Raw genomic sequence first — 72,089 nt, 5'->3', positions numbered from 1 at the left:
CAAAAGCTCCTAGCTGTAGATTCAGAAGTTTTAATTCATTAGGAGAAGACTGTTCATTCATCATAAGAGAGCAAGAGAATGAAATTGGGAGAGAGAGGGAGAGAGAGGGAGAGAGAGAGAGAGAGAGAGAGAGAGAGAGGTGGGGGGTGAGTGAAAGAAAACATGACGGAGTAAAAGGGAGTAAAAAGCAAGAAGGGAGCAGGATGACAGATTAGAAGCAGAAAGAGGGACAGAGAATGAGATATTATGTAAAAACGAAAAAGAGAAGGAAGACAAGGGGTGGAAAGGGAAGAGAATATTTAGAGCAAGCAGTGAAGGATTGAAATAGATTGTATGCTATACCACATGACCTTTTGCAGTCAGTATTTAAATCTGAATTAATGTTGTGTTTCTCAACATGTGTCTGTAAGCCCATAATTAGACATTTATAAGGCTGTGTTTATGATTTTGTATATCTGTTTTTTTTTCAGCATCACAAATCTGATTTAACATTGGTTAAGTTCACATAAGTTTAAAGTTATAAATATTTGTGAAGAACTCTTGATATCAGTGCTTTATAATGCATAATGTATGGCATGTAAAAGTTTATAGATACTTATACAGCCTTATGAAGGGGACAGCCATGGGAAATGTTACCCCACTCTGTGTATGTATCAAACATCAGTTAGAGTAAATAGTCCAAGTTGAGCAGTGCATCATGGGAGCTGTCAGTCAGTCATTCTGATGAGGTTGGCTTTCCTGGAGACAAAGGTGTGAAAAGATAAATACTTGGCCCAATGTGTGTTTATGACTGTTTAAGACTGTGAGCAGTCAGAATGGCCAGGACATCGAGACTTACCGTGGGGACGGTTCTGTTAGCTTTTAAGTCGGCAGCTCAGAGACTCAATTCAAACTCCAGAATGACTCACATAATCAGACTCACAATCAAAAAACACAGCTGTACTCCAGGATAACACAGGCCACTGGGTGCGTGTGCAACGTGTGTGTGTGTGTGTGTGTGTGTGTGTGTGTGTGTCTTTGTGTGTGTGTGCACGTGCTATTAGAATGCAGAGGCATAATGAGAACTCAAGAACTGTTTTTTGGAATATCAACAAATGGAATGCATTCTAAAGTTGTTCATGATAGTCTATCTGTTGGACTGGTCTCAAGAGCAAAATGAGAAGCAAGAATGGGGAAGATATGGATATACAGAGGGAGAGAGAGAAAGGAGGGAAGGAGAAAAAAGAAAGATGGTGAAAGGTTGTAAAACTGAATGTGTGTATGTAGGTGTGTGTGTGTGTGTGCGTGTGTGCGTGCGTGCGCGTGTGCGCCTGCGTGTGCGCGCACACGCCTGCCTGTTGTCTGTGTGAGCGAACCACGATGGAATGTCATCGTAATGAATTTGAGTGAACTGAGGAACAAACATGTCATTTTGGTTCTAACTCCAGCGTCAGGGTTTCAGTCCAGAAAAACACTTAAAAATCCTGACAATCACTGTTTACCCTAGACTCAGTGTTCTCTCCTTATGCCCATGGCAAACAATTCGCCATTTATCTCAACGGCCAAATTATCACACAAACACACACACACGCATGCACGCACGCACACACACACACACACACACACACACACACAATCAAGACGCAACTTTTTCCATTTTCCTTGTTCAACAAAGACATAGTTCTGTAATTGTGTTGTTGGTATCAGTTCAGACTCCAGTCAGATCAGGGTTGTATAGTCTGGAATAGTCAAGACATTCTTCTGTCTATTACATACCTCCTGTTTCTGCTCTGCACACCAAATTAAAAAAAGAAAGAAAAGAATATCTTAAATATGTAACTACACTTTTAGTCCCAGCCCAGCTGTGATGTGTTAGGCGGGCTGTACGTGTGGACATCACTGGAGATAGGGTTAGGGAATTAATACGCTTCTAGTCCATGATACCGCTGTTTTAACGTAAGCTTGGTGTTTGAAGTCTGCACGTACTGATGACACAGATAATGGTACTACTCTGAAACATGATGCTGTTATGCGATTACTGTTTAATGTAAGGTCAGCTCTAGCGATAACTGTTTCCATGCCAACCAGCTCTGATAGGCTCCTATCATTCACTGTAAAGGTAATTCACTGGTTAGAGACCAGAGATCCTGCCTAGAGATCTGGCAACGCTCCCCACCGTCCCGTCTACACACACACACACACACACACACATTCCATACAATGAGGCATACATTATCATATAATAATGTTCTTATGTTCATGTACACTTATGGGCATATAGGATCTGATGCATACAGCTGCATTGGTGTCTGTGCACATATATTCTATACATGCAGACACACACAGAGATAAAAGAGACTGCTACACCCTATCATGTTTGTCACAGTCCTGCACTAGATTTACACACACACACACACACACACACACACACACACACACACACACACGGCCATGGGTTGGGTATTTTGCATGATGACTGAAAGGCACCACAGTGCTTTCCTTTGGCCGGTGGAGTGTATGTACTGGTGATTAGGCTGTTTACTGTCCCTGGTAAACAATGGGACGAGAGGATGTTTAAACAACTCAAACACAGTTATTATTCCTCCATCTCCACACATTACGTCTGATTCTCATTGTGGCTTTGCCCTGCTGGGTGTGTTTCACGTTCAAGAGTCTTTTTTTATCCTTACTGATAAAAGCGTGACATTTCTTTTTGCTTTGGAAAGCGCTGGATTTAAGTCTTTGTTTGGGGTTGTTATAGTAAGTCACGTACCACACAAATCTACAGAGTCAGTACAAAATGAAAATGTAAAATGTTTATCTAGGTAAGTTTTCTCCTTTTTTTTTTTTTGCATTTTACTGATCTAGAAAAACTTTGATTCAGTAAGAGAGACCAAGAAAGTAAAGGGAAGGAGAGAGAAAGAAAGAGCGTCTCTGTCTACACGCATGATTTACATCATACTGAAAAACCTCACTGGTTTCCCTCTAGTCTGTTTTATTAAAACCGTACTGGACAGATCAAAGCCTGACAACTGCAAGAAGGACAAGACTGCAATTTCCTCTGCACTCTCTCAGACATCACTAACCGCTTCACTTGCTGATGTCTCTGTCCCTCTTCTCCCAGGACAATACGTCCAGTGTTAGTCTCCAGTCAGCAGTCACTATTCACTGAACATTCCTTTGCCCTCAACACAGCAAGGGTCGTGAGAGATTAATGAGGTGAGAGTCTGACACTGTGACAGGAGAAACCAAAGAGGTGTGTGTTAGAGACACATAGTGTGGGATGTGTTTTTTTAACTGGGAAGATCATATCTTTTTAACTGTCAAACTGCCATTGCTCTAGATGCTACAAAACAGTATCTTATTGCAACAGATCCAGAATCAGTGTTTCTCGCTGGTGCTTTAAGTGCTTTGTGGTGTATTTTGTCTGAAGCTTAGATCAGAACCTGCATTCTGTTTTTCTGGACTGCTCAGCTATTTGTCCGCTTAAGCACCGGACGATTAGAGGATCAGCCGGAGCTCAGCTCTTTGCCCTTTTAGCAAAACAAGGGAGGAGAGAGTGAGAGAGAGTCGAAAGATAAATAACAGAGATAGAAAAAAAGAGATACAGTGAGAGAGAGAGAGATAAACAAACAAAAAAGTTGAAAGACAACAAACAGAAAAAGCAGGAGGAGAAAGGGGAAGGTGTTGAGAAGATAACAAAGAAAAGGAAGTCATTGGAAAGCTTCAAAAGACACAGCTATAGAAAAGACAAGTTAAACAGATGAAGGGAGAGTCTAAGTCCGTCACAGAGAAGTAGAGAAACAGACAGCGTGAGAGAGAGACAGAGAGAGAGAGAGAGAGAGAAAGAGCTGTAGGGATAGTAGGATTGATTTTCTGGGAAGGGCAGGTTGGCACAGTGGCTGGCTAGTCAGGGCTGAGTTGGCAGCATTACGCCAATGGAGATGCCAAAGTCTCCTTAACTTCATTCACAGACTCGGAATGACATTATAAAAGAACAGGGTTTTTTTCCTTTTTTTAAAGCCTAGAGGAGGTAAAGAACAAAAAAGAGCCACCAGTGTCAGCTTTTGTCTGTTAACCTAGCAGTGAAATGAATTTTAGCTCGTGTGTGTATTTATATATTTGTATATATTATGAATATTTTTTTGAAGTTGCATAAAGTGTGATTACATTATTGAAGTGAGAGAAGTCCACAGATAAAGAAGTGAAAAGATTTTCGAAAAGACATGTTCAAAGTGCTGTTCTGGACAGCTGCATTTATCATCGAGAAAATAATCTGATGGACCGGTAAGTTGTAAAAAAAAAACCAAAAAAAAAAACATACAGTGTTTAACTGGAACAAAATGAATCTTTCTGTATGGACCTTTTTTTATTTTATGAAATTTTTCCTTAAATCATGGACTTTTCATTGTAGATAGGTTAAAGCATTTTTATTTGTTTGGTCTGATGGAATTCTGAAAGTTATTTCTGAATTTTTCTTTTTTTTTTTTTATTATACAGACTTCTCTTAAGTTTGCTCTGGATAATGAAGGTCTTGATGGACTGTATCAACGTGTTTACAAGCCTTGCTGAATAGTAAATTTGACACTATGTTTTTTTTTACAGTAGAAGTAGACTGGTGTCTTTTCCAGTCTGGGATATTAGTGAGCTCCACAGGCAAAAGACCTGACAGTCTGCCCAGGTTCCATTTGTCATTTACTCTGCTCAAACACCGGATTTATAGACGGATGAATGGACGGATGAATGGATGGATGGGTGATTAAAAGTGTTTTGATGGTCTGATATACCCTTATTACGTCCCTGCTGAGTCTTAATATTGTCTTGATCACTCGTTCAATATGAAAAAACAGACTTGTCAGCTTGACGCCTTGTGCCGTACTCTCTGTTCACTGAGGAGGCAGATGCTTTGGCCAGTGTGAGAAAGAGGAAGGCTTTACCTCTGTTTATGTTTCAGGTACATCACATCCAGTACATTTAATGCCATTTAACCTGTGAAAACTGACTACTGTTAGCATACTGTTAGTTAAAAGATTTGAGTGTATATTCTACCAGCTGGAAGTGTTTGATTTAACTTTTTAAAGTGCAGAAAGCCAGCGAATCAAGCGAAAGACAGAGAAAAGAAAACACTAAATCACTGATCCGTTTCCTTCATGAATAAAATAGAAATACATACATTCTGCTAGCATTGTCAGCTAGACATTCTTTTGGTAGCCCGGCTAGGCTGGAAAAGATAAAAAAAAAAAAAACTTGCTTTTGGCAAGCTAAAATTCTCCCATTTTTCATTTTTTTCCCCCTCTCTCTTTCTCGTTCTTTTCCTACTATGGTGTCCTTCGTTTTCCGGTAAAATCTTGAGATTTTCCTCTAACCTGATTTTTTGCTGTGTATGGTCTTGGGCAGAGCTGTATTTTCCTCTTGTCTGTGGTTGTGTGTGTGTGTGTGTGTGTGTGTGTTTGTGTGTGCACAAAGATGTTTTAGACAGAGACCGAAACATTTCTGTTGTTTTGAACAATGACTCATTTCCTCGTGTGCAGCTCCTGACTCACAGATTGTTGTTAGTCTGGGTCAGGCTAAGGGAACAGGCCAGATGACTGAATGGATGAGCTTTGGTACCTGTGGTTATGGACATCTGGTTCAGGTCAGCTCAGGCGCTGTCTGTATGTATGAGTATGTGTTTGCTGCTTAGAGCCAAGGCTTATTACTCAGCTCACACTGTGTGAGTGTGTGCACATGCGCGCGCTTGTGTGTGTGTGTGTTGTGTGTCGGACTGTCTGTGCTTACATTGTGTTTATTGTGTTTAATCCAGGGCAGCCTCTGGGTTTGTGCTGTGGTGGTGAGTGTGTTTATTGTTGTTTGCTGTGAAGAACAGCAGCAGCTGGTTGTGATGAGACTTAATCAGCCAGTGAGAGACAGGTGCACGTCACTCGTCCTTTCCCCCAGGAAGGTTCTGTCTCTTTTCTCTTTACCTCTATATTTTATCATCTCTCTCTCCCTCTCCCTCTCCCTCTCTCTCTCTCTCTCTCTCTCTGGTTCCTGTGGTGATGGTAAGTGTTCAGGAGTATTTTCGGACTGTTGGCTGCTTGACCAAAACCCATCATCCCTCTTTCCTTTCCCCCTCAGTGACTTTAAAGAGTGGTCCCTGATTCCCCCAGTGTCGGTATAACGGAGACCCAACTCCGTAATGGACCGCTGTTCAGTAGCAAAGAACACATGCTGGAAAAAAAGGGCAAAAAAATAATAAAAAAAAAGGCAGCTGGCCATGATTTAGTGACAATTTATAATTTCTTTGGCAAAGCGGTTGTTTGCAAAAATCTGAATTTTAGATGTTTTAGGCAGCCACGTTTGGAAACAGCAATTGGTAAGCGGCCAGCTCTCCCCGTGCTTTTCAGAGGGGCGGTGGGTACTGCAGCAGCCGCTGTCCCAGAAGAGTGTCCCTCAGTTAATGATGTGTGCAGGAGCCCCCTAAGCCCTACAGGGGGCGTCACACTGGTATGGCCTTTATGGGAGGCTGTCTCAGTTTTAATCCACGTCGGAAATGGAGTATGCAAACTCCATATAGACTCTGTTTCACGCACTGTGATTTTCTGTTATACAAATATAGAGGAACTCTCTCAGTTTTTCACTTTATTCTTTTCTTTTCCTCTTCTTTCTCATGTCTCCCTGTGCCTCTGTATGGATGTCTTGGGGACCTCAGCTCCATATCTGCGTATGTGTATTGTGCTTTGTCTGGTCACATTCAGAGCCTGTGAATGAGTGTAAGGATGTTGGATTCTCGTACAAGTGTTCAGATATTGTTTGGTCTTAAACTTTGTTGTGTTTATGTGTGTTTATGTGTTTGTGTGCATTTTGTATTGTTGTTGTTGTTGTCATTGGTAACCAGCTCATAATACTGAGCTAAATAACAAAAGATCATCCAAAAAAAAAGAGAGAAATGATGGTAATGGGAGGTAATAAGCGTGTTCTCATTATTTAATATGAATCATATTTGAACTCATCCAAATTTCTGCCCTTGAGTTGGTATTTATCGGGCTTTTCGCCTCTTGCCATGGCCCTCCAGCTACAGTCAATACAGAGACTAGTCATTAAAACAGCAAACCTGGAACAGAGGAGAGTATGGAGGGAGAGATACTGTAATAATTTGAAGGTTTTAAATGGCGTCGGAAGGTATGGTCCAAATGCTTGCACTTTTGACATAGAACAGGTCCAGTTTTCAGATTTTAGGAGCAAGAGCAAGAAACATAATTGCATTTGCTTTGGCCTGTCTGTATGAGAATGGTCAATATCTCCAGCACCTCTGTATGTGAGGCCCTCTCTGGCTGAAAGAGACAGAGAGAGAGAGAGAGAGAGAGACAGAGAAAAAGAGAGAGTGAAAGAGAAAAGATGAAGGGAAGATTTGGAGGAATATAAGCAAAGATGAGAGGAAAACATAAAAAGAAAAAAAATCGAGCGAACAAAAAGAAAAAAATATACGAAGAGAAGAAAAGGAAGTGAGAGAATGTGCTGGTAAATGCAGTGTCAAACACAGTTAAAAGAGAGAAATGAAAACGCTTCGAAAGAACATATTTGGAAGGGGTGAATGTGTAAAGTGAGAAAGACAGAGTGATAGAAACATAAACTGAACTAGATATCCACATTGTGGATGAGTGAGGACGTGACCAGAATGCCAAAGGGTGTTATTACACTAAATCCACATATATTTTGTCCTCACATGTACTACATACACCTCCCCCCCTCCCCGCCCCCGCCCCAAAATTCCCTCCTCCCTCTTCTTCTTCTATCTCAGGTCCTAAACTGATCTGAAAATGGTTTGGAAATGGCTCGCTGGCTTTGTTCTGAATTGACCTTTGAGCTGAGCAGTTTTTGAAGCCCAACAGGAACAACAGAATCTGTCCTAATCATGCTTAGGCCGTGGCCTTAGGCTTGCTGGCCTGCTGCTGGTCACTGCACATGTGAATGTGTTTTCTGGGGAAAGAGAGCTTATTCCATCCAGACAGACGTTGTAAATAATTAGGTGCTGTTTGGGCCTCCAGGAGCTTGGATCCAGCTCAGGAATACGGATCTTAGAACATTATGGAATTCCGAGGGGTGGGACCAAGGCGGAACAGGAAAGGTGTAAAGCATGTCGAGGGACTCTGTGAAAAGGATGCGGTTGTTTTTAAGATAGATGGACAGGTGACAAAAGTGTCCTCATAAGATGTTGCACGTGATAAATCTGCGACGTGACCGTGGCTCCCCTGTCTCCGTCTCTGTCTCTGTCTCTGTCTCCATTTGTTGTGAGCGCCTTGGGTTTGTTGGTTTTCGAAAAAAAGAAGGATATGTACCCTTTGGTTAAAGATGAGGGTTAACTCAAAATCATATGTTACGTTGAGATGACAACAGAGGTGGAAAAACAATCCGCTTTGTTGTGTAAGTGGCTTTCTAGTAAGCATCGCTTACGATTTTGTTGTAACGTTAATGTTGCAAAGTATCAAGCTATTCTGATGTGAAGCCAAGTTTCTCCATATGTGGATGCTCCAATCACGCAAACCCCTCCTCGCCACCCCCCTCCCCCACCCACCCACCCAATAACTCTTGTGACCACTCTCTAAATGCCCATTATGATAATTGTACCCAACTGTGCTGCAGTGGTGCACCTAAATGTCTTCTTTAGCGGTGTGTGGCGTATGCTAGTATTCTATGGTATTCTTGCCAACGAATAATCACAGTGAACCATGTTAGCCTATGGTAAACCTAAAAACAATCTAAAGCCAAAAATGTTGCTGATTCCTGGTGAATGTCAGCTATTGTTAGCCATGTTAAGTACATGTCTGCTCTCTCTCTGTTGTTGTTTATTGTCTTTTTTTGTTGTTGTTGTTTGTGTACTGGAATCTCATGCTGAGGTATTGGTTTACTCCCTGTGTGAGGACAACACAAATGGCCTTAGGTCTCTGCAGGCTTATTTAGCAAAAATTAGGGATTACAGTTGGACAGTTGGAGTTCATCGGTATAATGAGTCCATTTTTTCCTCCTAAATCATTTTCATCTGGATTTGCATCTGGAACATTTCCTTCTCCCCGCCCGACGAGTCTTGAAGAATAGATCAGCTGTTTACCTCTCTCCCCACTTCCTCTCTTTCGTTTTCTTTATTCTTAACAGTAATGGCTCTCTGTATTTGAAATGTTTTGGGTTTTGATTAATTGCTGGTGTGAGATGACTTTTTTTTGTTTTATTAGAGATGACGGTGTCTTGCTCAGGTATGCACACACTGTGTTCAGGAATAACAGAGAGGCATGCTGACAGATGTTAAGAGCCACTGTGCTTGGCCCACACACACATGAACTCTCCCTCTCCCTCTCTCTCTCTCCCTCTCCCTCTCCCTCTCCCTCTCCCTCTCCCTCTCTCTCTCTCTCTCTCTCTCTCCCTCTCTCTCTCTCTCTCTCTCTCTCCCTCTCTCTCTCTCTCTCTCTCTCTCTCCCTCTCTCTCTCTCTCTCTCTCTCCTTTTATTCTCTTCTCTTTAATTTTATATCATCTATCTTCGCTGACCCAGGCTAAATAATGAAATCGACCTCTCCCTTTTCTCTTCTATGTGCAGACGCCATGGACCATGGATCAAGTAAATGTGACAGGTGAGTTTGATTTTATAATTATAAAGAATACACAAATAAATGCAGAAAGAGAGACAGAAAGACTGAGAGACAGAGAGAGAGAGAGAGAGAGAGAGAGAGAGAGAGAATTTGTTTGATTCTTTTGTCTTTCTTTGGCCTATCTCCATAAACCTTCCCACTTCTGTGTCTTTTGCATGAACTACAGCGGTCTGTAAAGGCTGCTTTGTACCGTTTTATGTAGCTACTGATGCACTAGTCCCCAGAGAGAACTCAACCCAAATAGTTATCATTCATTTTCAATGGTGCATTTGTTCTAAATCTGCCCTAAAGCTCTGTTAGACAAGCATATCTGTGACATATGAATGGACTGTGAATTGTAATAGCCTTATATGGTTGTATGTTATAACCTCAATCAGTTAACAAAAAAAAAAAAAAAGGAAAGTGTATGAAAAACATCTCACTCAGAATCATCAAAAGACGCCTGTATTAACTTCTATGATATTATTATTTGTGTGTGTGTGTGCGTGTGTGTGTGTGTGTGAGACAGTGGCGCACTGAAAGAGAAGGGCCGGGGGAAAGATGAAACGTACTGGAGAGAGATCAATGCGGCCATGGCCCTGACTAACTTGGCCCAGTCAAAGGACGGAGCATCAGGCACCACCAGCTGCATCATCCAGAAATCCTCACACATAGCTGAGATTAAGACTGTCAAAGTGCCTGTCCTGCACAAGTACTAATGCATAAGAAAAAAAAAAAAAACTGTTCCCCTGAGGCGCACGCGTGCGCAAACACACACACACACACACACAAATAAACAAACAAACAAATGCATGCATACACGCATGCACTCACACACACGCACATGCACGCGCACACACACACACACACACACACACACACACACACACACTCACACACACACACACACACACACAGGAGAACCTGACTTTTCTGTTTGGATTATGTTTTGTTTGTTTATTTGTTTGTGGTACTAGAGACAAGAGGAGGAGTGAGATTTTTGTATTATTAAAAAAAGTAGTTACAGAATATTGATAGTTACCATTTGAAACGAGACACTTTTTGCAATGTTAACTTATTTTGATCAGACTCTTTTTGTATGCCAAAATTTGTATTGTGTCTTTGCCAAAGTGCCTTTGTGTACACTTAAAAGAGAAATTAGCATGTTAATGACCAAGTGCCTCTTAGATCAACAGAACAGTTAGAAATGTAGAAAAAGGGTGAGTATTACTGAATGAATGAACAGATACAGACAGGAACAAGAGATGTAAAAGGAAGTGTATGTTTGCAAGGCGCCTTCTAACTTTTTTTCTGCTCATTGTTTTAACGGATTGAAATAATTATCTTTCATTTTCTGGAGCAAAGATGACCCCAAATAACATCTGCACAATCCTGAGTCATCAACACACACACACACACACACACACACACACACACACACACAGTAAGGCAATAGGTCTGAGCATGTTTTGTCTCAGTCTTCTTTAAAGCTGTGATTGGCCCAATGTTTAGTCTCAGAGTGAGAACCTTAACGGTCACCTGCCAACAATAACTGTGACTGGAGTGATAAGCATTGGCTCTGATACACAGTATTGAGGGGATCCACACCCCTCAGCCTTCTTCTATCACACTCTATATTCACAATTTTGCTTTACAAAGACCCTGACCAAGCATCACATAGGGTCATAAACCACACACACACACGCACACACGCACACACAAACACAGACATCTACACAACCCACTCTTGTCATACACATACATATCCACTGTCCACTCACCTGCACACACATATGGAAAGAGGGAGAGATAATGAAAGAATCAAAGAGTGATAGGAAGAGAGGGAGAAAGAGAGAGAGAGAGAGAGAGAGAGCAAAACAGAGAAAGAAAGAAAGAAAGAAAGAAAGAAAGAAAGAAAGAAAGAAAGAAAGAAAGAAAGAATTCAAGGCTTCAGTAGTGCGTCTGTAACTGTTTGAGATAAAGAGGACCATGACCTAAAGGGATGTTTACGGCTCTGCTATCAATGTTCTATTCTATTAACACAGTTGCCTTCTCACATATTTGCATTGAGAACAAGGTTTTTCAGGGGGAAATAAGAGAAAACCTGCACTCATCCTTTTTCAACTGCCCTTCTCTTTCAGCCTCTCAGCTGGTTAGAATTACACTCAAATTGCTGTTTGCAAAAAAAAAAGAAAAAGGAAGAGAGCGACTCCCATGTTTTGCTTTCTGTCTCAAAAAAAAAGAAAAGAAAAGAAAGTTTCATTGTCATCATCTCTTTTTCTCTGGCAGTAAGCATTTGAGTATTCATTTTTCTCTACATGTTTATTGCGGTTTTGTTCTGTTGTATAGATAAACGTTTTTAGTTTGGTTTTCACCAAAACTGTGCTGCATTAGCGTTTGTTGGTTTTAGGTGAACGGAAAGAATGTCCTTAAACACTTATAGAATATGTTTGCCTCATATATTATTTACATTGTAGGGGACGGATGCCAAGTACACAATGAAGAAAATCAAGAACAACTTTTCTTTGCAGTAAGAAAAAAAAAACAAAAAAAAAACGGTTGGCGGGTTTGTGCCGACCTGCTGATGTGATGTTGTAAGTTACTGTTTGTGTGTCATAATGAACACGCTTCTATCCTTTCACACCAAACAGTTCTTTGTTTGACATGTCTCACCAAGGCTGTGATGACTGAAAGGCCAGTTTAAACTGATTCAAAAAAGCTGGCTGCACTTACAGTCGGGGTAAACTCCTATTAGTGAATGTTTAAACCGTTCGAATACTTACGGAGACTCTAGCAACCAGAAACATGTTGGATATTTTGGGCCGGTGATTGCAGATACATTCCAATGTGTATTCATTAATATCACTATGAGCTGCTTCGGTTTCAACCTCTTCAGCTATTCAATGCCCCGTGGTTTCTCTGTATACTTGATTTTTTTATAGAAGGTTATATATCTACCGCATCTATTAGGGAACATTGTGCCTTATATCTCTCAAGGACTTTACAGTGAGAGAAGAGAAATAAATGATCTACATTAAAACAGACCTGCAGTTTTTATGGTTTGGTCACTGTACTTCTTTTTTTTTTGTTTGTTTGTTTGTTTGTTTGTTTGTTTGTTTAATTTTGTTTTGTTTCTCCCTGCACAGTCTCTACGTTTAACCCATGCTGACAAAACAGAAAACAAATGTGTTCATACTTTTAGAAAATCTTTAAATTATTAAGGACTGTAAAGAAAAAGAAACTGGTGACAATAGTCGGACTTTTTTTTTTTAATTGTTAAGTTATATTAATGAAAATAAAATGTTAGAGACTGGATGTTTATCCTATGACCAAATGCATAGTATCTCATGTACATGTCGTATTTCCTTTAATGTTATTTTTTTTCCAAGAACTATGTTTACTTCCACAGAACAATGAATAAACATTTGAAGATGTGATGTGATCTGGTATTTTATTTTTCCATTCCCTCAACATGCTTATTTTCTTTTAAAATACTTATTCTCCTTGTCTTAGTTTGAAATATTGCATTTTTTCAAAGTGCAGTAATCCATAACTATGTATACGTAATATCTATATATGTATTTGTTTTCAAGAAATATTAGACACATATGGTTTGTAGATATAATGAAGTCATAGATCACAATTATATAGTACAGAACAATTATTATACTAATTCCGATGCCTCGCCAATCTCATCAGCTACAATTCATAAGGGTACAGTTAAGATTGTTTTAATTACAGCTTGCCAGAGGCATATTTTCATCAGAAGAATATTAATTAATTATTATTAGTTCAGTCTTTTGCAGCAAATTATGATGGGTTATTCACACCACACAGGGCAATGTATACCATATCTTTACAATTAATCTTTTGCAATTCAACCTTTAGAGATCAGATGAGAGGCTAGTTGTGCAAGTCACCTTCTCTTTCACTCTGTTTGGACACAGAGCTGCTCCTTACACTGGAGAACGCTGCTGTTCCCGGTAATCTTTTGTTCAGTAAATACTAACACGCGGTGAAAAAAAAAAAAAAAAAAAAAGAAAGAAAAAAAAGGTCTGAAATAGAAAAAGACGGGATGGGGTGGGTCTTCTGTGTAATCTCGTCACAGAGACGGGGTTTTAATGCTTCACAAATGGACTTGTTCCCTCTGTTGTGCTATTTAGGTTCTTTGCTTTATTTTATATACACAACAGAGTGGCGTGTAGTTACGCTATTCACTCAGTTAAACAAACCAATCAACCCTACCCTTTCCTACTCCCTGCTTCACTTAATGAATGTACGTCACTTACCACAGAGCAAAGAGAGAGAGACAGACGCCCAGCGGTTCTCAGACTGAAGTTTGTTTCATCTTATGTTATTTAGGGACTAGTTGCAGAGGCTGACTGATATTTGAACTCTGAGTGGGTGAGTGGGTCGGAGATGTTGGAATGATTCAGTGTACTGTTCTCTTCCGAGCTTCAGCTGTCGTCCAACCTGCGTGAATACAGAAAGCCTGCAGAAATCTTCTCATCTTTTCTTAACATAGTCTCCCCTGCTCCTCAAACTCCCACTCTACAACCGCCCCTTTCTCTCCTCCATTTCTCTGTGTCCTTCTTTCATTAATGGTTTCACCATGCCATCTATTCTCTGGGCTAACCCCAATCCGCAGAGCGTCTCAGGGCCAAGAATCTAAACACATAGACCTACTCTGGGGGAAAATAAGAGGACTTAAAACAGAACCATGAAAGGAGTCCGGGAGGAAAGGTATATTTAATGCAGAGATGAAGATGGAAAGATAGAGATAGATAGAACAGAAAGATAGAGTCGGTGAGATAAAGCATGCGAGGAAACAGAGGGACTGTATACACTGTGTGTATATGTGGACTGTGTATATATGTGTATATGTGTAAAAGGGCAGTATACTTTGTGTATGTGTATAAGTGTTAAAGGGTAATATATTGTGTGTATATGTATTAAAGGGTAGTGCTCTGTGTGTGTATGTGTATATGTGTTAAAGGGTAGTATACTGTGTGTTAAGGGCGATATTTCGAATATACTCAATGTATCGTGGCTTCCTCTACATGCTATGTAGTAAATGACTATATCACAAACAACGAGTACAAATAGTACCGTCATTTTTTTAAGCTGCCAGAATGAGACTGACTTTGGTGTCTCACTTTTCTCGCTCTCTCCTATGGCTCTCTCCTGCTCACAGACAAAAAAAGGAAAAAAACTCACATTCATACGTCACACACACATGTCCGTCCATCCAGACCACTCTCCTGGGCCAGTGTGTGTGACGTATATTGGTGAGATGTGTGTTTTTGTATCTGGAGGGAACAGGGAAAGAGCCTGGAGAGAGAAAGAAGTGAAGCGCTAAAACGAGTTTATACATGTTGAGTTCGGAAACAGTAATAGAAGATGGACGCGGACGAGTTGGTTACAACAAGAAACAGCACTGGATCCATCGTCTGGCAGTGGTTTGGGTATCACAAGGAAGATGCTGAATAAATACTGTTTTGTTAAATTTAACTTGGCTGTGATTTCCTCCTTTTTGCATGCAAGTTTAAAATTGTTCCAGTAGAAACCACTAGGCCTAATAAATGTAAACAAGAATGTTTTAATGCAGACATATGTTGCAGGGACTACTAAAGTCATCATACTGGTGTGATTGTATGCATCAAAGGGTTAAACTGAGCATTTATGAAGTGTTTTAGAGGAGATTTCAAAATATCGAGATATATATCGTGTATCACGATATAGCCTAAAATATCGCTATACTGTGTGTATATGTGTAGAAGTGTGTATATGTGTATATGTATTAAATGTATTGAATGTATTAAAGGGTAGGATATTGTGTGTATGTGTATATATGTTAAAGGGTAGTATACTGCATGTATGCGTATATGTGTTAAAGGGTAGTATCTAATATCCCAGCTTGACATCCATCCAGAGATGTGGGCCGTGACAGTTCTAACCAAGAGGAACGTCTGCTGCCCCCAGCACCATCCAAAAATAACTCCATCAGGTGTTCTAGTCTCTCTCTGTCTCTCCCTCTGTCTCTCTCTCTCTCTCTCTCTCTCTCTCTCTCTCCCTTTCTCTCTCTCTCCCCCTCACTCCCTCATTCTCATCTCTCTTTCCCCCATCCTTCTCTAAGTGGACTGGCACAAACCCCGCAAGCTGAGCAAAATTTTCCATCGAGACCTAAGCGATGTTCCATCGCGTTATTTTCCCTTTTTTTCCCCCTCATCTTTTGGGCCTGAACCTTAGCATTTGCTGAGAGGTTTGAAAAGCGTTTGTGGATGTCTGCTGCTGTCTCTTTGGGAGAGATGGACAGGTTGAGATTGTGACAAAGTCCAGATTACTTCTTCCTGGCCCCCCTCCTTGCATCTCACTCAACCTGTCATGCATAAGTGCGCGCACACACACACACATACACACACACACACAGACATAGACATAAGGGTTAAGATGGACTGAGAATCATCTAACCCGAAAAAAAAAACTGAAGGCATTCTACAGAAACCTGACCCTTCCCCCATACTGAAGTAATCAGGTTCTTTGCTTAGATGATATCGAAGTTCATTCATTTAAAGTGACTGAAAATGTGTTTGACTGAAAACTTTGAGTACACAAATTTTGTTGGAAATATGTTTCTGAGTTGGCTACTGATTGGGAGCAAGGTTCAATAACATATATTTTTAATTTATTATTATCATCAACATATTATTAGGCCTGGATACATAAGAAATGTATATCTTGTTTTGTCACCGGAAACTGAATAATTACTTTGAAACTGTTCCGAGAAAGAACTGAAGTTGCAATTATAAATTTCTTCATGTTTCCTTATTTACTCAAAATTATGACTGATCAATAAGAAATTTCTACATTAAGACAATGCCAAGATTAAATAAAACACGCAGAAATCTCAGGAAATTTAGGACAATTATTCACTTTGACAAAAAATAATCCCTTCCCTGCTTCTATAATTCAGATTAGCACTACTCTCTAGTGACAAAGTGGAAGATTACGCAACCCAGGAATTATTATTGTTCCAAAGTAATGTTTCAAGGCCATGTGAGACCTTCCTTCACTAAGCAGTGCTTTTGGAATTTGGAAGTACCTCAGAGCTGTTTTACTGTTTTTTATTCACATTATTGGCTTTACTTTATGTCTTTTAAATGCTGACAGACTTTCTTATTAATCTAGTTATTCCTTATTTCTCTCTCCCTCTCTCTCTCTCTCTATAAGCACAAAAACATTTGCACAATAAATGATCAGTAACATTAATGAAACAACATGTGTTACAGTTTTGTTTTGCAGCTGTTTAGGAGCTGTTTAGTGACATGTTTGACCTCAAATGACCTCCCAGCTGCCGAGTTTTTCTACCTTTCTCACCTTTGAAAACACATTTTTTCCCCTAGGTTCCTCATTCACTGTGGCCATTTCAAAATTATTTACTTATTTTTTGCTACACCACCCATATTGGCTTCCGTATATTGTGATTTTCCTATCTCTCACCCTCTCCCTGCCCTCTGACCCCTGTCCTCTCTGTCTGAATTATGTCGCCCTTTCTCACAGGAAGCACTTCATACGTCACACCATTCCATCTGAAATCGGGTTCAAATATCAGGCCTCCACTGGCAACAGCAAAAATCAGGTCTTATAAGGTCAGAGACATAATTTCTGCCGTAATGGTAATGACGGCAAAAAAAAAGAAAGGAAGAAAGAAAATGAATTCGAGGCTCAAACCACTCGTAATATAATGACAGCTAGGAGATTGAAATAAAAGAGTAAGAGAAAAAACAAAGCGCCCATGTTTCTCTGTCTAACATTTCTAAAGAAAAAGTTAAATAAATAGGTCCCTACAGTCAAGTGAAACCGCGTCAGGACAGCAGATGTACCAGATGGCAGCTGCTGCAGGAATGTGGCTTGGCTTAGACGCGTGCGGAGAGAGGGTGCGGGGTCCTCGTTGCGCTTGTGATTTGTGATTTTAGACCCACGGATCTTCCGCTGATAGACATACAACAAACCTTGCTCTGTGCGCATGGGTGAACTGTCAAATCATGAATGCAAAAAAGGTTCTATCTGCGTGAGCTTCACAGAATCGACTTTAAAACCGACTTCTAAACAGTAACCATAATTTGTAAATAATCTCAAGAAATCCCCTCCCCTCTCTCTGTGCCTCTCTCTGCTTTATCCTGATTTGTAGACAGACATTCATTTCATTTACATGTTCAATTTAAATCAACATTTTTTTTTTTATTTCCATTTCATGTGTATCACTCACATGCATGCTCACACGCACACGCACACACATATTAGGGTGTTGTTTTTTGTCAGAGTATCCACAATTTCTCATCCAGACTTCGGAAGAGGATATATAACTATATGACTATAGTAGCCAGGACCTCATGCCAGTAGGTAAATATGACCAAGAGAGAGCTACAAGTGATCACACAGAGATCAGCACCATAAAGTAACTATAAATCTGAACCACGGTGGACACACTCCATCTCAACCAAAGGCCCCAGACATCCAGATCTCCAAATCCCACGTGCAGCTCCACTCTTTCATTCATTCATCTTTAAATGTCTTTAAAAGTTTATATTCTGATATCACAGCAATTTGTAGATTTACACTCGTTCCCTGTGAGATGGAAAGTAATACTGAGGCAATTTTACAATGCACTGAGCTGCAGAAACTTTTGACAGAAAGAAATTTATTGGTGAACTATTTATTAAATATTAACACACAGAGATGATCTAAAGTGAAGAATTATTACCTCTGTTATGTTTAATAGGTAGTCTAAGTCTTATCTCTTTCAACAGTATATTCTCCACATCAGTTTTGAATTGTTAGCATCACTGTCAGCTGACAGTCAGATATACTTTTATGCACACACACACAGACACATGCATACACACACGCACACACACACACGCACGCATGCTCACAGGCGCGCGCACACACACACGCATGCTCACAGGCACGTGCACACACAGACACACACACACACACACACACACACAGACACAGACAAAAGCAGTGATATTTATATTGGTGATATTTAACCACAACGTCATGAGAGTCCAGACAACAGCTCTTCCAGAATTGTTCCACTATGTTGCTCTAGGGAGTATGATCTATTGACTACAATAATTGAATTAACTTTGAATTTATCTTCATACAAATGCACATCACATGACAAATAGTGCTCTTGCTTCCCTCTCTTCCATCCAAAGAGATAAAATGACCATAAAACACTGGGCCTTTCCTGGGAATTTTCTCAGTGAAAGTAACATATGTCTCTCTGGTTCCTCTGGATCTTATTATGGTCTACTGAATTATTCTCACTCTCAATCCAGTCAGACCAGTACAGCTCATCAAAACCTCTCTGAGGTCCCATTTGTCATGCCCATGCCTGACCAAAACTCAGGGAACTGATGCCTAACTCTTCTAAAGGAATAAACGTACTCTATGATTATCTTAATGCAAGTGGTCAGTCTGTTACAGTTTTTCAAGGGTAAAAGATAAAATCATACATTTGACTTAACATTTTTTGCACAGGGTGAAACTCTGAATTACTTCAAAATGCATGTTTCAAGTGCAGTTTTGACTGGCCAGTCAAGACTTTCTCTCTTTTTAGCTGTGTCATTTGGGAAGCAAATTTTATCTTTTTTTTTTTTTAATGACAGTTACAGTTTGGAACATTGTAAATTCACCAGTTTAACTCAGCATTCCATATTCAGTAGAAAAAAGAGCGAGTATGAGAGCAGCCCCAAGACAGGGCCCTCCCACAAGTTAATGTCACAGTGTAGTTGTTAACTGGAATGACTCTAAAATGGACTCTGGGCAGCTCTGGGACATTATACTTGGGAAATTTAATGCTTGCAAGTTTGCTGTGCAGATGTGTAAACCAAAGCACATGATATTAGTCACTGAACAGTCCTCCAGTGACGAGCAGATACATATTTCCTTTTTCTGTTGAAAGCTGCTCCGTGTCATCAAATGGTTGATCTCTGTGCGCTACCTAGGCAAGCAGAGGAATCACACCCATAGTCAAACAAATAATCTCTCTAATCTTGGGCCTTGCTTTTACCCTGGAATCAAGAAACATTGAGGTTTATATCAGTACGGAAATACAGGAAAGGGGGGGGGGGGGGGGGGGGGCGAGAGAGAGAGACATGCACGTAGGGAATAAAGAAAGAGAAGACAGAGATCCAAGGGAAAAGGAAGACTGAATGTCAGGGGGAATAAACACGTTCATACATCTAGATAAATATTGATAGTCATAAATCTGAAGTCACAGAGAAGATTAATAGGACAGTGTCAGAAATGGCTGAGTTGTTTCTGCAGCAGCAGCGTACATAGACTCGGTGGAGAGATTATTACCTCACTTATTTCTAAGTGCTACCATGTGCAGCTTGATTGGTTGAATGGACATATTTGAAGTGTGTGTTACTGTTCGTTACTGATGCTAGAGAGTCAGGCGAGGGTTCCTCTGCCCAGTAAACCAACATAGCTTTTCTGACTTATCAGGTATCTTTTTATTATTAGTAACCACTGAACGAATCCATGCAAACCAAAAAAGACACATTGTTAAAAACTAAAAATGAATTAAAAGCTCCAAACCAATAAAAAAAAGTCCCTCTAAAAAATCCCCACTTTGCCCTGGAAGCAAGAGAGAGAGAGAGAGAGAGAGAGAGAGACTCTGGCATAGGACTGATTGTTGATCCTTAATATCTTTCCACAGCTGGAGATGACGGTAAAGACATAACATTCATGCCTTCAATCCCTGGGAGTGGTGTAAGCAATACTATATAATAGGATAAAACACACACGCACACACACGCACACACACACACACACACACACACACACACACGTATCCTCTCTTTCTCTTTCAATTTTAAGAGTTCAGGTGTCACAAATCAAGTTCAAAATCCTTTCCAAGTTTCTTGCCCTTCATCAGGCTGAAACTGTAGTGATTTGTTAGATTTTAGAGTAAATATCCAGGCAGTTTCCACAGGCCAGTCTAACTGAGCCATGAGAAACAATCCCACGTCAAAGGTGGAAAAATCCTTATTTGAACGATGCAGTGATGCAAACTAATGCAATACGAAAGAAAAAAGAAAACGCTCCAGGTAGGCTATTTGTAAGGTCGTTACAAACAAAAGAAAATAAACTTAAACGCTTAGATAAAGGTTCATTCAAACGTTCCAATTTTACGTCATGGTGCGGACCCAGGACAAGTTTCCGGACTTCATTTCGGGAGCAGTCCCTAAATCCTATTAGGAATATGAAATCTAAGGCAAAGTCGGGGTTGAACATGCTAAATTTGCTATTAAAAAAAGATGGTAACTGAATAACTGACTTTGTGTAATCACCTAAGTTACTAAAGCTATTAACCTAAATCACGGTGCAGTAAAGCCAAATAACGGAAACAATACAAAAAACGGGTGAAATGAAGAATTCTATATGTCTTTTCTCTGACTGATGAGGCTGAAATGCCTTTCAGATCGATGTCAGTTCGCGTCATTCCTCCCTCGGACAGGTCAGAGAGCTCAGAGTTTGTGCCTCTCTGAGAGAACACGGTGGGGCTGCCCGCCTCTGAGTACATCGCGCGCCCCTAAACCTCAACGTGTGCCAAAGATCATCCAAACATCATTAATGCACAGATTAATCAACGTGTCTGAGATGGGACAAAAAAAGAAAAGAAAATCTCACACGCTACATCCCTAAAGACAGAATACGGATAAATGAACTGATTTCCTTTTAATAAACTTAAAATAAGTCTATCGTGGCAGACTGACAAACATCAGTTCTTAGCCAAGAGATATTTTTCACAGAGCAGCCTCATCCCCTCAAGATCAGTGTGTGTGGAGTGCATGCCTGTTAAAATTCACTGGCACGACCCGGAGCGCCAGATCAGACAGGCAAAGGGAAATAAACAGAGCAATTATAACACACAGCAAGATTATTTTGACTAAATAATGAATCGGTTACCACACATGTCAATCATCTAAGCCAGGAGGGCAACGGATCCTTTTAATCCTCTTTCCCTCCTTCCTCGGAAACACAGAAACGGGATTGTCACAGGGAAACATGCGGTTTTTCCAGAGAACTCTGTCTCTAGCTTGAGGAAAGCTTACACCCTCTGAGTGTTGATACAGTGTGATTAGTTTATTATAGAAGCCCGTGGCTACAGGGCACGGACCTACCCTTGCGTTGTAGTAGCCGCTCTGGATATTTTTCCCCCTTTTTTCTCTCAGATATTTGTGGTGAGTGGCAGTACAGTACAGGAATACCGATGAGAACAAGAGAGCCAGAAATATGCCAGAAAACAGAGCGGATTGTGGCATACATGGAACGGGCCCATTCATTCATTCATACTCTTGAATGACCTTCGTCCCTTATTTTCTCCTCCGTCAGCTAAGCACTGATTTAAAATGGACTGCCTTACTCTGCCCTCTCCAATCATTTTGAAATCAGTGCCTCTGTGGACCACAGAACTAGGGAGCTGTTGAAGAACACAGGGGAAACTCTTTTCAAGTAAAGAGGGAGCCATTTGGACGGATGGGTGTGGTTTCGTTTCTGTCATTTCTGTTCTGGCCTTTTCTTGGGGGGAAAAAAAAGGAGAAAAAGTCTAAAAAGAAAGAATAGCACTGCACATAAATGGGTGTTTTAAAGCCTAATTTGATAGTAATGAAAGAAATGTCGAAACTAGTTTTGAAACGGCGGAAAATACTAATAAATTTAGTAAGATAAAAATAAAAGACAACATTGCATGTTTGGTCCTTAGTGGAACTCTCTGGATAAAACAGGTTCAGAACAGTAGTGGTCTCTGGTTTTGCTATTTCAGAAATGAAAGCGCCTTACCACAGTCCTTCCCACACAATATCCACTGTCATTTAACAACAGTTACAGAGACAGAGAGAGAGAGAGAGAGAGAGAGAGAGAGAGAGAGAGAGAGAGAGAGAGAGAGAGAGAGAGAAGTAGCTAAATTGGAAGCTCATGAGAGAGAGATTCGAGACAAAACGTGAGCGACCGTAGCAAACGTAAACAAGTGATTCAGTGTAATTAAAATGTTTCCAATCATGCTGACACACTCATCTGTCCTCAGCGTGTGGTGTGTGTGAGTGCATGGATCTGGTTTGAGAGAGAGAGGGGGAGAGGGAGAGAGAGAGAGAGAGAGAGAGAGAGAGAGAGAGAGAGAGAGAGATGGGAGAAAGCTCTGGAGATGAAAAAATTCTTAGAAGGCAGCTTAATTTTCGTAAAAAAAAAAAGTGTTTAAAAAGAGGAGAAGGCTGTTCACTGGAGTTCAGACATAAATAACTGTCATGAGAAAGAGTGAAAATCCTATGTTTACCCCTAAAAACAATTCAGTAGAACATTGCCAGGTTCTGAACTAAATACAGAGCAACAGAGCGTTAATATGCTAAGCCTGGAAAGAACCGGAACACTGTGCTGAAACGTTTAATCAGTGTTTATGATATGTATGATATGTACAGGTATGCAACATAAGATCAAACATTATTTCTTATATTTCCTCATCTACCTGGTTTTATGGCTCATTTTGAGATGAGAGCACCAACATGGATGTTACATTAATTATCTGTAATGTACTTGCATTTGCACCATTTCTACAAAACGGTTATTAAAGCCAACCCGTTCACGCACTGTTCGTAAGAGAAAACACCTGACTCTTGTTTTTCTTCCTGGATGCTACGCTATACTGAAGTGATGTCCTGTAACCATCTCACACACACAACGCTGAGAAACTCGCGTCCACCGAGGAGGAAGAGGACAACGAGGTTATGAACAGAGGAGAGGTAGAGGGGAGGGAATGTGCTGTATTTAGGGAAGGCAGGACAATGATTTATATTGAATCGCTCACTCAAAAGCCTTCCTTTCCAGTCATGTGCAGAGATGGAGGAGGACAAGACTGAAGAGCGGTAACTGTCTGGGCGTCAAAGAGGCTGCGGGGATCCAGGAAATATGGAGAAAATTGCACACGGCACAAAGGGTACGGTTAGGTATGGAGTGTGGTGTTGAGAATAGGTTATGAGGTGCTGATATACGACACAACTGTTAATCTAACCCCATGTGCCCCAAAGAGACTGAAATGTGTGTGCTATGAGCTACTCTTTTTAAACAGGGAGTACAGATGTTTCTAAAGAGTATATTATTTGAGATGTACACAAAAAGGCATTCAGGTAAAGCTAGCCAGCTGCTCATTAGTCTTTCAGCTTGTGTCTCGAATCTGGGGAGCAAGGCAAAGGTCCACCGAAAATAGTATCTGACTGCGTTCCAGAGGAAAGTGGATGCAGAAGCTTCAGTAATCAAGACATCTTACAGAGGATGTTTAAACGTCTACAGCAATGAGGATGGACCTTACTCAGTTCTCCAAGAGCAAAGCTCTGATCAAATCACCACGTGAGTGTGAAAAATGTGAATAAAGATGGTCTTGCCTTTGAAACATGTTTGAATGGCCATGAAGATCAATCTGACGGATTTGAAGATTTGATGGATGATAAGGTGTATGAATGCAACAGTGTCTACGTTGTAATCCGTTACTTGTGTTTGACCGAGACATTTTTTTTATAATCTGATTTTCTCATGCATCTGCGGATCCTCTGGCAGCATTTTCAGCTCTAAGCCAGGAATTACACACTTCCTGGTAAAACTGCCCGATTAAAGGAAAAATCTGCATCATAGCTAGGAACACCATGCCTGACCAAATAATTTACATTCATCACGTCTTGGACTGTCGAAGCTGTACAAGGACAGCATTTGAACACACGCTTTGGAACAAACGCTTTGCTCAGCATACTACAGAATTCACAGAGAAATGTAACGGAAAACGACGAAATCACAGAGGCCTGGAAAAGCATTCCTGTGGTGGGTCATATTTTATGAGAACCCTGGCTGGGGTACGGATAAGAGACAGAGAAATACGTTTACTGTAAAGATTTATTTTTGCTCAAAGTAAATTAGTTCATCATTTTACAGTACCAAGTAGAGTTTCCATCATTCATTTCAGAACATGTATATTCACACCAGAAGTTCTTTTCCAAAATGTCCACCGGGAGCAGATATAGATGAAACTGTAAGGATCAGTAGTCCATATTTTATACACTAAGCGGAAGTGAGCTGTATTTGAACATGGACTTTTCTGTGTTCACAACACTAAAATATACTGTAAAATGACAAGTCACAAATATTTCAATGATTAAATCAAAATCTTCTATCCTGATTAATGTAGAGGAAAATGTATGGACTCTCCTGAGGAAACCATAAATTCATATGAGTGGTGAACCAACTTGCCTCTTGGAGTAAAGACAGTCATGACTATAAAAGAGTCATGAACTATAATAATCATCATAAAAAAGAATGCATACAGCCGAGAGTGGGAAGTCATATATTACAATAAGGGAAACAAGCAAAAATCACATACCCAAACTCACACGTTTACACACACAGAGAGACAGAGAGAGAGAGAGAGAGAGAGAGAGAGAGAGACTTCAGATTTGACAGTGGAAATTTAAATCACTTATCAAAATCAAAAGAATAACTATATCATAAGAATGCCAGCTTCACTTAAATCAGCGTGTCTTTTTCTCTCCTACACATTCACTGTTGTCTCTAATCACCCATGTGACTGTGCTATTCATTCTGTTTCGCACCAGTTACTGGCTTTGTCCCTGGTTTTATGTTCAATACCTCAGATATTCTGGTCCTTTGTCTGTCTGTGATTGGACTGGCCATAGACACACCCTGATGACTAACACCCTGACTGTTTTTAACATGAAACACTTAGACGCTGTCTTTTCCTCTCTCCAATGTCCAAACGTCACAGTGGGGGGACAGATTCTGCCTGAAAATCCATGGCGAAAAAAAAGTTTGACATCCAAATTAGGATGACTGGAAACGTAAGACAGACAGTTTTTCCTTTCCTTTCTCACTCTTCTTCTTCTATTTCTCTTTCTTTTTTTTTTTTGACATGTACAATAGAGAGTTACGGTGCCAACGGGTTTGATTTATAAAGCCTTGAAAAACATGTTTTGAAGTCACTGGTCCAAGTCAATAAAAGTTGTAAAACACAGGTCCAAAACGTTCGCTGGTGGCTCTATTATTCAAAAACGAAAAACTGGTCATGGAGGATGGGATTGAGAGAGGGGGGGAGGGGGGGAGGGGGGGAGGGGGGAGAGAGAAGGAGAGAGAGTGAGAGAGAGATGGAAAGCATTGTTAAACTGTATTCTCTTTCCAGCACTTGGAGTTTGGAGCCCAACCGAAGACTGTTTATCAAACAGTAAATAAGAAACACAGACTTTGGGACAAAACGAAGGAAAACTAAATTATAAATACATAACTCGGTAACATACTCATCAGAAATACACAGAGTAACTCCATACTTGGGATCTATCCATGTCTGTCATTGATTTTGAGTTTACGATTTCATTTGCTCTCCACAAAACCGCATCGCCACAACTTCAAGGCCCAAACTCACTGTTTCCAAGCAGTTATAATGACAAAAGTGGGCACAGAAGGGCTTCTCATAGGTGGCATTTAGCATTACAACTGACTGACATCCTTATGATTCAATGAGGACAACAATACAACTGTGTCCACTTGACTTTTCCACATCTATATTCGTGTGTCTCCGTTTAGCTATAAATCTCCTTAACCATGTGAGTGTGTGTGTTCTGTATGAGTCTACGTGTGTGTGTGTGTGTGTGTGTGTGTGTGTGTGTGTGTGTGTGTGCGCGTGCGTGTTTGTGTGTGCACGTGTGAATGGATATGAGTATGTGTTAAGTGAGTGAGCAGTAGCCTCCACAGGCCCCGGCTCCCTGTTTCTGTTGATCAGACAGGTGCACTCCCCTAGACTGGTTCTCACTCTGCCACAGTCCAGGAGTCTGCAGAATCTTCTCCACCAGCTCTTCAAATGCGCACTGAACGCCGTCACATGTCTTAGCACTGGCCTCTGTGGGGAAGTGGAATGGACGAAGGACGGGGGAATGGAAAGAAACAGTACAAAAGGGGGAAAAAAAATGAATAATACATTAGTAGCAATAAACTGATACTGGTAAAGCTATGAAGTTCTGTCAGGGTTTACAAGAACCCCATACATAAGACCAATGTAACATTATTATAAAACTGACACTGCATTTGGCTTAATGAGGCAAAGCATCTCTTTTTAACTTGTGTCAAAGTTTGAGTCTGATCCTTGTTATGAGGCAAGACACTAAAAATTCTTTTACATTTTGGAGTTATATGAACTGGCACGTGCAATTAAGGCCATTATGAGAAGGCTATAATATGTTACATTGTGGCTTGGTCCACTATGTCAAATGCTGGGGGAACAAAACAGTTACTGTTAATTGGCATAATGTTCTCATATCCTATTCATATCCACCTTCGTTATGTCCAATAATTATAACCAACGAACAGAATGTTTTCTTTTCTAACAGCCGTTTGACAATCAACTTCTGGTAATACCGTAGGTTTCAGACACGTCTGACTTACTAACTTAAGATTTGTTTGTACAGACACGTATCCCGCCGTATCAAATATCGTTTGTAAAAGAAAAGTGAAATATGACATAAAAATACATAAAACTCGTTTGTGTGCGCTAACAAACACGTTCTCACAAGGTTGTTTCTTAAGATACCGATAGAATACCCAGTTGTAAAATGTCTGTAGCAAGGGAGAGCAAAAAAGAACACTGAAAAAAATACCTTTTTTTTCTGAAGCGAAAGCACTTGGTTTGATTAGTCTCCATAGAATTCCATATGCGGCCTCTAGTCAACGGCGCCATCTGTTAACTTCATTTCTGACCTGCCGCCGTCACTCTCTGCGGCTTACAACGGCGCTAATTAAGACGGACCAATGCTTACATATCCCCTCAATCATACTACACGTCATGTGCACAAACACCTTACACACCAGCCCGAAAAATGCACTCCGACAAACAGACGTCAACCTGCTCTATGTATACATTTACGAAACGTCACAACAGCAAAGTCCTAACTTATTACATATAAGCCTACAGATAGTTCAGTTACGTCTGCCAGGCTGACTTGAATTCATTGTCATAACAAGCGAACATAATTTTATTTGAAGATATATAGGAGTTTTAAAGTTAAATATATTGATTTAGAGGAACATGCACATTTGGTTAGAGTTAAATTACGTTCAATAACGCAAATAGCAGTAAATTTCTGGATAATTAAATGTTTAAAGGGCACTTTCAGCATACGTTAAAAATCTCAGCATGTGCAAAACCAATAACACAGCCATCGATTGGTCAAGGGCTTTATTTTTTACGAATGACTGAGCAAGTTCTTGGTTTTGTTCCTGTGCTGGAATTGTTTAATGTGCGCAGAGGCCTTGAGCACATCTTGTCATGAAAAGAAAATTGGACTTTAAACAAAGGTATAATTACCAATGCCATTTGCATTAAGTAAATTTAAGTAAATGAAAATCAAAACAAACTAATAAAAAGTCTCAAATCAGGCCTAAGAAAGGTTATGTCATAAAACTTCAAACAACTAAGTTTTTGAGAGCAGAAGAAAATGATGTTAGTCAAGTTATTGTAATAGGATAATGTACAGTAATTTGGTCCTGAATCATTCCGTCTGGATGGGAGAATTCACCTGACTCACCTATAAAAAGCATGGAATGTTTTCTAGCAAACTTCAGGCCCTCGCTCCTGTCCAGCTCACGGTCCTCCTAAAGGAGAACACGCACACAGACATACACACACGCGCGCAGCACACGCACACACACACACACACAGACAATCACAGACATGCACACACCCACAGACAACCACAACTGCTTTTACTCAACAGAACTCAGCTAATCCATCAATCACTGCAAATAAACAGCAGGGGAACCCGTAGGAGCGAGAGCAGTGTGAAAAATAAGGAGGTATACAGCTACAGCTGCAGTCATTCCACACATCACTCACTGTCCTTGGACAGAAAAGAGTGTGTTTTTATCAAAACTCTAAAATTCCAAACAAGGAGCGAAAAGAAAAGAAAAGAAAAAAAAAACAATAGAGAACTAGCACATTATGTCTCTGAGATCTCCATAAAAGGGGGAAGGGACCATCTATTTGATTGAATATTAGACCTTGTAAAAATAATACATAGAAACACCATACGCAAATGCTCTTTCTGATAGACAAGTGATGGTTCACCAAAACTGAGCACTACAGCGATAATTCAGTGAAAAATGATAGCATCTATTGAATGAACTAACATGTACATGGAAGATGAGGGCAGACTTTCAGCTATTTTGTCTTTCTGAGGGGCAAAAAACAAATTTACAATTTCAGACCCTAAGTACTGCCTTCCAGTGCAATATAAACACAAGTTAGATATAAATGTTTTGTGATACTAAAAGTTTTTGGAAATGATATCATGTACCTGTGAAACATTTAACACTCTCGCACAACGTATTCCTGTATTATGGTTAAATTCAGTCCAATCTGAAATGAAATCCATCCTCACATAGCCGTAGCAAAGTATGAGCGAGTTATTGGCAACCACATGCGATGTGCCATGAGTTAAACCCCTAATGCTGAGTTCCCAGACAGAGATTAAGCCTATTTCTGAACTCAGCTGCGTTTTGAATTCAAAACGGGATTGAGTCGAGGTCTCGTCTCGATCCTTGTCAGAAAAACCGGCCTCTAATAGACTAAATGACGGGGAGCCGGGCCGAATATACACACCGGCTAAATGGTTTTTAAAAGCATAAAAGCAAATCCAACATTCCAACATTCACACAAATTTCCTGTAATGTCAAGTACCTTCAACTATTTATTTATTTCTTTTTTTTCTTGCTTCACCCTGTGTGCCGTGAACAGATCACATACCTTGTCTATTTTGTTTCCCACCAGCATCTTAACCACCTCGTTCCTTGTGCAGTAGGTCTCAAGTTCACTGAGCCAGTTGTCCAGCTTGGTAAACGTCTCTCGCCGTGACACATCATACACTGAGACAGAGAGTAACCAGTAAACAAGGCTGATCATATTATATTACATTCACTTCACCAGAGAGCTGGACAACATGATGGACATGGACTTTGTCCAAGGGCACAGAGCAATACACAACCTCAGGCACAGCAAAGAACGGGACAAACCATATGAGAGAATGACTCGTTTTTCTGCCGAAAATCTTCCAGAATCTGAATCGAAAAGAATATTCAAGATATATGGGCTCTATCTCCTTTAGTCAGTTTGAAGCTGATTATCGTCCCAGCCTGGTGTGTGAGAAATGAATGACAGGGGTGTATGACAGATATATTTGACACTGATGATACAGACATAGGTTTGTCTTAGTGATGTTTTGATGTGTGTTGTTTGACTGACCGAGTATGACTCCCTGTGCTCCTCTGTAGTAACTGGGTGTAAGTGTACGGAAACGCTCTTGACCTGCTGTATCCTGTAAACACACACACACACACACACGCGCGCAGAAAGAGTGAGATCACCAAAACTTCCATTCGGCCTTGACTGAGTAATTGGGATGATCTGACATACAAGGTGAGGGGGGTTAAAATCAGACTCTGGCATAAAAACAACACTGACTGTTGCTGTCTTTTCCTACAAATTTAATACCTGTAAGTTAAATGACTATAAGAAAATAAAAGAGGGTATTAAATGACCTGAAAAAGAAAAACTATTATTTTAATCAACTCAGAAGGAAAACTGCTCTTTTAAACTTTCTCTACATGGTTTGAACATCAGTTCAAAGCTTGTGGTACAATACTGCCATCTATTGGTGTAACACTTGAAGGTGACAATATTATTTTCCCTCAAAGACCATTGTCTGCAGGAGAACTAATCTCTAAACTCTTGCCAAACTCACAGCCAAAGCTTTTCTCTTCCTAGGCCCTTCCTCCAAATCAGTTAAGACCGGAAATCTGGGAATAAGGTGGCAAACAGTCTGCTAAGCCAGACCAAAGACCACAGCTGCACCGCTACCACATGGTAAGCAAAGCAGCAACAGAAACCCTCTCAAAGACAGTTAAAATGAAAGACATCCCTCACCTTTCTTTGATTACGAATGTATTAACAAATGCATCGTTGCTTACCCATATAGCTAGTTTTGTCTTGTTCCCATCCACTGAAATGGTTTTCACTTTGAAATCAACACCTACATTAAATCAAACAACAGATATCTGTTATGTTGACAGTTACAGTTCAAAATACTATAAAGGCAATTTTAAATGCATTAGTTATTTTTTCACCTAAAAATTCTGGGAAGCCAGAGGCAGTTTCGTAGCCCAAGTGTAACGATATATGTTCACATACACTGCGTTCAACTGCAGTAAATACAGCCGGTGTCAAATGCTTTTAAACCCACAGGCAGGTTTTTGAGACAAGAAGCGATGCTCAGATTTGTCCGGTCTAAAGGAGACCATAAGTCAAACCATCATGACAAGTCCTCTTCTTTTCCGGTACGTTCAGATGAACGTAATGAAACCACACTGAACCAAGATATAAAGCCAGAGGTTTCCAGAATGATTATGGTAAATCCATACATATAGAGACAGACAGGTTTCATCTGAGAAAGACCCAGAGATGTGTCAGGCTCTGAGCCCAGCGCACACACAATTTACAGCTCAATGGGGAATAGTGGGTTTAATATGCAAAGATAAAACAAATATGGGATGACTCATCACTCAGCAAAGCTCTCAGCACAGACGAAAAAAAATCACTGTTTTGACACAAAGAACTTGATTTACATCCTAAAAAGAAAAGAGAAGATTCTTTAAAAAAAGAAAAGAAAAAGAAAAACTGAAAAGAAAGAATAAGGTTAACATGATGGTTCTCTTGAGGTAAATCTCTTCCATAGATTCTTTCAGCACTTCTGCAGATGAAACAACTGGAGGGTAGCAGCAGTCTTTGGATTTCAGCGCTGCATTGAAAGATTTATCTGGAAGAGGGCAACGTGGGGATCTGGACTCATTTAAAAGCAGCTACGAGGATCTGAGCTCATTTAGTTTGGATTGAAACACACACTTATTAAGATGTAGGTGACTACACATCTACATGGCAAATTAGACAGGACCAAAGAGTGAGGCACACTCAGACATCCATCAGCTTCATTTTCCCCTGTAGCAGCGTGTGAGGTTAACAATATATAAGCGTATAACATTAGTTTTCTGGCAGACACATGTGTGTAACATTAGTATAACATTACTTTTCTAGGAGACAGAGTGGTAAGACATTGGTATAACATTAGTTTTCTACGAGACATATGAGTGTGAGATTTGCATAACATTAATTTTCCAAATGACACAAAAGTATAATATTAGTTCTCTAAGAGACATATGCGTTTACATGTGTGAGCAGGTGCCCGAACATGGGAGGGTGAATTGACGGGAAGGGAATAGCTCAACTGACAACACTTTGATACAACGTAGCTCAAGTGTATGTAATATACATTAACAGTGAATCTCTCTTTTAAATGTTCCACCCTGACAACACAGATCCATTGTATCTATTATAAATGGACCTGTGTCCGATCCAGCCCGGCTGCACCTCCAAAGATACATCTGTTTGGCTATGCAACAGAGGTTGGCCAAGTTAAATACTAGAATCGCATGCCTACCCGAAAAATATTTTTATTACGTTGAGAACTCCACGAATCCACATGTATGGTTGCTTCCACAAAGACCTCATTGTATGGTAGGACCAATTTTTTTTTTTTTCTCTCAACTGTCAAGAAATGCAATTTCACGCACCTCAAAAAATCAATGTGGCTACAATTCTCAGTTTATTACTCCAGAAAGTCTGTTCTTAAAGGTTTCAAGGTTGTGTGAACAGTGAAAGTGGCATGGCACTGTCCTTGAGACAAGGTCGTAGTAAAAAATATATTGCACTCAAATCTTTCTGACAGAGACCAGTAAGGAATTCTACTTCTCAAAACAGATAAATGGCTTTGTATAATTCAGTCATCAGAAACTGTGATGCATACCATGAATACACTAAAACCTCCTCTAATATATGAGGGTCAAATAAAAAAACACCATTGAACTGAAAAGTATCAGCAAAAATGTCATTTGGTGTCTTTTACCCTCATTCTGTCATACTGTCTCTACAAATCAATGGTTGCTTGTGAAATCTGTTTTTGTCTCAATGCAAGTGACTTAGAGAGAGAGAGAGAGAGAGAGAGAGAGAGAGAGACTGAGAGAATGTGTGTGAGCGTTAGAATCGATGTCACTCACCGATTGTGGCTCCAAGTTCTGGATCAAATGTGTCATCTGTAAATCTCAACAGAAGGCTGCATGAGACAGAGAAAGAGCAAAACAGAAAAGGGGAAAATGGGTAAAAACAGCTGGGGGGGGAAAAAAACACACACTATAGCCACAATATGGATATATATGTACAGCCTGTATCCAAGCAGAATATAAATACTAATCAATTTGACTCCGCTCACGTTGAGCTCTGGTGATTGGAATAATTAACTTGCACACACACACACACACACACACCACCTGATCTCATTTATTTACCTTCCTGGGCACTATTTGTATTCACAGGTGTGGTGAGCAGCGACTGCAGTCATGCAAAGCAGCACAGACCCACAGCAGCACAGAGTGATTACATACTCTTCCTGGTATTCTTCTGCATCCTGATCATACAGCTCAATACTCCATTATAATCAGAGCTGAATGAGGAAACTGTGTGGTATATATAGCAGCATAGATGCATCACTCACATTTCCCAGTAAAGTGAGAATGCCACAGTGTGCCAGTAACACCAGAATAGCCACACAGAAGAGGGAAAATCAACTATGAGGTCACCAATTTAATGTTAGCACTCTTAATGAGCACCCAATGTAATCATTGCTAAAGAAACAGAAACAAAGTGAGATTTAACAAAGGGCAGGTGAGGGTTGTTACCTGAGAAAAGTCTGTGGAAAGAAATGAGATTCCACTTGGCACACAGACACAGACACACACTCAAACACATACACATGTATTCAAAATATTAATGGCTCTAGTCTACCTGCCTGCATGTCTGTCTGTCTCCACCCCTCCCCCCTTCACTCACACTCACACTCACACCACCAACTCCAGAGTTGAAAACATAGGAAATGCCTGCTAACACTGTCCACTCAGTCACGAGGCTAACATGATGAGGTCATAAAACTGTCTTAGCTGCACCCTTTCCGAACTTGGAAATAATGTTATGCATTACATCACAACCGCATTTCCCCCTTTGATAGTTCTTTTGATTTCCTTCTGAAAATTTACAGTAATAAAACAAAAATAATCTTGATTGTTTAATGGTACAGCAGGGCTTCTGTCTCTGCATGGCTGTAATCACCCTCAGTCCGTGTCATCGTCGATAAAAACAAATGAATATGACAGACAAGTTAGGACATGCTAAAATGATGCTTCTACGGCTAATCAAACAGGATGAGAACCGAGACATTGTGTGACAAGCCGTTTATTCTTATCCTGTCGATCAGGGAATATTCATGGTTCTCTTCGCTCTTTGACGCAGTTTTCTTTGCATTACTGGGCGTGCGGCAAGCGGACACAGTGTGAGCAGTGCACGCCGGCACTCGGTAGAGTTGACTTAACTTCAGACACAAAACTAAAATGGCTCAGTGTCCAGCTGGTTGAAACCCAGCCACATGTTTACATATAAAACCATATGAAGCATACATATATATACGCATATATAACACAACTGAAGGTGGAATTTTCAAGTGGGGTTTAAGGACTAGTCAACACAAACCAAGCACTGTTCAGTCTCCGGATGGTGCAATAAGTTGGCATGTTCCCTGGTGCTAGGCATGATGAAGAAAAATAGTAAACAACTGTTTCCTTACCTAGACTTCCCCACACCACTTTCTCCGATTATTAGTATCTTTAAAGTTGTCAGTACGTCATCGTCCATTTTTAGTGTTTCAGTGTCCGAAAAGTGTTTCAATAATGTTAATGTCACTCAATTCACAATTTAATAATAAAACAGCAAACACCTCTGAGTTGTTGACGTTTCCTTCTTCTTCAGTATCGTTCAAGTGACAACCCTCCCATTAAAGACGAACTCTACTGCCCTCTTGCATATGGGCGAGGTAAAAATTTACTGGCCATGAAGAACGGCGTGCAGAATGCACGACTAGTTTATTATATTCATTGCTTACTACACTCTTACGTTTTGAAATGCATTCATCCCATGGGCGAGCTGCAGATATTCATAACCATAAATACTTATGTTTACACACGTGTTATATTTCTGTCATTCAAATAAATAGTGAAACACAGCATCTTCACTCACCAGAAACAATTTCAACAAGCTACTGAATATCATATCACTCTGAGTGATATGAGAGATTGACTGAGAGATGCATGACAACAGTTTAATTTATATATTGTTTATGCGTGCCAGAGGGGTTTCCAAATTGTACATCTTTTGGGTGCATCAACTTATGGTTCTCTTTGGTGGTTTTTTGAATATTTGCTACTTCTCCAAATGATTTTTCATTCTCAGAGGCAAGTCTGGTTATTTTAGCTTAGTCACTGTATTTTTTCCAATGGGTTAAGAACATTTGGTGAATTTTCATGTTGGAAAGAAAAATAATAATGAAAATAAACGTTTTTATATCCAAGACAAATTTCTTTCTTGAACACAAAGAAGGTCAGACCGTATGTTTATAGCTGGCTGTGTGCTGACAGGTTTGCAATGTCCTGTGAAAGTGGACATGCACTTCAGGGCGCTAAGGGGAAAATTAAGCAGTATTCCAGTGTATAGTTTCCAACTCTGTGTGAGTACAAAGACACGCCTATGACAGTCCGCTTCCCCATGGGCCTCTGTTTCCCCACAAACAATTCCAGCAAAAGATCTTGCCAGTCATGAGGGAACATGCTCTGTACCGAAATTCTAGACCACGTTTAAAGCAGTTTAATTTCTAAGTGTACTGTGACAAATGAATTAACAGGCTTAGTTAAATAAAAACCCAACTGGGAGTTACTTAGTGTTATACGGCAAAATGAGAGCTATAAACCGACCTCTCCCCTTTTCTTGTTTCAGTAGTTCACACCAGCACTACACCTCATTAACAAGTTATATGATTAGTCATAATAACAAACTCAGTATTTATCTCTGAAGTGAATGTTCCACTGCCACAACCTATAAACTATACCTGTTTGTGAGAACTTCTAGCTCTCTTACACCATGTATATATGTGATTCTAGTCAACCCTCCCATTTACAGTATTGAATCTCTGATTCAACATTCCAGTTACTGTTTAAGACCACATGCTGTTTGGTCCTCCACATATCTGCTCACTGAGGAACTGGCTTACATCTTCCCAGTTAAGGCATGCAGGTCAATATGCCCTCTCTGCTCAAGCCCAGTTTAGAGATAGAGACATACAGAGATGTAGACAGAAACAGGGGCCAACAGGGGTCGTCAGTGCTCTATTTCAATAGTACCAGGGATTGGACTTGTTGAGAGGTACTGTTATACTGCTTCACTGAGTACCAACCCAGGCCTCACTCTCCACTGCATTTCTCCATGTTCACATATTTCATGCCTTAAACTCATACCTTCATGCCTTAAACTTATATGGTTTTATATGATTCAAATGGTGAACTAATTAATAAGATATCGACTGTTTGGTCTCCCAGTGATGAATCATCGGTATTTTAAGCTATGACTTTGTATAAGGTAAAGTGATAAGAAATGCAGAGAAAAACTGACTTGGTTGTTCTTTTGTTTACTTTCTGTTGTTCACACATACTTTACATGTAAACAGACAGCACAGGTGAACTTTGATTATAGCTTGCATCAACAAAGAAAATACCCATTAGATACCAAGAGTAAAAACAGACATACATTGTAACTGGACCTTTGTAAGCGACTTTATTGTTTTTTTTTATGTACAGTCTATTGCTGCCAAGTTGGCAACTGTCAGTCAGGGAAATACAAAGCAGAAAAATCTTTAAGGTGCAAAACAAAGATACTTTTAACATTATTTTATTCCCCAAATTCTTAGACTCCCACCCCCTTGAACCTATATACAATGTGTTCACATTTTCCGATATCATTTGCCTCTTGTTTTATGTATAGAGAAGAAGGTGAAACTGCTCCTCCTAATTCATTTTCCTTTGAGTCCCCTTCTACGTTTCTCTACTCAGTTGTAGTATTGACTTAGTGTTGTGGGATGCAGTGTGTCTTGGTTTCCTTTCATTACCTTGGTTTTTACCTTGAGCTCTAATCTGAATAGAACAGATAATCTAAAATATTATGACCGAAACAGAGAAAATTAACAGGATCCATCAGATTTCTTCCTTTTGCGGAGATTTTCCAGATTGAAGTTAGGAGGCATGTGAATGACGACAAGGAGGAAAGAGTACTATGACAAAACCATAAAAACGAGTGTGAAACAAATAGGACAAATTCCTTGGAGGTTTCTTTCAGCACTGTGCAAACCCACTGACCCAGAGACACTGATCCAACGTTGACTCTCCCTCGCAAGATGAGACAAGACCAGTTCTGAATTTCAGAATATTGGGCCTGAAAACTATGGACACAAGTTAGGAAAAAGGCCATTTACACACGCAATCAGACCTCTGTTTAATGTCTGTTTAATGTCTTATTTATGGCAAAAGGTTTATAGAGCCTGACCTCAAATCAAACACTAACCTTTACACTTACAGAAACCAGCAGTCATCGGAAAGGTAAGAAAATTGTGCATAAAATATGAGCATTCTGGCTGTAGTCTATGAATCTGTCAATTTCCAAGTTAAGCTCTAATCATTCATGTGTAATGTTTCAGTGTTATAAGCAGGAAGGATACAGTTCATTAAAGAAAAAAAAGGTCCAGGTACATAGCATTTGTGTTAAAGCACACAGGAGGACCAGAACGTTCTAAACTTGGGCCTGGATTCAGGCAAGAGAATTCTCCAGAAATTTCAGTTTAAGTATATTAAGTACAATTTCCATTGTTCACACAAATACTTTTTTCCTATTTTAATTTGAGATTTGATCTGACACTTTGTTTGGGAACTCCAGGCAGTGATATCATTATAAGAGCTATAATATCGCCATAGGCAATATGCAGACACTTATGTGGATGGCTATAAATCAGCAGAAAGTGTAAATATATGACTGAGGATGAGCATGTAACAGTACATGTGCTGAGTGAGCAGTGAGCGTCTGAGAGACCCTTACAGAAAGTCGTGTTACATACTGTACAGTGGATTTGTCTACACTGTGACACTGTATCCTTTTTTGTTCCACACAGTACATCTGTTTCTGTCAGTGTATTGATGGGTTGAAAATGTCCAGACAAGGCATTTAAACAGTCAGACACACAAACATACACATACACACGCACGCACGCACACACACACACACACACACACACACACACACACAGAGACATACAGACACACACACACAGACATACAGACACAGAGATCACAGGGTTGGTTCCATGCTATGTTTGAAAGAGCTGGACTGCAGAGCATGCTCTTTGGACCATTAAGGAAAAAGCTGCAGTATTTTAGGGTGGAGTTTCCAATGCACTCAGCCAACGGAGAGACACACCCTGGCCTAAGCTGCCCTTTCTCTCAAAGGACAGCTGTTGCCCATAGCAACACCTACAGCCAGAGGCCTGGCCAGGCAAGAAGAACAAATGGCCAACAAAACACTTCCAGAATTTCATCACAAGAAAGAACTGCTTCGAACTGAATTCAATCGGCTAGTGCTGACTTGACAGTTTAGGTGATGCTGAAAAGTTCTGTGATGAATGCAGAAAGGTTTTTTTTTTAAACCAGTCTCTCTATTGCTCCTTTGTCAGAGTTAACCATGTACATGTGGTTTCATCCCATCCCCCTGCAGAACTGCCCTTTACAGCTATGAATTCAAGACAGGCCTCTGCATGAAGCCTAGTAAACAGCACCACTAAAACAAGCTTTAAATATCAACATAAATAATGAGAGAGCCTTGTATTAACTTTACCATTTACAAATAAATACTTAAAAGAGGGTCTTGTCTTTAAAAATGGCTTTTAACCAAAACAAAAAAACAAACAAACAAAAAAACAAGAAGCTAAAGGAAGATGACTTTAAAAAAGATGTGTGGATGAGAGCATAGATAAAACAAAAATAGTCAACACAAACAGCACATTTAGGTAGTAAGTGTGCTGGTATAATACATGAAGGATAAAATGGTGGGTGAGAAAGGACAGCTGGCTGTGGGGTTGACTGTATAAAGGCGTGTCAGCATTGCTTTCTGTCATACACCATACTGAACCTATGCTTCACTCATTTCTATTTCAACATCCCTCCTTTATGCACAGACTTAAATAAATATATACTGAGAACTTAAAAAAAAAAAAACAACAACAAGGTTGATGAAAAGCTGATATTTATGTGCCTGATTTCATCTCCCATTCCTGGAAAAGAGAGAAAGACTGAGTCAGCGCTGATATTTATTCATGCTGAGGCATGTACTATTTTGCATTTGATGTTTTGTCCGTGTGTGTTTTGAGAATTTTAAGAATTTGCATGCATGTGTGTGCGTGCATGCATGTGTCTGTCTGTCTGTGTGTGTATGAATGTGTGTGTGTGTGTGTGTGAATGTGTGTGTTTGTGTGTGCATACATGTGTGTATTTCTGTGGTTAAATCCTCACCTTAGCCTTTCTGAGGACGTGGCCACGTACAGGTGGGTTTTTCTGTGCTGCTTGTCTGCGCAGTAGGGAGGCGCTGTTGATTGGCAGAGAGCAAGTCTCTGTGTCACTGGTATCACAGCTGGACATAGGGGAGTTATCCACAGTACGTCTCACTGACGCTGGAGACTGCAGACAAACCACCACTTTATCATTACAATACACATCTATTTATTCAGGTCGTACCCAAGCTAAACCGCACAACTCAGCTTAAGTCAACTATGCAACTCTCTACATACATTACAGAACATAACCAATAACAATAAAATTAAGCAGCTAATCTTCTATTAATCCTATTTGACAATGTATTTACAGTAAAGCAATCTGAACACAGAATAAAATTACAAATTACTTCTTAAATTATATATTTTGAAACTATGCATTTAAGTAATCCATGTCACAATCCTAAAAATGATTTTCACGTGTTTTTTTTTTTTTTTTTTTAAAGTGCATCCATAAGCATAAACTAACTATATGGCTCTGGCTCCATGTAATTTGGACATTTTTCCAGATGAGAACGAATGGAAACTCCTGACATTATAATTACAGCGGTGCTGTAGTCCACTTTGCCTGTGCTGTGGGCTGACCTGTGGAATGGAACTGCCGCCTGTCTTAGGTTCGATGGTCAAGCCCAGAGTGACTCCTCCATTCAGGGCTTTCTTAAGACTCTCTTTCACCTCCGTCAGCTCCAGCTCCAGATTCACCCGCTCCTCCTCTTTTAGCTTACACTCCTCCTCCACCTTCTTCAGGCGCTCTGACAGTGACGCCTGGGAACGCTTACCTGGCAGTGGGCAAAGGAAAGGAAGAGGGAGTTTTAAAGAGTGTGTGTGTGTGTGTGTGTGCCTGTGTGTGTAAGGTTGATGGAAATGTATTTTAAATTACAATTTTCTTGACCATGTCTTAAAAGTAAACATCACTTTCCTTTCAAGAAGCCTTAAGTCCCCCAAAATCCCTCTAAGACTATAACTAAACCTCCTGATTGACCTCTTTTTATTTCCTTTTGTTCATCTGCTGGAAATTAAGCTATACTTTAATTTCCTTAACTCCCTGTGGGTTTATTTCCTTTATTCCATCACCCCACCTCACTTTAAACACAGACCACTTAAAACCTTCTCCAGAACGCAAGTCCCATGCTAATCCTCCCCTTACCGGTGCTGTTCTCTATAGCAGCACGCAGGTCTCTCCTGTCTTTCTTCAGCTGGGTTAGGCGGTTACGAATCTCCTGCTTTCTCTTCAGCAGCTCCTCCTCCCTCTGCTGAAGTCTCTTAGCGTCAGCTTCCACCCTGTTCTTCCCATACTTATACTGATCCACGCCTGCGGGAGGTAAAACACATCATTCTTTTTCACTCTTCACTCGCTTTAACTCGTCCACTTCCACAGAAGGCCGAGTGAGTGTGTGTGTGTAAGTGTATGCGTGTTTGTGTGTGTGTGTTTTCCAGCAGCGTGTCAAAAATGGCTTTCATCTTGTGTGTGTGAGAGGCAAAGCAAATTTGATCATATAGTCCAAATATGATTTAGTACATATCAAAGGATCTCTGTTTATAGAAAAGATTTACTGAAAACCAAGGAATGAGTGACAAACACAGGAAGCCAAAAGTTGGTAAAAAGATAATGATTAAAATGCTTCACATCTGTATTTGACCCGCATTTGGACAGACCACCTGTTTACAATCATCAAATATTTTGAGTTTGAGTTTTTTTCAATGGTTTGAATCTATCATGAGTGGCTCTGACTGAGCAATTGTCCTTAATGGAGAATTTTGGGGTGAATGGGTTTAGTAAATGGCATTAGCCCTGTCCACATAGTCACTCCAGTCAAACTGAAAACTGCAATTTGCACATTTTCCACATATCTGTGTGGCTTGCTTTTTTCCTCGAGGGAACTTGGTGGTAGGATAGCAAGGCTAATGGGGCCAGACTTCATGTCTGCTTGGTTAAGCCTTTACTGCACGTCAAAAGCTGCAAGAAAATATTCGTTTATCAAAAATATCAACTGATGTCATGCAGGACAAAATGTCTGCGCAACTACGAACAGATGAATGCACCCTGGCACGCACACACACACACACACACACACACACACACACACACACACACACACACACACACACACACACACGCACGCAAAGTGCAACACTATCTTACTAGAGTTATTGCGTTTCACTGGTAGGGTTCCGTTGGTTCCACTGGTCTTTTTGGGCTGGTTCTTGTCCAGTTTCTGTTTTGCTGCTGTCCCATTGGTGGTGGCAGCTTTCTTTCCCTTCAGCTGATTGGCAGAGACAGAAAGCCATTGTTTTTCTCCAGCAACTGACAGTTTGACAGCCATTCTCAGTGAGTTTGTTTTCATAAAAATATATTTAAGCAGACAAAAACTAATTTAAAGTAATTTAATTTACATTTATTTAAGTATCAAAATTGAAATCAAAATTCAAGAGGTTGAGATCTTAAAATGGAGCAAAATATTTTTAGCTAACATAAAATGACAAAATTACATGTTTATGTCCACCTGATATGTGACAGGGGCTGTCACCTACTGTTTTTAACTCCTCGCTACGCATGTATAATACACACTCTAAACACTGTGAAAAGTGAGGATGCATATTATCAAGAGACAGTTTTTGGAAGAGGCACAGTTCCAGTGTTTAATACTGGCAGACATCTGAGAGGCAATGGATAATAACATTCAGAGAATGTTCTAGAATCTGTTCACTGCCTTAACAATACCTAAAGTGTGTGAAACCTGGACATTACACTGTGAGAGACTTAGAGACCCCATTTCCATGGAACATGTGCTTTGTGGTTTAAGACCCAGTGTTAACACCATGTCGTCTAATACACACACACACACACACACACATATATATATATCAAAGGCTTCCTGTCGCACACCACAAGGTCTAAACCTCACATGGTCTCTCTAATGGTTGGATTTAAAATTATTTGGTACAGACATGCATACACCATGTTAAAACAGCATACTATAAATCTGTTGTAAAATTCTAATGACATGCTTTACAAATGTAATTCGACACACCGCTGCTTAATTCCATTCTCATGCAAACAACCACACGTATACAACCGTTAAGGCACACACATACAAAAGCACATACGGACACACGAACACACACACACACACACACACACACACACACACACACACACACACACACACAGACAGACCAGATTTAGAGCAGAGATCCCAAGAGCTGGGTGGTCTATACGTAACATACAGATATGAAAACTGAAGTGTTCCATGGTTGATGTAGTTCCATATTGACCTACAGCAAAGAAAACTACACATTCACCTCTCTCAGAATGTCAAATGAGGTGTACGCGGTACTCCTCTGAGAAATAAAAAAACACTTAGCGCAGCATTTGATTTTCTGCACACTCACCTAACTGACCTCCTAATCGTGGTTTTCATTCAGTACTGGCTAGACCGTGGAGTCAGGTTTACATTAAGAGCCACTTAAGGTAATACTCTGGGCCTGACTCCTGGGTGGCCAGACCAAACACAGTTAAACTTACTGTCTCAGTGGTAAAGAACACTAATCACATCCTGCCCCCGGCCCACCCCCAACACTTGTCCTCTGTCATTTCACTGCTTTCCTCTCCCTGTTTCTTTTGTCCATTCGTGATCTTAGCGGATACGTCTCCAGAATGTGGCAAATGTTGAACACTAGGTGGTACAGCTTCCTCAAAACATCTTTTCCTTCGTGTTATTCTCGTGTAGCGCTTTCCTTTCAGTGACTTCCTACTGACGCACAGAGTCTAATGCTGATGTAGCTGACTCTTTGGGTCAAATTCAAGTCAGTTGAAGCACAACAGTGCATGCTGGGATCCAACTCTGTGACACGGTGGTGAGTAGGTGTAGTTTGAGAAATGTGTGACGCAAGAAAACAAAGGGTTCAAGGACAGCCTACGCACAGGCAGAACTACCTGCAATATCTTTTTATGACTCAAACAAATTGGGAAAGTAGCAAGCATGGGAAAAAGCATAGACAAGCAATGTATAAAGAAGCAAAGCAAGAGTTAGGGCAGTCACCTGAGAAGCAGTGTTAGTGTTAGCATCTGAGGAGCGTGAAGAAGAGGAAGAGAGAGCTTTGGAGGAGGTGGGAGTTTTGTAGTGGCCTGCAGGAGAGGAGGAGGAGGTCTGGCGGCTGGGTTTGGGAGAGTAACGGGCAGCCAGTTTGGGCGAGGGCATGTTTTCATAAAGGTCTGCGTTCTCATAATGAGCCTGTTCTCTCCAACGCTGCCCCCCAGTGCCTGGGCTTGAGTACAGTTGTGGGTTCTTAAGCAGATCACAGAAAGTGGGCATGCAAGCAAACAGATGGAGCAGAGTGAAAGAGTGAGTGAGAAATAGAGAGAAAGAGAGACAAAAATAGACAGAGAAGAGAAGAGAAGAGAAGAGAAGAGAAGAGAAGAGAAGAGAAGAGAAGAGAAGAGAAGAGAAGAGAAGCTAGTAAATAGGAGTTACAGCAGCACACCAAAATGGTTAAAAAACAGGAAAACCCCCCCACTGAGTAAAGAGATTATTAAAAACAGTTGAAAGCCAGAGAAGCAGTGCGGTTAAGATGTAAGCAATCACTGGAAACACAATACCCTGCTGTGTGGAGAGACAGAGATGAGAGATGGAGAATAGAGAGAGAGAGTGTGTGTGTGTGTGTGTGTAACCTTACCGTTCCATTGATGCATGGCACATCGTCGTAATGCAAGGCAACCCCTGATGGGCAGGCATAGCCATTGACTGGGTTATCCAGGTATGGGTTTGGAGATACTGCCCGTTTACTGGTAAAACTGAAAAAACACATATGCAAAAAGCACACGCACACATGCACGCACGCACACACACGCACACACACACACACACACACACACACACACACACACACACACACACACACACACACACTTACATATATTTATATATGAACAACTAATATGATTAAATGCTTTTTATTTTGATTCACCAAGTTTATCTTGGCAACCAAGGATATTCTTCTCTCTGACTTTACAAATCTAACTTTCCCAGTTTGTCTCTGTCTCTATCTGTGTTTCTCTCTCTCTGCCTCACGCACACATATGCATGCACACATGCAAAAATGGACACATACTCACACACACACATACTCACACATACTCACACTCAGACACAAATTGAGTGTACTGCCTAAGTTCTAATTTGTATCCTTGTAGGTCTTGCTTTTTCACTCACCAGAAAGACTGTTTCGCCAACTGAATTACATTTGCGGTGGTCTCCACATCAATGTAGTCGTAGTGGAGGGCAGCTGGGTCAGTAGTAGAACCAGTCTCTGCCAACAGGACCCCCAGCCACCTGCCCATGCTCTCAGAGGACGATGCCTGGGCACAGACACAGAGAGAGAGAGAGAGAGACAGAGAGAGAGAGTGAGAGAGAGGGAGAGAGAGAGAGAGAGAGAGAGAGGAAGAGGCATTAGTCATTTAGTCCGACCCGAGCTTTAGGATAGGAAGAGGGAGCGGACGGGTAAGAAACAAGAACGAGAAAAAAAAAGTGACGGGAAAGGTGGGGGAAAAAAAACAAATCGTAAAAATAACAAAGACAGGGAGGAAAGGCAGCCAAGAGGTGAGCAAGAGTGTACTAGCAAGAATAAGAGGAGGGAGGGAGGGGAGTGAAGGAGAAAAAGAGGGAGGTTTATACCTCCAGCACTGCGACCTCCTGACCGTTGCGCAGCAGGCGGAAAGCAAAAGGGTGTTTGGAGTCCAGTCCTGGGATGACCTCACATCCTCTCAGAGGCAAAGAGGCCATGTGGGTCTTCAGATCAGCCCGGTCTTTATGCAGCAACAACTGGTTGTCCTTCAGCCGGCACCAACGCTCGCGCCAGCGGTTATTGGACAGCACGTTCAGATAGCCTGTCAAACCGTCAGGATCAACCAATCAGAACAGACAACTTAGACAACACTGTTGTAACTGAGGATTAGTCCCAAGTCCTCCCTTCAAGTCTATTTGACACTTCAGATGGACTCAGGCACAGAGAAGTTTCTATGCCTGTTTAATGAGATCCTGAGACAATACAAGGAGTGTCCTAACGGGAAAAGTTCGAACCGTGGGTGAAGAACATACGCTCTCTCTCCTCCCAGGATGTGACAGGCTCTCCTCCTGTCCCACGGTTCAGAGCATAAGGTTAGGCTTTAAACAGGGAGCACCCCCATCCCCCCAAACAATGCTCATGAAGCAGACATTTAGTATGGGCTGGGGGCAGTGTTCTTTTTCTTTTGAACAGTGAACATCTGAATCTTAACCCACCCTCTCATGTGCAGTCTTACTCAGCAAACCTAGTCTCTCTGTGCCATTTGGCCTACACTCAAATACCCTGGCACCCCAGAGAGCTGAAACTGCTAGGTCCGACGGTCTTACCGCATGTAGGGACGTCTTCTTCGGCCGATGAGGTCTGCTCGTCTGTGGATGGCTTCTTCTTGCCCAAGCCGATAATCTTCGTGATCTTCTTCCCTGCAACTTTTCCCACTGTGCCTTTCTGTTCCGATTTGGTGTTTTTTTTACCCTTAGCTAAGGCACAGAAAGGAAAATATGTTAGACTGTGATGCTTGTCTCCCTGCCCTTGTGTCGTAAATTTATTAGAGCGAATAGTGCAATGCTTTGGAACAAATATGAGAGGTCAAACAAGCATTCTGTTATGTTCTTCTATTGTACAATAACATTTTTTAAGTAACTTGAGGTTATATGAATTCCACTGTGAAGGTAAACAAAAAGGCACTCTTTTCCTCCAAATTCTGACCAGAGCAAGACAGAGAAAGAGAATGAAAAGAAAAAAAAAAAAGATGGACAATGACAGTGCACATTCCTCTGCAGACACCACCAGACCAATAAACTAGTCCTTAAATTTTTTGTGTCTCAGTCTGAGAGAGAGAAAGGAGGAAACAGGCAGAGGGAGAGGAAGGATAAATCACTCCAGTCTTTCTGTGTTGTCAGGGCAGGGTTGTGGTGGCTTTGGTTCGGTACATTAAATCTCAAACAGAACAAGGTACAGAACTGTGTAGGTTCACTGATGGGGGACTAATGGGGTTTGGATCACAAATACAAGTGTTTGACGAAATGGTTTGTACTTCTGAAAAATAACAGGGTATATGATTTTAATGGATTGCCAGACACATTGGTAATAAATTGCGCACAATAAGCACGGAGTAAACTTGAATAAGTGGACAGAAAACTCTGACATCTATTACTGATTTCATTTCTAATGACAGTGAAAAGTGTTAAAAAATATTGTCAAGGACTCTCAGAAAGGGGATAAAAGCTCTTTAGGGTGATTACGGAAAATCTAAAGGAGAAGAACATTTATTTCTCTCATTTGAGAAGAGTTAAGAGGTTTCATATACAGTCCTGGTGACTGTGGAAATCCCCACTGTAGTAAAATGGATTCTGATTCAGAAATGGGACTCACAAGTGGCCCAGAGGAAAGAGAAAGAGAGTCAGGAGCTAGGGTTCAAAAAACCCCTTCTGATGTTATTTTATTGAGAGAGCGCAGAATGACTAATTTCTGCAGCCATTAATGGACAGGGGCAGGCGGGGGAGATGGAGAGAGACAGAAAGAGAGAAAGAGAGAGAGAGAGAGAGGAGAGTTAATAAGACTAATACTCTTGCCCTTCAGGAAGCTTCACTCCGTTTATGCTGCAGTGATTGCATCTATCCTGGCGACTGCTTTAATTAACGCTAAGCCTAACTGCAGCCTGAGCCCTCTAGAGTTTCTCCCTCAGCCATACACCATCCCTGGAGCTGAGGCTTAAAAAACCAGACCCACAGATGCAAAAACCATTCCCTCTTTAAAGGACACACACTCACACGCACTCATATATATTCCTTTTTTATACATGAAGGAAAATGTGTGTGATGTGACTTCTATTCCACCCAATCTGAGCAGTTACTAAGCCTGGAAAAAATGTGACAAATTTGATAAATCTGCAAGTTGTTTCTTTTTCTTTCTCCCTCCTCCTCTACTCCTCTCTTCATCAAAGGGAATGTGGTGGTAATGGCTCGGTGTGAGGTAAGGACATCTGGGGCACCCGTCACTGCTCCCTAACATATGCCTTCGGCTGTAATTACACTCCAGTCCTGCAGGGGGCAGCATCTTATTTTCAAGGTGTAATTCTCATCTTCTGACCAATTATGAAGTCTGACAAGATAGCCATGGGAAAGTAGGAAATAAGTATCCTCACCAATCAACCAAGAGGCTTACTCAAATTGTTATCTATATATCTGTGAACCCTTATCTGGTTTGATCTGAGCCTTGTGACAGCTGAGACAGAATAAAAGGCATTACCTCCTCCATGTACACTCCTTAAACTGGGGTTATCATGTGCCAAGACAGATCGTCTTGGCTCTAACCTATGACTCTGTGAAATGTGCTTTGTCAACTATTATTAATGGGAAAGTGATGTACAATTTATCATTGGCTTGTGACTTTAATATGAGAGAATCGGTCAAAGATGTAATTAACTAGTCAAGCTCCTCCACTGAGCTCATACATGCAACAGTCCTGGAATTCACTCCCATTGGGAGAATAATCTCAGACATGTCTGAGGCAAGATGTAGCTCAGGGTTTAGAAAAAAAAAGTTAACTGGGACAAGTCTAAATTCCAGAGCCCTGAGACAGATGTCTCAACAAGTTTAAAATGGATATTTAATCCCTGGCTGAGGCAGGGTGTTGAGCAAACAATAGATAAATAATCTGATTTGATTATTTTGACAACATTTCCCTTGTCTTTGTCTTGGCGCTATGCACACGGAGACAGTTTCAATGTCATGTAAGTTTTAGCCCTATTGCAAAGTTGAACTGTAATCAATCAGTGCATCTTCACTCCACTTATGTGGAGTTTGGTAAGCCTTCAGACACACGATTATTGACAAGAAATCATTCTGAAGCTGTAAATTTGTCAACTGCCATTTTCTAATATAAACTGTATCCTCTTTGTTCGTGTTCTGGTTTTGACTTTATTTCTTCCATTATTAACTGTGGGTAAAAATGATGACAGTCTTGGGAACAGTGGACCAGTATTGATTTCCTCAAGGATGAAATATAGGGTTTTAAAAAACTATGGTTTACTTTGTTCCTTACCATCTGTGGTGCCATTTTCATGAGTAGGTTCTCCATCTGAACTAGGCCTGTCACAGGACAGCTTCTGTAACACATCAGGGCACAGTGAAGAAACTACTTTAGCCTAAATAATATACAAAACGCACACGCACACGCATATACACACACACACACAAGCTAAGACATGCATGTCAAATGATACACGTGCGCAGCACTACAGAACACATGAATCATGTCATTAAGATATACACAAAACCACAAACACAAGCCTAATTAGGAAACCAGGCAAAAATTTATAGACCTGAACAAACACCCATTTAAGCACGCACGCACACACACACACACACACACACACACATACAGCAGTGAACACAACAGCGTGTGCATACACACGTAGGCTTATACATTCTGTACCCAAACAAAAAGCAAAGGAGCATCTGTAAAGTATTAAGTGTGTATAATTAGGCTGGACTCTTACACGCTGTGCCAGTTTCACAGTAGTTTGTCTTTTAAGGTCCTACATGTGCTTCACACAACATATACACACACTCTCTTAAAATACAGGAGACATATACAGTCTATAGATTTACACCAGCTGTATCAAAGAAAGTCTGGGCCGACAGTATTCTTTCAATCTGATTGGATTAATCTCTCTTTTGCTCTCAAACCCATTTAGTTTTGCCCACTGCACACATCTGTAATGAGATGGAATTTGGCAAGGAGTTCCTGCTTTTATAACCTGGCAGCTGGGCACTGGGCAGGCAAACAGAGAGGCCCTCAAAGCAGGGAATTAAGGTGTTTGGGACTAGCAAAACACACACATATATACACTTACACATGTACATAAACACAGACACAGACACAAAGACACACACACACACACACACACACACACACACACAAAGAAAGCAACTTGCCTTTTCCAGCTCAGCTTTGTGCACGGGTGATCCTGAGCCTACTCCATCAGAGTCCGCTGTTCCGTTTCCACTGGCACAAACCTCCCGCATCACCTTACACAAGACAAATCAAACATTGTTAACAAAAAGACATTTTACTAAGCTATTCTCTAGTCTTTGTCAGTATTTTCTTTACAGAGAGCAGAATTTCATCTTCCTTTGCACACAGACTGTGTGTGCAAAGATGAAGTTGTTCACCAGGCTCTCACAGTAAAGATCCTATATTATAAGCATCCAATCATAAGACCACTGCACCTCAAAGGATGCATGGAGTCACTGGTGAAAACTCTGAGCTAATTCTGACGTATGAACAAATCGAAGCCAAGGTAAAACCTCTCATCTACTCCAATTTTCTTTTTCTTTTCTTTCTTTTTTCTTTTTTTTTTTTTTGCCACAACCACAGCCTAACACACTTAAACAGGTCTCTCGTCCCAAATCTCAGCCATGCTGCATACTTTAATAATGGATGGAGTGCAGTGCATGCAACCAGACTGGAAAAATGATGGGGCAGATGGGCTGTTACATGCATCAGTGCCCTTATGGTCCTCTTTACGTCACGCAACAGCCCCGTTCTGAGTCAATGAGAAATACAGGGATCCGTATACCACGCTGACCGGCCTCCGTAGCACGCTGACGCGGCCCTGGATGACCTGCGGTCCAGCGTGGGTTAAAGTCTAGGTCAAAAGGGGTGTGAGGAGAGAAAGGAGGGACGGAGAAAGGAGGATCGGCGAGGGTCAGTGAGGACAGTCACGTACTGACGGGGCTGATTTTGAGGGAAGGAGCTCCTGCCCCCTCACTTAAACCCACTACTGAGTTCATCTGAGCGCCGGAGCTCGCCGCGGCTCGTTTGGGTTTGGCGAGAAGCACGCGTAATTGGGCTCGCGGGAAAATTACAGGCTGCGACCGCACACTTTGGCCCAGGCCAAACGGCAGTTTTCTGGGATACGCTCGCTGAATGGCAGCCTTTGGGCTATGCTCAGTAAAAAAAAAAAAAAATTCATTCCATCTTTCTAGATGAAAATCTCACACTAAATCTTGCTTGTATTCTCCAATTAATAGAATAATACATTTAATTTTTCTTAACTGGATAAATGACTTGTTTGAGTTAAACACAACTGATGAAAAAGAAAGTATGTAGAAGTCTGGAATCTGACCGAAGGAAAAGAGAAAAATAGATTTGGCATATTTCAAGCTTTTAAAAAAATTGCCAAATGCATTTCAACTAGTGGTGATTTGGGTTGCATGCTTCTCTAGGGCAATTCTGAATCAGGATGAAAGGAAAATAAAATGACAGCAAAAAGAAAAAAGGCAAGAGTTATTTGAAGCTCAACATTCAAAAAAGGTCAATAGCAAAGCATGTGTGTGTGTGTGTGAGTGTGTGATGACAGGCAGGATGGGAGCAACATTAACGCACATGACCGTGAGCATGGGTAGTCATTAGACTCACACATCACTCATTACAACTCTTAATGCATCCACACACTCAGCAAATAGGGTTCAGTGACAAGCATAAGACCAGCGCAGTGGGACACACCGACTTATAAACAGGCTTTCCGTCTCACCCCCACAGCCTGGAGGCCTCATGCCGAAGAAGACCCCAAAGATGAAAGAGAGAATGAAGGAATAAAGCAGAAGAGAGAGAGAGAGAGAGAGAGAGAGAGAGGAAAAACAGCATTTCCTCAGGTCTCTCCTGTAGACACCACCCAGAGAAGGAGAGCTGCATGGAAAGAACTGTAAAACAATACAAAGAGTAAAAGACAGAACAAGAAGGAGAGAAGGAAGGAAATATTGCAAGGGAGAGATATAGTAGTGGAAAGAAAAGAGACTGAGGTAAAAAAACACTGCTAGTATAACGTTTTCCATAAACACATCATCAGCCAACAATCATACTATGAAGCTTTAATGAGCACTGTAAGCCTCTTGGTTTTCATAATGACCTTTGTTTTTTCATTTATTCATTTATTTTTGCTAAAGAACTTCTATTGGATTTATTCTAATGATGAGGAAAGAATCTTCTTTTCGGTTCTCAATATTCCATCTGATCACTTTCATATAAAATTAGCTCATTCCACACTCTCATTTTAAAAAGTTCAATGCAAGTTTGGGCATTTTTTTAAGGGTCTGTACACGAAAAAAAAAAAAAAAGAGAAAAAGAGAGGAAGGTTGGAGTGAGAACTGATTATTTCCACTGTTATAATGAGTTACCATCTCAAAAAAAAAAAAAAAAAAAAGACTCTCTAATCTTTTTGGCCCAGTGGCACACTTATACACCCTTGAGGTTGACTCTATCTGGAATATGTTTGGGAAATACATCATTTATTTCACTTTTAATGATGCTGAGGGAACATATGTGTATTCCATCTTGCATTCAATCTGGGGCTCACTGGAGTTCGTCCAACCAGGACAGTCATTGAGCATGCTGATTGCAAGAGCGGGGTTGGGTAACGGAGAATTATACACAGTGTGCAAATGAGATCGGATGCAAAACATGAGCTTAATGCTAGACAGAGGCATGTGTTTATCCCAAAGGAACATTTATTGCTCCAATACGTCTCCCCTGCGTATTACACCTGACAAAATATGCTCAGCTATGCTCTCTTCTACTAAACAGCAATTATGGCCCGTTGGTGCCTTCCATCTTTCTCTCTTGCATTGTATATTTGTGCAGTCTGTGGTCTGCTCCTGCCTGAGGGCTCTGCAGCAGCTAGTGAACACATGCCTCTTGGCCACACATCAATAAACAAAGCTTAATTACCACATGGAACAAGTCACAGCATAAGAAAAAATCTCCTGCTTCTCTCATTCTCTCCCTCTCTCTCCAAACTTTCATGCTTGAGGCCTACAAATGTGCCTTCCCTCCATAAACATGTGAGAGAGAGAGAGTTAGCGAGTTGCTGCAGTTTCCATCAGGTGTCTTTGGGGTCAGGGCTGGTGTTTTTAACGAGGCTCCGGCCCGGTCTGTGTTCACAATCTACACCGCCTATAAACGGTTCAGCTACGTCCGTTCTACACTCACAGGCCTTCAAGCTAAACTGGAGCTAATGGAGTTCCACTGGCAGCCTTAGCGCAAAGCTCGCTTATAAAATGTCGTGAACACAGATCTAGAGAATGAATAGTTTTTAACAGACACACTACAGTCTTTTGAGTGACAATCAAAGGTCTCCGAGGAACTCTCTTAAGGTGCTGATGTGAAGAGTTGGAAAAGCTGCTGAGTTTCTGCTTAAACATGTTGCTTTGATATTAGGATCAGCCTCAAGAAAGTTCTGGTCTTGTTATTACTAAAGTGCTAAGGGGTAAGAACAAGGGAACTGGTTTGATGTCTATTTGATCATAGACATGTCCGTTTTGCTGAAGTTTAAAACAGCACATCTGAGCATGACTGTTCACAGATCTAGATTAAACGTCCTGTTTGAAACAGAACACTGTAAACACCTGCTCAAAATAATCATTCACAGACATTTCATCTTGTCACAATATTGAGAATGAGATTCACCCAAACAAGACAGAAATAGAACTCCTTCAAATGTTTGCCTCTTACGCTGTGTACAAAAAAGACGGGTCAAAGCCCGGGGAATCCAAGAAATTCAGTATGACATTTCTTAAGATGAGCAACCCCCAAACCTGCCTTATCTTTCATAATGTAAGAAAAATGTATGGTGGCACAGCGGTTTAAATACCGTCAGTACTGATGATTATATATGACAAGTTTTACTTACATGGTATCTCATTTCATTATAGCCAATCAATAAAAACAGTCTTTGAACAGTACTGTAGCAGTGACATTATAGCACTGTGGAATGGTGAGGCTGGTACCTTGAGCCACTCTTCAGCCTGCTCTTTGCTCTGTACGGCAAGCACTAATGCATCTGCACCCTGGTGGACGATCTTCAGTTCATGTTTCTTCTTTTTGCCGTCTTTGGGGATGTGACTAATACTGCAGCCAGATAGCAGCAATTCCATCTGAGGTGTCTGATCTTTAGAGGACTTGTAGCACTGAGAGAGAGAGAGAGAGAGAGAGGGAGAGAAATAAAACTGACATTCATCAAGGACAAGAGCTTTCATTTGATAATAATTCCAGATTTTTTGGGTCAACTTCAAAGTCTTCACAAGCATTGGTTGAGTTCTGGGTTCTAACCAGCAGTTTGTTGTCTTTGATGACACACAGGAGTTTAGTCCACTGGCCAAAGCGTTTCTTGCGGAGCAGGAAAGCACAGATGCGAGCATCCTTCACCAGGTCCATGGAGGCCTCCTCAGACGGCCACTGATGACGCATCTTCTGCCCTTTCCCATCCTCCTCTTCCTCATCGTATGACTCATATGAGCTGCTCATCGCATCAGAGTCATAATCTGAGAGTGAGTACAAAGAAAGGCCATGTTAAATGTAAAATAGCAAAGGACAATAGGAAAATCAATGCAATGTGATTTATGTGTGTGTGTGTGTGTGTATATTACTGTAAGAATGTGCGTGTGCACGCGTCTGCTTGTTTTTGTTTATGTGTCCTTATGCATCTCTATATATGCATTTCAACTGTGTATTCCTGTATATGTGTAACAGTGTGTCTCTCTGTGTGTGTATGTGTATTGTTGTTGTTGTTTTGAGTTCAGCTACTAACTGGATGTGATGTATTCTGGGGCTTTCCCTGGGCCCAGTGGAACAGCTTCCTCATAGTAGCCCTCTGGTAGAGAGGAACTGGGCAAGGGAGGTGGCCCATTATCTGGAGGCTGAGAGGCAGAGGAGGGGAGAGAGAGAGAGAGGGAAAGAAAGAGGGAGAGAGAGAGATGAAGAATGAGTGAGTATTCTTAACCTCAAACATCTTTTATTTGATATAGTATAACTACGATGCATGTGTGAGTCCTAGTCTGACAGGATATCACCCCCCCCCCCATCCCCAACAGTCATTTTGATAAGTTCAAGACAGTTTAACTCAATGACATTAATTGTACAGGAAACAGTTGTTAACAGGGCTATAGGCACACTATGGGCCTAGACACTCCGCTCTCAGGAAGTTGCTCATTCTGATAAATCATTTCCAAGTTAAGACATCAAACGACCGCAAAGTAGCTAATCCGTCATCCATCTAATGTGAGGGTTATCTGGGAGATCAGCAGAGGAACAAATTCATTGAGTAATTAGAGCAGTATGAATGAGCTTCGATGGGAACTCATAACAGGGCATTAGGAAATACACCAGCGCTTCCAAGGCTGTAAATGATAGACTGAACCGCTCTTTTGGACTTACTGTGTTTCAGTTACAGAGAGAACAATTTTAAAAGGATGAGACATGTAGAAATAAGACAGAGAAATAGTGAAGCAAGGACCACGACTGAAGCATGAAGAAGTGTGGAGAAGAGAGGAGAAATGGAGAAGAAGGGAGGGGGAGAGTCAGAGAAGCAGGGGCCAGAGAGGGCTGCATTTCCACATTGTTTACTGAGAGTCATCCACTCACTGACGTGATTCATTTGGCTGACGCTGTGCTCTGGCGAGTCACTCAGCTCTCAGAATAACATGATTGCAACAATAAAAAATCAAATATCTTAATCTTGCACATATGGAAATAAACATCTCTTTAGCTTAACAATTAATATGCTTGGTTTCCTGGAGCTGGTTTTCACTCAAAGGCAAATGACTGTTGTGTGAGAAGACTGGATGAAACTGCAGGCCCTATGTTGGAATCTATATGGTCTCTGTGGTTCTGTATATGTTCTGTGAATTTCCAGTGGAGGAGCAAGAAGTCCTAACATTCATAATCTCTACTCGTAACCAAGCTGCTACACACACCTGCTCCTAGTTAGAGTATGTAGTCACTGGGGGCATTAAAGGGACTTGTTTGCCTATGTATGTGTTTAGTTAGGGGCTTTCTGTTGTGGCCATATCTTTGAGAACACAGTCTTATGGGACACTGTCTGTAGTGCATGTGACAACTTGCTGTTGTCATGGCAACACAGACCCCCTACTCTAAAGTCTCTTTCGTAGCTTATATGCAAATAATTATAACTTAAGAAAAACTCCAAAAACTCCCTTTTTTCTTTTTTTTCACTCAATTTTGTTTCATTTTGTTCAAAGAGACTGCTGTTATTTTGTAATGTTTTGGAGGGATAGTCGGTCACAGTTTTGAGAAGGCGGAAAACTGGGCCGTTAATCATACTTCAGCCAAACCCAAAGTACCTCTCCATCGATGTCTCTGTAGCCATGGTGACGTGGAACATGGGTACTTGCTCCACTCTTAAGACAAAAAATAACAAACATACATGCACTCATAGACCACATTCATGTCTCTTATTAGAAAAAACAAACAAAATACAAAGCTGAGTTTACTAATTTGTCAAGAGCATCTCTTGAGTTTCCAGTGAGGAAATGACCAGGTTCTGTATGTTAAGACCTTGGAAGATAACATACAGTGGATGGTTTTTGGGCTAAATGAAATTAATGTCAGTAGACATTAACACACCATTCTCTCTCTCTCTCTTTCTCTCTCTCTCTGTCTCTCTTTCTCTCTCTCTCTGCCAAACTTTCCACTCAGAATGTTGTTAAACCCTCCTCCCTCCACTCTCCTCTTCCTTTTTGTACAGCTCTACCCTCCATCCATAACTCACACCATGGCAACAGACCAAAACCTTATCACATTCCTCCTGGGAAAATCAGCCTCTCAGAACTCACTTCTGGCAAGACCACTGGCCTACTAAACACACATCCACCCAACAAAGAAAAAGAGAAAAAGAAAGAAAGAAGAAAAGAAAGAGAGAGAGAGAGAGAGAGAGAGAGAGAGAGAGGGAAAACACAACAGAACAAAAAGAACAATACGGACACGGTGTGTGGTGAAGAGCGAGTTGCTCTGACATGGAGCGGATCGATGGAGAAATCTACCAAAAAAGGAACAAGACCTGTTGTACCAAACACAGCTGAGTAGAGAAAACGCTAACCTTCACTCTTGACCAAACAATATGCTCTGTTTTTGGTTTGAAGTCTGTCTGAAGTCTTTCCCAGTATAAAACAAAGCCGTAGACATGCCTCGCATGTTAGCCTTCATGTGGGGCTCGTGGTGGACTGTTGATGTTGGATGGCTAAGAGGTTTCAGCACAGTCCATACATGCTCATTTCCTGCTTTAGTATGTTAGTAACAAAAGCAACATTAATATCCATGAAGAGCTCTGATTGTTTCAGGACTACATTCTTCTCAGTCTGCTTTTATAGCCTAGACTGCACTTCAGTAATGGAGAATGTGGGAATGTCTAGAATCAAACAAACACACACACGCATGCACACACACACACACACACAAACACACACACACACACACACACACACACACAAACTAACACACACACACACACACACACACGCATGCAAACAACACTAGCTTGTGAAATGAGAATTCTGAGAAAAGTTGTTAGTTGACCCACATCTTGCATGTCACTTGGAGTTGAGAAATTTCTCTGGAAATACTTGAGTATTCAAAAAGCGAGTTTAGAAGTAGATCTTAAGTCACATACATACACATTCACACAGAACCACAGCAACACACAAACCAGCTGGTCAACATTATTGTTCTTCATCATCATGTCGTCACACTCCATGTAAAGACTACATTACCCAGCCTCCTAAACAACAAATGGTCAACAGCTGAAAAATGAACAGGTCTCAATCCCAGACACTTTTTATGTCTACAACTACTAATAAATGTGGAAAATGTATGATTAGTCTGATTAAATACTGAATATGTTGACTAAATAATTGAGGTCTAAAATTCTTGCTTATTCTCAAAGTGTTTTAGTCTGATTTTTACCCTTACTTTGTCACTAAACATGGATGACAGCTATCAGATTTAAAATGAGCACAGCAAACACAACTGAAAGGAGTGTGTGTGTGTGTGCCATTGTCTCTCTCCTCCTGTGTTAAGTGTTTCAGTGTGTTCAGGTCATACTGAGGTGAGAGCCAGTAATGAGAGCTAAATGTAAGTCAGACATCTGTATGGACACGATGAAGAACAGATCAGTCGTGGGCATATCCATTAGCCTTCAGAGCACATATGTCCTCCTCACTGGGCACATGTGTGTTCTTCAACAGCCTCTCCTCTCCATTTATGGTTTTATCCACTCTGTTTCTTCTCCAATCTCATCTCTTTTCTGCTTCCCTCACGTTTCTTACTCTTGAGTCATGTGTCTTTTCTGCCCTCTGCACTTCTCATCTTCCATCTCTTCTCTTGTTTCCTGTTTTTTTTTGCTTTAGAAACCACATCCCTGCTCCATGACAATGTAAATCTATTCCCAGTTACAGAAATTTAGACAGAATTTTGAACAACCAGTGACCTGGTTTCAGTTACTTGTCTCTGATTCTTTATCTTACCCTAGCAGCTGTATCAGTGTGGACTTCCACCTTCTATCACAACCACATCAGAAACATAAACTGTTTTATCAGTTCCTCCCTGACTTGAATGGAGTCATGGAGATATCCAGTCATGGCACAGTACTGCTTGACTAAACACAGGTTGAATAGTGGGGCCTTCTCAGGTTGCCAGTTACTGCCTGAGTTTAAGTGTGAGTCTCAGTTCTGTGAGGGAAGGCAGAATTCTGGCTGATCCAGAGACCAGAGTGCCGTGCTGAGACAGCGTTCCTGTCCTGGAGAGATGGAGTATTTTTAGGTTCTCTTTGCCCACTGTTTAGGTGCTTTGGGGCCTGATTGGAATGAGTATACGGATGCCTGCACACAGAATAACAACACTCCCACCCATCCATAGAAACACACACTCTCACTCTCACTCACACACACACACACACAAGCCTATGTGAAACCTAAGGAAAGAATTCATATTCACAGAGCATCATGAAAAGGAGTTTCTTTGTGTCCGTGCGCGCGTGTGTGTGTCCATAATATCTCTCCATAACATCTTAGCTACACAGCCTTATAGAAAACTGAGTGTAAGATGCATTTGTATTTGTGAGGGTTTTTGTATATGAGAGTCTGAGAGTTTGGAGGAGAGAGCCAACACTACCACAGGCGTCTGGATCAGACTGTAGCCATTGTGTTTGGACTCTGGCGAACAAAGTCAGGAAAACACAGTCAGTCAGTCAATCAATCATTCATGCATTCTCTGGGTCTGAAAACTTCCTATGCTGGCTACCTAGATTTTAGCTGCACCTTCATTTATGTTTCCGAACAGCCCACATACACACACACACACATACACACACACACAGAGTGAGAGCGAGAGGGAGAGAGAGAGAGAAAGAGAGAGAGAGAGACTCACGATTTCCCAGACTCCAATATCTTATGGGACTGTGTGAAACCAAAAATTGTTACAATAAAAAACTTTAAAACAGTCTTGGTGAAACTCAAGAGCAATATATTTTTTCAGTTGTGTTCTAGTTATTAAGGTCTTTTTTTTTTTTCTTTTTTACAGTATGCACATGAACTTTCCAAATGTGTGACACAAAGGCTGCTGGGTAGGAGACAGCTCTGTGTCTTCAGTCCAGCCAAAAAAAAAAAAAGAAAATTAAAAAATCACATGACCATATAAACTGTCACTTGCTATAATGTATAAAAGATGCTTAAGAAGCACTAACGACCATTTGTGTTGGGGTTGCCATGACGACAGCCGAACAAGGCCCTTCCAAAATGCATTGTTACGCATGAATCATAATTCATTTTCCTTCGTCCATTACACAATGAGAGATTAGGTCACTGCATTCCTCACTGCGGTTAGTCCTCCATAAAGGGGCAGGAGTACAGTGTAGAAAGGGAATGTGGATATAAGGATTGAGCCATCCCTAGGAATCAAACAGATCACACAGGCTGGAAATGCAGATATATGACTTTACTCTCTGCTGACACCAATGTACACGCAAAGAGCTTTGTGTGCCTTTGGCTCTGTCTGAATGTGCGTGCGCATGTGTGTGTGTGTGTGTGTGTGTGTATGTGTGTGTCCATTTGTGTGCGTGAGTGTGTGCGTGCTCCCCAACAAATATGGCTACAGAGCAGCCACAGTTAATGATTTCCATCTGTGTTGATATTGGCTAATTCTCCCTTCTTCCCACCCCGTCAAACCATACCCCAAAACACACACACACACGCACACACACACACACAGACTCCTTCAATGTCCAAGGCATGCACTGTATACTGAGTAAGGGTGATCCGAGTATAGTATTTTGTGATCAGGGCATATCTTCTGATCCTAATTCTGATGCTGCAGGTCCTTTACAAAGGCAGCCACTGCTGATTCACTTACTCACTGTCACATTCCTTCTCACTTTCACTCTTATTTCCTCTCACTTTCTCACTCTATGTGGGACTTTGCTGTTCTGGAAGGGATGACAAACGGCAGTTTCATCAGCCTGTGCGAAAATGAGGTTTGAGTCATTCCATATAGTTCAATATATATATAAGTCAATTTTAAACACACAAATCGACCTTTTTTTTTTGTATAACTATTTTCTCTCTTTCTTTCTCTGTCTCGCTCTCTCTCGCTGTCTCTCTCTCTCTCATTGCTTTGCTAAATTCCATCATTCATATGACTGTCATAATGGGATGTGTGGCACATGTCACAGTCATTGTCAAAAACTAATAAAAGAGCTATCGGCATGAATGAACAGAGTGCTTATCCTTCTTTCTCTCCATGTTTGTCATACATTAGTAGCCAGTGCAAAGGGTGAGAACTGCAAACTAGCATTAGCAAGCCAGCCACGCACCGACAGGAAGCTCAACATTCCACGGCTGGGTTCAAACACTGTACATATGCAGGGAAAATGCAAGATGGCTGCCAAGCTCCTTTCGTACAGAGTTAGTAACCCACAACCTTAAGCGCACACACAGACACACACACACACACACACACACACACAAACACACACACTCGGCACAAATCTTCGCCCCATAATGTAGTGTCTGCTGTCCTGTCCATGGCCCTATCTCTCCACCCACACACTCAACTCTCTGTGGGATCTGTCCTAGTGAGGGCCAGACAAAGCTCCAAACACACACACACACACACACATACACACAGGACAGGCTTTGGTTTGGCAATAGAAGGGATAGTAAAGAGAGAGCAAGAGAAAGTGAGTTTATAAATTTGGCATACTCATACAGTTCTTAGGGGGAGGGGGGGCAGTAGGGGGGGGGGGGGTAGCGGAGAAACCAAAATCAACAGTCACAGAAGAACAAAAAGCAACAACAAAAAAAGTCCTCCTGGACAGTTCTGCAGAGGTCAGGTCTTGTCCAGGTTTAGGGCTGTGAGAAATGGTAACTTCCTCAGGGAACAGTAATCACAACTCCACACACTTTCTCTCTCATCTCTTCCTCTCTGAACCATTCAATCCCCATCATAACCCCCACCTCTAGCCTTCCGGGAACAGCAGCCATGAGTCAACGCACACACAGGCACACACACGTACACACACTGGGGTCAGGCTGTGAGGATCGAGGTAGCGTAGAATGTTTCTAATTAAACACTTCTGTTGGACAGCTAAGGTGCTGGTGCTCATAAAGAGTGTTTTGTGAAGTATGTGTAGTGCATGGAGGAGAAAACAAGGTACTGTGGAAGTGTGTGTGTGTGTGTGTGCGCGCGCGCACGTGTGTGTATGTTACTGTCAGTTAGGGACGACTTTATGACCCTGGGCCACGAGGCTTAAAACACCTGGAGTCTATCAAACCCATCTGCTAGAGAAACCTCACTGAGGAAAACAGGCATGGCTTTGCCTTAACACATTCATACAACTAAAAATACACACACTGCTCTGTGTCAAGCATATAGATATGTATTTACAGACACACACACACACTTTTGTGTGATACTGGAATAGCTTTAAGCTGACTGTGTTTCATGTGGAACAGATGAGCCCACATCAGGGCAGCGTGTCGGGCGGACACAAGGTTACGTAACATAAGGGAAACGCCGTGAACTCAGAAGAACACTTCCTGCTGCTGTTTTACAGAGGCCATAAAAACAGGCCTGCATATCATTTCCCACAATGACACAGGGCAACCTCACTCTCAAAGGGACCACGAAAAACACAGTCATGCTCAAGTTCAAACAGCATCCATTACAAGAATCCATTGAAGGACAACACCAACGCATGTCTAAGGGTCCTGGAATTCAGAATAGCAGTGGGACAGAAAAGCAAGATGCAGGGGTTGATGAATCATTTTTGGTTCCTATTTTTTTTTAAAGTATACTCTGCAGTACCCCTGCTTTTGTGCTATAAACATCAAAACCAATTTCAGCATATGACGTATTATGAGACACAAGTCCTCTGTTAGTGTTCACAGGTTGTCTTACCAGCCAGGGATGTGGAATCTCAGGGAGAGGCATCTGAGGAGGAGCAGGGAGAGAACTGTGAATCTCTGCCTTATAGGAGGGATCTAAAACATTAGAGAGAGAAAGAGAGAGAGAGAGACAGAGAGAGAGAGAGAGTGTGGAGAGGTGTCAGACCAAGCTGTTTATATGTGCATGACAAAATGAAGTAAATATGCATTACTGTAACCTTACAAACACCCATAATCCCACACAGTATTACCACGATCAAGCCAAGAAAAAATCCGCGAGGAGGAGAGACGTATGTGGAGAAGATACGAGGAACGCGGAGCAGGTGTGAGATATGAGGAGCCAGTATCAGACAGGAAGAGGTAGTATGAGGAGCTGGTAAGAGGAGGTGCCACTAAAGACCTGAGGCAGCCGTGAAGACTTAATACTGACCTTTAGCAGCCATAACCCTGTGTAGGATGTTAGAGATCTGCACCTTCTTCTCACGTACTCCAGCACTCAGATACTCTCTGTCCAGCAGGTCCAAGAAAACACGCAGCTCTGCCACCAACTCCTCCATCGCTGCAAATACAGAGGCCAAATCAGAACAAAGCAAAAAAAAAAAAAAAAAAAGAAAGAGGCAGATAATACCTAACCGATCAGATGATCAGAGGAATGAAGGCTTGGCAAACCTGTGTTAAAGTCGTAAATAAACGAAAGATGCATATTCATCATTTTCAACCACAAAAAGAAGTAAGTGTCGGTTGTGTTCAGACAGGTGTTTGAGATGCTGGGCACCTGACGCAGCCTTCAGACACGTTTCAAAAAAAAAAAAAAAAAAAAACAACAGAAAATTATGGCCATTGGTTGGCAGAGCACCTGAGAAACCTGCGAGCCTATCAAAAGTGAATTACAGCCCAGGAAATTCTAACCTTGAAACATGCCATAACAGCATGCCGTGCCCTCACAAAACACATAGCTGAAGGTTTACTTAAGTCCACTGGTGAAAATGAGGGGGAGTGTGTTTCTGCTGTCAGAGCCGACTGTTTGATGTGTCGCTGTGAATTTCTTACAGTAATGAAAATGTCCCACAACAGATGGTCGCATACCACAAATTATAAGTGTCACAAGGGTTGAAAGGTAGACCTTGTGTGGGATGGTACAGTCAGCTGCAAACATGGGGGCCCATACAGGACTACGAATCCTAAAATGAGTTAAAAACACCATTCATATATCAGGGGCCGAATAAGGGACACTCCAATGTTTGGCCTTAAACAGCTGCAACACCACTTCAGTGAAAACTCAAAGAAAAAAAATCAGTCCATTTAACCAACAATTTCAAATAAACATGCAATATCAAGTACTGCTCAATATCTTCTTGATTTCTGTAAGTTTATGAACAACGACCAATGACATGCCTGTTTCCTGCAGAGATGTGAGTTCTGGTGAGCTTGTATTGATGCTGTGACGTCTCTATGGTGACACGATACGCGTATGTTTAGTCCAAAGGAAACATAAGGCTCAGCTTTGAAGTATCAAGATCACAGGGAACTATGCTTTTTTTTTTAGCTATGTTAAGAGCCACAGTGGAAGAGAAAAACTGAGATTTTAAGAAAGTGAATGACAAGTAAGTAAGATGCAAATTTGAGTTGAACCTCAAAGACTGAAACCATGTGATTTGGCTCACAGCTCCAAACACATAGAGAAATCGCAGATAATGACTACGAAAAGGAAATCTTGTTCTAACATTCGTCCACAGTATGAGGTGGCAAAAGGAACCGCCTACTTTCAGTACCACCTGTGAATGCTAGACAGATACTGGGATGTTCCATATGCTCGAGCGGCCAAAATGTTTGATCAGTCCAATTTGTCAGACCCTGAGGGCCTACCTGCATTCTAAAGAGACATTTATGAGTGTTACTACATTAAATCTTTCAACTACGGTTTATCTGAAGCCAAATATTCCAAATTCTACACACTGATACACAAAGAACGAGCCACTTCATGCATGTTTGTACTGGTAACACAAACTTGGTTCAATGATAAGTGATTTCAGGTCCAAAGACAATATTTACAAAACAAGAACTTCCTTTAGCAAATGATTCCTTTAGGTAACTAATTACGGAATCAACAGACCGGCCTTAAGCAGAGACAGCGAGTGAATGGCTTAATTTCATGAGATATATATTCCATGGTGCTATCAGCAAATAGTAACAGGACATGTTCCTACAGTGCACTCTGCTTGTCTATAGATTCTTATAGAAAAAAAAGACCAAAAAAGCAAACCAAATGAAACAAGTCAGTGAAAAGCTGGCTGCTATTTGCTGGAATGCAACAAGATCCACCAGAATCAAACCTTATGGATTAGAGGGCGAGAGAGAGAGTGTGTGTACAAAAAAAAGTTAAACAATTCAAACAGGCAGACACATTATGCTCTCACACATTCAGGTTTTTTCCAACATACACTCTCTTGTCAAGCAAAGCCTTGAGTCAACAGGATCGTATGACAAAAGATAGACTGAGCACTCCCTCCAATAACCATCTGAGTGAGAGCTGAGCACTCCCTCCAATAACCATCTGAGTGAGAAAAACAGAGCGTATGCCTGAGGTGAAAAAAAAAAACAGAGGTACATTTACACAAGTCCTCCTGATATACAGGGGTCTTAGTTAAGTGAGCATGAAGGCGCCGTAGGCTAGTATAGATTAGGCCTTTAACAGAAGTGCTGAAAACCTCCCCTGACCTAGAGGATTGTAATGTTTTTCTGCAAATACCTGCGCAGTTTGAGGGGAAGAGGCTGAGACAAATCCAGGAATGGAGGTGTCAGCACAGCTGTTGATTTATAGAACCCAGGCTGTGTTTTCCCCTCATTCCTACCTTCCTCACTGTGTGTGTGTGTGTGTGTGTGTGTTGTGTCTGTGTGTGTGTGTGTGTTTCGGAGCTTGTTTGAAGTCTGACAGGATCTTAAGTCTAGTTTAACAAACAGTGGCCCCCAACTCCTCCAGACCAAACATATGGTCATGGCAGCTTCGGTGTAGCAGACACACACATGCACACAGACACGCACACACACACACACACACAATCTCCTATCTAAGTCAAGTAAAAGTTGTATATTTTTAACTTCTATGATGATTGTTTCATCTTCCATGTAAAAACATGTGTGTGGGTGGCCATGTTTACCTACCACCTAAGCACTGAGAAGCACCATGATCTCACCACCACTTCCATACAGAGGACTGGGTGTAGCAAACAAATTAAACTTACATATACGGATGACTGGGTGTAGCAAACTAATTAGAGACCATTTCTCCACACTGTCATTCAGCGAGAATGTCTTGTCACATCTGAGACCTGCTCTCTGTAATGAAACATTAAATCCATATGTGCATACATGATTTATTAGCTAGTGATATGTAATCATCTTTTGCGGATGTGCAACTCCTCCTCTGCTATCCTATATGTCTCTTTATCATACGTCTCTCTCTCTCTCTCTCTGACTCGCTCTTTTTCCATACAGAGGGCAAAAGACTTTGATGATGAATGAATTGGTTGGATGATGGGATAGATTTATAAATGGGAAGGAAGAATTTAAAAAGTCTCAAATGACTGTGTGATTTATAAAAGGTGCCACTCCCTCTGATCCCTTCAATTATTATAATTTCATTTTAGACACACACATCAAAAAAAAAAAAAATCTTCAGACCTAAATCAGTGACTATCCAGAATATCAAGTGATGGGTGTAAGACTTATCTGCTGAACATACTATGAAAAGCCAGAAGGCCTATGCAGATACTTCCGTGCTCTTGGAGCCAGTCATCTTCCAGTCAAGAGACTGTGGGCAGCTAGACTGAGGTTAGGATAATTAGTCTACATCACCGACTGGCATCGTCATGGTTACCAGTCGCCACCACAGAACAGAGCATACCACAGTACTGGCAGCACTTGAGCAAATATATACACTTACAGATATTCTCACACACACACACACACATATAAAGCGAGCCAATTCATAGACGATGATGCAGACAAGTGGTTTCAGATTAAAAGAGTGACTAAGCCTTTCTCTAAGGCACACATATTTTTCCCTTTGTCCTTAACACACATGTCATCCATGCATGTGAGCGAGAGAGAGAGAGAGAGAATGAGAGAGAGAGAGAGAGAGTGAGAGAGAGAGAGATATTCTCTCAGAGAAGCTCTAATGACAAGCTAATAAGTGACTAACTACAGAGCAGAGTTATAAATATCAGATCAGACAGATGTTGTAATAATGGGCTACAGTATAAACAGCTGTACAGTGACATACATCAAACACTCATCAATAACAGGGCACATCAGCAGCAACAGAAGCTTATTCGTGTGTGCGTGCGTTTGTGTTTGTGTGTGTGTGTGTGTGTGTGTGTGTGTGTGTGCATGTGTGTGCGTGCATGTGTCTGAGAGAGAGACAGAGAAAGAGAGAGAGGGAGACAGAGAGTCGGCATCTGAGTCTATCTTCTGTGCATTATATGCATGTGTGTTAGATGTGCAGACAGATGTCTTTGTATGTATGTATGTGACTATAGATATCTTATGTATATGTGCATGTGTATGTGTTTATGTATAATAACAGTGCACAAACCACATTGGACAGAGGGGTGGGAGTGAGAGCACTGTGGTTTCAGTGGGCAATAGACCTTGGAAATCATCCTCGTGTGTGTGTGTGTGTGTGTGTGTGTGTGTGTGTGTGTTGTGTGTGTTGTGTGTGTGTGTTGTGTGTGTTGGGGGCAGGGGGATTCTCAGAAGCAGCACAGAAAGTGGTGGATATGTCTGCACAAGATCCAACACTTCTGTCCTATAAACTCTGTCTCATGCAGCCCCCAAACAATATTTAGCCCTTTTTATGTCTGCATAAACAATAGAATTATTACTTACCATGTCCCTGTGTTTAGACTAATCTGCTACATACACAAATGTTGTTACAGCTGGTGTAAATATTGATACAGAGGGCCTTGAGATTGAGTTTTACTTACCAGCAATATCAGTCAGGAGAGAGAAACTTAACCACATGCTGGCAACCTGATGACAGACTTGCTGCCCTCTAGAGCCAAGTTACTCTACTTTGATAAAGAAGTGTGTGTGTGTGTGTGTGTGTGTGTGTGTGTGTATGTGTATGTGTGTGTGTGTGTACACCGAAAAGAAAGGAGATCCTAATCATAGACTAATAAAACACTTGCATATTCTTTGGCTCCAGAGAACAGTGAACAAGAGCCAAGACATGTAATCTACTGATTAAAAGAAGATTAAAAGACCCCAACACTCAGACTGGTGCCCTGATTCCTGCTGTACTCCACCCTGCACTAAACCATGTGTCCACTCATCCATTCTCTATACAAAAAAGCCCCTTAGAGAACACTGCTTTTCCAACCCTGCACTAAACCATGTCTCCACTCATCCATCCTCAATACAAAAAAAAAAAAAACCTTAGAGAACACTGCTTTTCTAACCTATCCTCACATACATACAACGTTCTTGAACCAAACCTAGCGGCACATTTTGAACAGAACTGTCACAAAGACTGTGATAGAGTGTCTACACTGAGACTCCTTGCAACTTGTAGTCTTTTTTTTTTCTTTGTAAGCGTATCTTAGGAAAAACCTTCCACAGGCCTCAGCACAGTGTGTAAAATCCTCAACCCAGACAGTCCTGTGGATATCCCCCTTTCTCACCCTCACAGATGGGATTACAAAGCTCTTTAACCGCACTCCAGGAGACCCTTAAGTTGTCTCAGCAACAGTATCAGGCAGGTCCAACAACATTCAGTACAGGACAGTCAGACGTGCTAAATTCCTCAGACATCAAATCCTCAAATCTTCAGATTTCTATAGGCTAATTTCATTCTTCCAAATGGAATCATCCAATTTCACAGTCAAGGAACAACTGTGAGCAAATGCCCAAAGTAATGCATCCAATGCGAGTAAATATGCTTACAAATTTACAGTGATTGCAACAGGCGAAAAAGGAGCAGGAACAGAACCCAAAAATTACTAAGAAGCACCCTCACAGAAATAGACAGATAAACAGATAGATAGATAGATAGATAGATAGATAGATAGATAGATAGATAGATAGACAAACAGATGTGGGGTGAAGGAGAAAAAGAGAAGAGAAGCACTGATCGGTTGAGAAAAAGACTGCAAGCAGGACTGCCAGACTGAGGAGTGAGGGGAAAAGTTCCATTTTTTTCCAGTCCTCTCGTGCTTTTTTGGGTCAAGCTTCCCTGTTGCTGAGAGGGGGGCTTGGGGGGGGGGGGGTTCTGACACATGAAAGCCTTTAAAAAATCATCAGTCGGGGAACACTGGGTGGAACCTTCAACTCTAAAACAAAACCAAATGGAGAAAGAGGGTGGGGCATAGGAGCAGCACCCACATCATACGTACAGACAGGGGGCCAATTAAACCCATTTCATCCTTGGCAGCGCAGAGGAAGGTCACAGTAATATGTATATCAATAAACACATTAACACATCAACCAACTTAATCGAAGCAAGAAATGAATCAAAGCGGGTGTGACAGAGAGATCCAAGCAGTGCATTAGTGACAACTTGTACAGCTGCCAACATTACTGCCTCCCATTAAAATCTCATGCAACCAGGGACATTAGTTTGTGTTCACCTGATAACATGTTAATGCCATAAGAATCACAGTTATTTTTAATTCAATATATCATTATCTTGCTGCTGATGCTGCTATTTTACAAAATAGACTAAACGCATGAATTAGCTGACTGTCCCATTCCTGGCTTCTTTGGAGGTCTGTCCAATCCCATTCACAGCAGACGCGTAAAACGCGACCAGGGTACTTGACATTCCGCAGCTGCCCACCGACTCACCAACACACACATCTGTCTCTGGACAATCTTTTATTTTTAAGCAAGCCGTGTGCTAACAGAGAAACGAAGGACGTTTATATTCCTCAAGACAAGGCTCAGATTACCTGTTAGTTGGTAGGCTCTAAAATACCCATCAGATGGTGCAAGAACTCTACGGAAACAACTCGGTTTTGACAGAATGATCATGATTTAATTAAAGAGCAGAGCAAAGAAACACAAAGAAATGATGTACCGAATCTAAAGTGCGAATTCGCCCGGTGTAACAACGTTGGTATTGAAAAGTAACGGATGCTGCACAAACTCTCCAAACGCGCCTCTCGTAATAAATCCGGATGACACACAAGAGGCGGCAAAGGGCGCTAAACTCCAACCACAGTCCAGTGGACTGTTCTAGATTGGACAGTCCACCTCGGAAACCACGAGCTCAGGTTGCAACGGCTGCGCAAAATTCCAAAGCCAAGTAACCACTTTGGAAACAGACTAAGCATTTAGCAGTGCTGCAGAGAAGGCAAGCATCTTCCCTCATTTCAAACGCTCTCTCTTTTTCGCCCCTGCAATGAGACACACCGATAGTTTAACCAGTTGCAAGGACAATAAAGAAAACAAAGTGCCATTGGAAGAAAAATGTTTACGGCTTCTTCTATGGATTTGCTTGTCTTCGCTGTAGCCGACTGCCTTTAGAAAGGCGAGATTAGGCCACCGCCAGCATGATATTTTTTCCAAGTATCTCAACCACTACAAAGAGGGACTTGCATAGTTTTAATTCAACTAGCATTTCTCCTCGAACTTTTAACAGGGATTTTACAAGGTAGGTTACGTTTGGGTTGAAAGCTACAGCCTGAGATACAGATAATTGAAAACATATGGGTAATTATATAAAGTGATGTTCGAACCTAACCGTTGGCTTTGCAGCAAGGGGCTTTTGGTTTATACACAATGGATCATATGTAGGCGTACTAACATACAGTTATGTTAATCTTTTCAAATTATTTAAAACATTTCTTTTGCAATTAAATTCACATTGGACACTCACCCCTGGAAGCGAACAAAATGGGGTCGCTCCGCATCGTGAAGTCAAACGCATTTAATCCGGGGCAGCTCGGAGAAGCAGGCGTGTGCCCGACAGCTGCTGAATATCATTAAAACCCGGTCTTTTCCCCTGAGCAGCGAGCGACAACAGTGCCGCGTCTGTGTTCCTGTTCGCGTTAATTCAACCCTGCTGACCAGCTGCGCTCCGCTGTCTAACTGCCGACCGGCAATGTCTACGTTTCCTCTAAAACTTTCCCCGAGTTTTCTCTCCTCCCTCCCCTCGCACTTTTTCTTCCTTCCCCTAAGCGCCTGTGTGGCTCTGCACTGAAACAGAGGGGATTTTGTATGATTGCGTCTGCAGTCTGTCACGGCACTGGGTTGTGACGGCCGGGCCACGAATCTGCCCTTCCTCGGACCGTGCACTCAAAGCAGAGAGGGGGCCCTTTTTTCTCTTTACCTCCTCCAGCGCATGCCTCCCACTCTCTCTCTCTCTCTCTCTCTCTCTCTCTCTACTCTCTACGCCCTACAAGCTAGAATTTCCAGCTCCCTGTCTAGAGCATATGTATGCCTGCTTATGCTGTAGGCTACGAGTTTAACAGTTAAAAAAAGTTCAATATATATACATATATACAGGCATGTACATATGGTGCTATGACAAAAGTGTATTTGACTGTATTTTCAGTATGTACACACCAATTTCCCCCTGTTATCCTTCTGGTCAGCAGCAGATGGGGCATGAAGCAGGATTTGAGCAGCTGGGGGAAGACAGACCAGCAGCTCATGGCAATGAACTGTAATTAAGAATGAGCCTGGTCCCCACCCCCTGATCCCTGTAACTGACCTGTGATGGAGGGTGCATAGAGTCATATACACACAAAATGACCAAAGCCATGATTGCTATGAAAGAGGGGGGGGGGGGGGGGGGGGGGGGGCTTAAAACCAACTGGCTACTGTCCTCTGGTAGTAGTCAAATTGGAGCAGTTGCTGTTCTGCTATGAAAAGGCAGCATTCTGAAAACCACAGCAGACTGAGCATAAACCAACATGGTGCATATAAGGTAAATCATATTGTTTGGGTTTCTGAAATATGTACTGTAAACACAGCTTGGCTTTTCATTTCTTTTCCTAAGACAAAACAGAGTTATAGGAGCTGAAATACAAAAGGCTAGAGACAACTATGGAACATGAAATAACACAATGACCCCCCCCCCCCCAAATTACATAAAAATGAAAATAACAAAATTAATGAACTAGTAGGAGTTCATTCCTCTTTTTGAAACATACATCACTAGAGTGTTCTAAGCAAAAAAAGAGAATTAGAGAGAGAGAAAAGAATGAGGACTAGCATTCCTTTCAGCCATGTTGGTAAGGGTATGTGCTTTGAACCACATGACTTGAAGTGGGTTAATTGCTGGCCATTAATCAGACTGTGAGGTCAGCCTCTCCTCTGAGTCTGAAATTTAATAGCTAAGGCACAATGGGACGGTGTGATGAAATAACAGCAGGATTACAAGACTACAGATGTGCAGATAAGAAGCTGCTGTGTGTGTGTGTGTCTGTGTGTGTGTATGCAGGCCTGTCAGTAGGGATTTTTTGGGAAGGAATGGCCTTGTATGTTAAACTTAGTTTTTGCAGTGTGTTACTCACTGTCACTGGAACTGATCTCTAGGCATCTACAGTGTACACACTGGTGTTTTCCAGAAATTTCCCCTAGAAACGTGGAGAGGTCAAATCTCTCAATCACAGTGTTTTTATTGATTGTTGTTCTGCATATATGTTTTTCTGTTTAGTCATATGTCTTTTTCTATCATTTTAGACAGAATTGGCCTGGTCTTACTATTATCGTCAATTTGATCCAGAATATGGGTTAATCTGGCAGTTTGTGTGAGTAAGAGATTCCATGTAAACTTACATTAGGATCATCAGATCAAAGCTTCCAATGAATTAGGCTGTGTTCACTTTGCCAGGAAAAGTAACCAAATTCAATTTTTTTTCCCTTGTGGTTGAGACAGATCGCGGATATTTCCATCCGTGTTTCATGGTATGTAAACAGCAAAACACAGAGAATCAGATATTATCATCCATTCTGGTTCACATCCACATGCGTTATTTAATCTGATTCAAATCTTATATCTGTTAATGCAATCTGCATGTAAATGTTCAGATTAGATTCCTTCATTAATTGAAATGTAAAAACAGGAAAGGTGGTGATATAGGCCACTCTTCCTTTACCCAAGAGGCTTCAGAGGACCAAGGCTTGAAAAATAATCTTGCTCTTGGTTGCCTTCATGTCAGATGAGTGGAATAAATAGGCTTGAGTGGAACCAAGTTCCCATACCACAATGATTAATTCTCAACTGTGTGTTCGGGTCATTTCCAACACATGGTTTATGTAAACATAGGTACGGGATATGAGTGACTTTGAAACGTAGATGTAAACAGTCAGGCCAAATGATTGGATATGGGCAAAGGATTGGAACAGAGAACCGGCGCTGGGCGGTAAAAAACGCGGCCATTGAAACTGGAGAGGTATTTGGACTTCTCTATGGAAAAGTGTGTGAGGGGTGGAGACAGCGAAATATCTCTGCCCCCAGATGTCATGGTATGCCATAAGAAAACAGCCATCTCACAAATAACCTTTTTTCTCC

General features: G+C 41.2%; 3 protein-coding genes across 5 annotated transcripts in view; 1 reads left to right on the top strand and 2 right to left on the bottom strand.

Annotated features, from left to right (window-relative positions):
* Nucleotides 1-10,298, top strand: part of mkxa (mohawk homeobox a) — a 23,367-nt gene extending 13,069 nt beyond the window's left edge. Inside the window, exons 5-6 of the mRNA XM_030775820.1 lie at nucleotides 9,549-9,575; nucleotides 10,105-10,298. Of these exons, the coding sequence (XP_030631680.1) occupies nucleotides 9,549-9,575; nucleotides 10,105-10,298 (221 nt within the window). The remainder of the gene's footprint in view (nucleotides 1-9,548; nucleotides 9,576-10,104) is intronic.
* Nucleotides 10,299-26,322: 16,024 nt separating this feature from the next.
* rab18a (RAB18A, member RAS oncogene family) lies at nucleotides 26,323-34,588 on the bottom strand. 3 transcript variants are annotated; one of them, XM_030773974.1, is made up of 7 exons: nucleotides 34,419-34,588; nucleotides 32,803-32,858; nucleotides 30,664-30,725; nucleotides 29,939-30,011; nucleotides 29,444-29,562; nucleotides 28,227-28,293; nucleotides 26,323-26,545 (listed from the first exon to the last, which is right to left on the bottom strand). In XM_030773974.1, the coding sequence occupies exons 1-7, from the start codon at nucleotides 34,484-34,486 to the stop codon at nucleotides 26,373-26,375; spliced, it is 618 nt and encodes a 205-aa protein (XP_030629834.1). In that variant the 5' UTR covers nucleotides 34,487-34,588; the 3' UTR covers nucleotides 26,323-26,372. The 3 variants fall into 3 exon arrangements, with proteins under 3 accessions (XP_030629834.1, XP_030629835.1, XP_030629836.1); XM_030773975.1 differs by lacking the exon at nucleotides 30,664-30,725 and having other exon boundaries at nucleotides 32,813-32,858; XM_030773976.1 differs by lacking the exons at nucleotides 29,444-29,562; nucleotides 29,939-30,011.
* Nucleotides 34,589-38,575: 3,987 nt separating this feature from the next.
* Nucleotides 38,576-69,530, bottom strand: afap1 (actin filament associated protein 1). Its single transcript, XM_030773734.1, has 17 exons — nucleotides 69,447-69,530; nucleotides 61,997-62,129; nucleotides 61,584-61,677; nucleotides 53,926-54,034; nucleotides 53,448-53,659; nucleotides 53,126-53,305; nucleotides 49,274-49,366; nucleotides 48,366-48,441; nucleotides 45,662-45,811; nucleotides 44,945-45,156; nucleotides 44,483-44,628; nucleotides 43,947-44,064; nucleotides 41,413-41,533; nucleotides 40,417-40,581; nucleotides 39,855-40,048; nucleotides 39,232-39,396; nucleotides 38,576-38,993 (listed from the first exon to the last, which is right to left on the bottom strand). The coding sequence occupies exons 1-17, from the start codon at nucleotides 69,478-69,480 to the stop codon at nucleotides 38,967-38,969; spliced, it is 2,229 nt and encodes a 742-aa protein (XP_030629594.1). The 5' UTR covers nucleotides 69,481-69,530; the 3' UTR covers nucleotides 38,576-38,966.
* Between the last annotated feature and the right edge of the window lie 2,559 nt (nucleotides 69,531-72,089).

The sequence above is a fragment of the Chanos chanos genome, chromosome 5 (assembly GCF_902362185.1).
Source record: "Chanos chanos chromosome 5, fChaCha1.1, whole genome shotgun sequence".
Taxonomy (NCBI): domain Eukaryota; kingdom Metazoa; phylum Chordata; class Actinopteri; order Gonorynchiformes; family Chanidae; genus Chanos; species Chanos chanos.
This window is presented reverse-complemented; position numbering and strand designations above follow the sequence as displayed.

Coding starts and splice junctions, on each gene's coding strand:
- rab18a (XM_030773974.1), bottom strand. CDS start 34,486: ATGGACGATGACGTACTGACAACTTTAAAGATACTAATAATCGGAGAA. Junction 32,859..34,418: donor AGTGGTGTGGGGAAGTCTAG/GTAAGGAAACAG, acceptor TGTCTCATGCAG/CCTTCTGTTGAGATTTACAG. Junction 26,546..28,226: donor ACATTCCATGCTTTTTATAG/GTGAGTCAGGTG, acceptor ACTTCCCCACAG/AGGCCAGTGCTAAGACATGT.
- afap1 (XM_030773734.1), bottom strand. CDS start 69,480: ATGCGGAGCGACCCCATTTTGTTCGCTTCCAGGG. Junction 40,582..41,412: donor AGTGAAACGCAATAACTCTA/GTAAGATAGTGT, acceptor TACCTCCCGCAG/GCGTGGATCAGTATAAGTAT. Junction 39,397..39,854: donor GCGGCAGTTCCATTCCACAG/GTCAGCCCACAG, acceptor GTTTGTCTGCAG/TCTCCAGCGTCAGTGAGACG.